Source organism: Salvelinus sp. IW2-2015, linkage group LG8, assembly GCF_002910315.2.
Source record: "Salvelinus sp. IW2-2015 linkage group LG8, ASM291031v2, whole genome shotgun sequence".
NCBI classification, from domain to species: domain Eukaryota; kingdom Metazoa; phylum Chordata; class Actinopteri; order Salmoniformes; family Salmonidae; genus Salvelinus; species Salvelinus sp. IW2-2015.
In genome coordinates, this window is record NC_036848.1 from 44,511,456 (window position 1) to 44,583,544 (window position 72,089).

Consider the following 72,089-nt stretch of genomic DNA (forward strand, 5'->3'; position numbering starts at 1 on the left):
CTTAAAAAAAAAAGTGAAAAACAGCGCAAAAAACACACAAAATAGCACAATTGGTCAGGAGCCTGTAAAACYGCGGCCATCCCCTCCGGCGACATTCACAAAGATGAATCAATAGAGCGGAAAATGCAAAACACATCAAATGTTTTTTATTCGGTACATGAGAACTTKAGCACAAAAGTGTGTTTTATGTGCAATACATCATCACGCACATCCTTTTATCTGCAACAAGTCAGTTTTGATGGAAAAAAACCTCTGGTGGGAAAATTAGATAAAAAAAAAAATTCAGATTTGATTATATTCGCATTGGTATAATTGAATAACTTGTTTTTTTATACTTTACATCATTCAGTACATTCCATTTTCCACCATGTGTTCTTCATAATGTCAAAAACGGTGATAAATTATTTATTTACATTTTTATCTTGAAATTCCATCTCTCAAGCCTGCCAATAAAAGTTGTTTTGTTGAATTTTTTCTTCCCACCGGCCAAATAGAGAAAAAAGTTGAGGATGAAAAAAAATTAAAGGGGGCTTGTCACTTGTGTATGGTTGGCAATGTGGACTGACCGAGTGAGTGCTGGGAAAAAAAAGTTTGGGAGCGTGGCCCACATGCTGGCCAGCGACAGCGAGCTGGCCCGGTTGGGTTTATGAAGTGGAAAGTTTAATGAAGTAGCGAGCGAGGGGATGGTTGGGACAGTTCTCCCTGCACAGATGGCCCTTTGTAACTCCTGACACCTGCCAGCTGCTCCGGCTTCAAAATGATGGCGCTGGGGGGAGCAGAGTGAGCACGGAGAGGGCCCTGCCTTCTAAGCTGCCTACAGTGGCTGGGGCTGAACCCCTGACCCCTGGTGTCAGACAGGGCCACTGAATGTTTTCTCTCCTCTCAGTGGGTCTCCAGCCCCTGTCTATGGCGCCTCTCTCTCACCACAGTGGGCTGCTTGGGGGGACCGCCCCCTTCGGCCACCCGTCCTCAGCCACACCACGGCAGATCGTTTCTGTTTGGTCACTTCTTTCTCTGAGACAAACTGGATGAAGAGTGTCTTGAGACTGAAAATCAGACTGCTGTTGGATCTATTTGGATCCAAGCTCACTAAATGGCCAACAATTAGTTAACTTTTCAAACATTTAATGTATTTTATATGAATGAAAAACATCCAAGAAATACAAGAGCTTCATTGGTTTTTCAATTGTTCCAACAGATATGACACAGTATTGTTGAATAAGGCCTTGTCCTTCTTAGAGATAAACTATGTGTTCTCCAATTTCCCCACCCTTCTGACATCTTGAAATACAGTGCATTCGGAAACTATTCAGACCTCTTCCCTTTTTCCACAATTTGTTATGTTACAGCCTTATTCTAAAATGTATTAAATTAATTTATTTCCTCATCAATCTACACACAATACCCCATAATGAAAGCGAAAACAGGTTTAGACATTTTTGCAAATGTATAAAAAAGCAAAAACAGAAATACCTTATTTACACTTAGGTTGGAGTCATTAAAACWKATTTTTTCAACAATTGTTTACAGACAGATTGTTTCACTTATAATTCACTGTATCACAAGTCCAGTGGGTCAGAAGTTTACATACCCTAAGTTGACAGTGCCTTTAAACAGCTTGGAAAAGTCCAGAAAATTATGCCATGGCTTTAGAAGCTTCTGATAGGCTAATTGACATTATTTGAGTCAATTGGAGGTGTACCTGTAGATGTATTTCAAGGCCTACCTTCAAACTCAGTGCCTCTTTGCCTGACATCATGGGAAAATCAAAAGAAATCAGCCAAGACCTCGGAAAAAAAATGGTAGACCTCCACAAGTCTGGTTCATCCTTGGAAGCAATTCCCAAATGCCTGAAGGTACCACGTTCATCTGTACAAACAATAGTACGCAAGTATAAACACCATGGGACCACGCAGCCGTCATACCGCTCAGGAAGGAGACGCGTTCTGTCTCCTAGAGATGAACGTACTTTGGGGCGAAAAGCTCAAATCAATCCCAGAACAACAGCAAGGGACCTTATGAAGATGCTGGAGGAAACAGGTACAAAAGTATCTATATCCACAGTAAATCGAGTCCTATATCGACATAACCTGAAAGGCCGCTCAGCAAGGAAGAAGCCACTGCTCCAAAACCGCCATAGAAAAGCCAGACTACGGTTTGCAACTGCACATGGGGACAAAGATCATACTTTTTGGAGAAATGTCCTCTGGTATGATGAAACAAAAATTTAACTGTTTGGCCATAATGACCATTGTTATGTTTGAAGGAAAAAGGGGGATGCTTGCAAGCCGAAGAACACCATCCCAACCATGAAGCACGCGGCTGGCAGCATCATGTTGTGGGTGTGCTTTGCTGGAGGATGAACTGCTGCACTTCACAAAATAGATGGCTTCATGAGGAAGGAACATTATGTGGATATATTGAAGCAACATCTCAAGACATCAGTCGGGAAGTTAAACCTTGGTCGCAAATGGGTCTTCCAAATGGACAATGACCCCAAGCATACTTCCAAAGCTGTGGCAAAATGGCTTAAGGACAACAAAGCCAAGGGAGAACCTGGAGGAAACCTGGCACCATCCCTACGGTGAAGCATGGTGGTGGCAGCATCATGCTGTGGGGATGATTTTCAGCGGCAGAGACTGGGAGACTAGTCAGGATCAAGACAAAGATGAACAAAGCAAAGTACAGAGCGATCCTTGATGAAAACCTGCTCCAGAGCGCTCATGACCTCAGACTGGGCCGAAGGTTCACCTTCCAACAGGACAGTGGCCCTAAGCACACAGCCAAGACAACGCAGGACCGGCTTCGGGACAAGTCTTCTGAATGTCCTTGAGTGACCCAGCCAGAGCCCGGACTTGAACCCGATCGAACATCTCTGGAGAGACCTGAAAATAGCTCTGCAATAACGCTCCCCATCCAACCTGACAGAGCTTGAGAGGATCTGCAGAGAAGAACAGGAGAAACTCCGCAAATATAGGTGTGCCAAGCTTGTAGCGTCATACCCAAGACTCAAGGCTGTAACCACTGCCAAAGGTGCTTCAACAAAGTACTGAGTAAATTGTCTGAATACTTATGTAAATGTGATATTTACATTTTTTATTCTGAATAAATTAGCAAACATTTTTAAAAACCTGTTTTTGCTTTGTCATTTTGGGGGTATTGTGTTAAGATTGATGAGGGAAAAAACTATTTAATACATTTTAGAATAAGGCTGTAACGTAACATGTGGAGGGGTCAAGGGGTCTGAATACTTTCCGAATGCACTGTATGTTTGTGTGTTTTCGTTTGCTTGTTTACTCTACTTTCCAGCCAAGTGTTTTTGTCCCTGCTGAGCTACATGTTTTTCTAATACCTCGCATGGCATACCAGACACAGCCTGGAAAAATACACTTTGTTATTCCCTAAGTAGCCTAATCATGTCACTGACACACAGAAGCCTGTTTTACCATCCACATGAAAGATAATAGTATGTGCCTTACTTCTGGATGAATCACACCACATACTAGCCCCARTGGCGGACTTACCATTAGGCAGAAAAAGKAATTGCCTCAGGCCTCACATCATCAAGGGGCCTCATGAGCTGGGATTTAAAAAATGTAATACAAAAATGTAATATATTTCTTTCTCCGCTTGAGGCCCTTTCATGCTCCAGTCGAGGCATAATGAACAAAAAACGAATTCCCATTCAAATCTGTTTAAGCTAGAGATACTCTCTCTGTTTTCTTGGCATGGGCTGATTCTCCATCCACTGCATCCACCAATGTGGGCCTTGTATCTGCGATGGAAGGTGGCCGAGCTACAGCTGTGTTTGTCAGACCAGGAGACATCCAGAAAATCGGTCTTCTCACGAAAACGTCTGTAGCGTCGAGCAGTTTGGGCTACACACTAATATGACCCCACTAAGATGAGACTCTCATGAACACGATGGTCTTCTCCGTTTTGCTCTACAACCCCCACAAGTGTCACGGAACTCGTCTGAATGTAACCAGATACTGGGCCAAAAAATGAATGATAGTGAATAGGGCATTTCCAAACATACTTCCTTTTGATTACATTTTTGACAATCTGTTTTTCCATGTATGAATCTGTTATTCAATGAGTTTCTATGGGATAATAGCAGTAAGGCCAAATTCAATGTTATCAAATATTTAATTTGTAATGATATTTTATTCCTACAGTGGTCTTAAATTCCAAATCAAATAGCTAAATGATCCTTGGTATGACCATCTTAAAACAATTCCATATGCTAATTCCAAAAACCCAGCCCCGGGCACTTAGGCTCTAGGGAATACAATATGCATTTCTTAGTAAAAAGACAGGTGCTGCTGATAACACTGCAATCGTTGTTGAGGCAGAGGATGTACAGTACGTGTAGCCCATGTATCTGATGCTGTCTGGCCAAAAAGATTAAGGCATGTCATACTCTTTTTGGCCATACGGCATCAGATACATGGGCTACATATAGTTAGACAGAGGGGCGCTGTTTTGCTCACTCGGATGCTTTCTCCGGTGAGATAGTTGGTGAGTGCACAGTGCACTGTTCGGATGCTGGAATTATTCTGGATGAACTTGTGAAGGTAACCTACTTTTTGAAGTTATTTATGGCACATTAAAAGGTAATACATGTTTACAGTAGCGCTGAGCAATTAACCAAAATGTTAGTTCTTTTTTTGTTTTTTAAACCAAAAATMGCCCATTTTTTTTCTTTGATCTCAATGTGCACATTGTGCTGCAGTTTCTATAGAGATAAATCAGATCATGCCCGAACTGTGCGATGTAGTAGGGAGTTGTAGTTTCCAAGTGGCCTCTGCCTYGGGCCCCAAAATTACAAAGTCCGCCCCTGACCAGCTCTACTGGTAGCCTACTGTAGTTTAAACTGTTTATTTTGTTGGAAAAAAATCCTGCAGTAGCCTCAGACACGTGATCATTTGTCCAGATCAACTAGCATGTGTCAAACCATAGATTTCGGCGCRGACAAAGATGGCTGCCTCACTTCGCGTTCCTAGGAAACTATGCAGTATTTAGTTTTTTTACGTGTCATTTCTTACATTGGTACCCCAGGTAATCTTAGGTTTTATTACATACAGTCGGGAGGAACTACTGAATATAAGAGCAACGTCAACTCACCATCATTACGACCAGGAATATGACTTTCCCGAAGCGGATCCTGTGTTTTGCCTTCCACCCAGGACAATGGATCTGATCCCAGCCCGCGAACCTAAACAACATCGCCGTAAAAGGGGCAAACGAAGCGGTCTTCTGGTCAGGCTCCGGAGACGGGCACATCGCGCACCACTCCCTAGCATACTACTCGCCAATGTCCAGTCTCTTGACAACAAGGTTGATGAAATCCGAGCAAGGGTTGCCTTCCAGAGAGACATCAGAGACTGTAACGTTCTTTGCTCACGGAAACATGGCTCACTCGAGAGACGCTATCGGAGTCGGTGCAGCCAGCTGCTTTCTTCACGCATCACGCCGACAGAAACAAGCATCTTTCTGGTAAGAAGAGGAGGGGGGGGGGGGGGGGGGGTATGCCTTATGATGAACGAGACATGGTGTGATCATAACAACATACAGGAACTCAAAGTCTTCTGTTCACCTGACTTTAGAATTCCTCACAATCAAATGTCGACCGCATTATCTACCAAGGAATTCTCTTCGATTCTTATCACAGCCGTATATATTCCCCCCCAAGCAGACACATCGATGGCCCTGAACGAACTTTATTTGACTCTATGTAAACTGGAAACCACATATCTTGAGGCTGCATTCATTGTAGCTGGGGATTTTAACAAGGTAATCTGAAAACAAGACTCCCTAAATTCTATCAGCATATCGATTGCGCAACCAGGGCTGGTAAAACCCTGGATCATTGTTATTCTAACCCGCGACGCATATAAGGCCTCCCTCTTCGGAAAAGCTGACCACGACTCCAAATTATTGCTTCCAGCCTACAGACAGAAACTAAAAACAAGAAGCTCCGCGCTCAGGTCTGTTCAACGGCTGGTCCGACCAATCTGATTCCACGCTTCAAGACTGCTTCGATCCACGGGATTGGGATATGTTCCGCATTGCGTCCAACAACAACATTGCGAATACGCTGATTCGGTGAGCAAGTTTATTAGAAAGTGCATCGGCGATGTCGTACCCCAGCAATTATTAAAACATTCCCAAACCAGAAACCGTGGATTGATGGCATCATTCGCCGCGAAACTGAAAGCGCTTTTAACCAGGGCAAGGTGACCGAAACATGACCAATATACAAACAGTGTAGCTATTCCCTCCGCAAGGCAATCAAACAAGCTAAGCGTCAGTATAGAGACAAAGTAGAGTTGCAATTCAACGGCTCAGACACAAGAGGTATGTGGCAGGGTCTACAGTCAATCACGGATTACAAAAAGAAAACCAGCCCCGTCACGGACCAGGATGTCTTGCTCCCAGACAGACTAAATAACTTCTTTGCTCGCTTGAGGACAATACAGTGCCACTGACACGGCCCGCTACCAAAACCTGCGGACTCTCCTTCACTGCAGCCGACGTGAGTAAAACATTTAAACGTGTTAACCTCGCAAGGCTGCAGGCCCAGACGGCATCCCCAGCCGCGTCCTCAGAGCATGTGCAGACCAGCTGGCAGGTGTTTACAGACATATTCAATCAATCCTTATCAGTCTGCTGTTCCCACATGCTTCAAGATGGCCACCATTGTTCCTGTTCCCAAGAAAGCTAAGGTAACTGAGCTAAACGACACCGCCCCGTAGCACTCACTCCGTCATCATGAAGTGCTTTGAGAGACTAGTCAAGACCATATCACCTCCACCCTACCTGACACCCTAGACCCACTGCAATTTGCTTACCGACCAAATAGGTCCACAGACGACGCAATCGCAACCACACTGCCACTGCCCTAACCCATCTGGACAAGAGGAACCTATGTGAGAATGCTGTTCATCGACTACAGCTCAGCATTTAACACCATAGTACCCTCCAAACTCGTCATCAAGCTCGAGACCTCGGTCTCGACCCCGCCCTGTGCAACTGGGTACTGGACTTCCTGACGGGCCGCCCCCAGGTGGTGAGGGTAGGTAACAACATCTCCACCCCGCTGATCCTCAACACTGGGGCCCCACAAGGGTGCGTTCTGAGCCTCTCCTGTACTCCCTGTTCACCCACGACTGCGTGGCCATGCACGCTCCAACTCAATCATCAAGTTTGCGGACGACACTACAGTGGTAGGCTTGATTACCAACAACGACGAGACGGCCTACAGGGAGGAGGTGAGGGCCCTCAGAGTGTGGTGTCAGGAAAAAATACCTCACACTCAACGTCAACAAAACAAAGGAAATGATTGTGGACTTCAGGAAACAGCAGAGGGAGCACCCCCAATCTACATCGAGGGACAGTAGTGGAGAGGGTAGTAAGTTTAAGTTCCTCGGTGTACATCAACGGACAAACTGAATTGGTCCCACCACAGACAGAGTTGTAAGAGGCGCAGCAGCGCCTCTTCAACCTAGGAGGCTGAAGAAATTTGGCTTGTCACCAAAAGCACACAAACTTCTACAGATGCACAATCGAGAGCATCCGGTCGGGCTGTATCACCGCCTGGTACGGCAACTGCTCCGCCACAACCGTAAGGCTCTCCAGAGGGTAGTGAGGTCTGCACAACGCATCACCGGGGGCAAACTACCTGCCCTCCAGGACACCTACACCACCCGATGTCACAGGAAGGCCATAAAGATCATCAAGGACAACAACCACCCGAGCACTTGCTGTTCACCCCGCTATCATCCAGAAGGCGAGGTCAGTACAGGTGCATCAAAGCAGGGACCGAGAGACTGAAAAATACAATTTGATTTGATTTGAGATTTATGGTAAACCACTCGATCCTGTCCATCTATAGGCCTATCACTCATCACCTCTCTCAAAAGTTTAAGTAGCCACACCTGTGAGAAATTCTCTTATACACATCTAGATGTGTATAAGAGAATCCTGTCCATCTATAGGCCTATCACTCATCACCTCTCTCAAAAGTTTAAGTAGCCACACCTGTGAGAAATTAAATAGTCAGGGGTTTAGGGGCCTTATAGARACATTAAAATAGGGGAAACATGTCATTCATTCCAATATGCTCAGTGGAAAATGTTCCACTACATGAAAGTGCCTTCTGGAAGTTAACACTTCTATTTGTTCCATTTCATCCCATGATCAAAGATCACCCCATGGTATACACCTATAACCAAAGAAGCACTCATCTCCTGTGTCTCTACAATGTTAATATAAAACTGAATATTCCAACAATTTAAAAAGTGTTTTAATTGAACCTGTAATACCTTTCTGTATATTATACCTCAGCAACAGATAAACAGATAACTCATAGCAAACGGATCAGTGTCAGGGATGATAATACCTTATTCCCTGTCAGTGGATGGTTTGGAGGACTGTGTCTCTCCAGGACTTAGTATTGTAAACGGCTCAGGTTTCTGCCCACACCCAGCCCAATGACAGACAGACACATCAGAAGCGGTAGGACGTTGGTTGATGTCTGTAAATACTGGCTACTTGAATTACTGCACAGACAGATACAGGTCTGGGATGTGACGTCAAACCTACAGCTGCCCGTTCAGGGGACTGTAACAGGGATTGTTAAGTGAAAGAGGGCAGACAGAGAGGGAGAAGAATAATGCACCCCAAACAAAAGTCAGGTTGTTTTGGAAAACACAAACCTCAACTCGCTGCCACATAAATTATTGCATAAATACAGGCAAGAAACAAACTTGAGAAACACACTATATGTACACCAATAAACATCACACCCATACATTTTGTCGTTATTTCTACCCCATCAGTTTGTACCAAAAGCCTAAAACAGAAGACAGCTATAGAGATGGCTAACACAGATCGTCAGGAAAATGCTTTGGAACMGTTGCTCTGCCCTCAAAAGGGCCTGCCTTCCTCCCTGAGAATGGCCAAGGAAACACTGGAAGGGAGTTCATAGTGACAGCTGGTTGGCTGCATCCCTTCCTGCAGATTCCATCATCTTCTCCCTGGGCCCAGAGTAAATGAGTGATCCCATAGGTCAAAGGTAGCACTCTTTTTCCCAGGAGTCCACCCAGCCAGAACAACATTCCCTTGAAACAGGAAGGGAGGGCAATGTCCATATGTTGTCTTCACTCACAGGGATCCCAACAGTGCTTCAGCAGCTCAGTGACAAGGCGGGACCACTGTTTGGAACAGGACTGTGAAACTATCCCAGCGGCCGGAGAAACTGTAATGAGCTGTAAAATGAAGACTGCCCACCCACCTCCAAAGCAGCAGCACAGACACTCAGGGGAGAGAACAGGGTTTACATCAAAGTCTAGCTTATTACAGAATGTGGTGGAGGAACAGGTGTTGAAAATGGGAGATGGTCACTGACTCACCTCACGGCTGGTATGTATGTCACAGGCAGGACAGCACATCTAGGTGTTGTGTAATGCTTATACCGACACTAAAAACAATTCCCATTTCAAATGAAATTTTATGTCACATGCGCCGAAAGAACAGGTGTAGACCTTGCCGTGAAATTCTTACTTACAAGCCCCATAACCAACAATGCAGTTCAAGAAATAGAGTTAAGAAAATATTAATTTACTAAATAAACTAAAGTAAAACMTTTTTTTTTWAAATAACACAATTAAATAACAATAACGAGGCTATATACAGGGGAGGGGGTACCTGTACCGAGTCAATGTGCAGGTGTACAGGTTAGTCGAGGTAAATTTGTACATGTAGGTAGGGGTAAAGTGACTATGCATTGTTTAATTGTTCAGCAGTCTTACGGCTTGGGGTAGAAGCTGTTAAGGAGCATTTTGGTCCTAGACTTGGCGCTCCGGTACCGCTTGCCGTACGTTAGCAGAGAGAACAGTCTATGACTTGGGTGACAGGAGTCTTAGAATTTTTCTGGGGCCTTCCTCMGACACCACCTAGTATATAGGTCCTGGATGGCAGGAGGCTTCGCCCCAGTGATGTTCTGGGCCATACGCACTACCCTCTGTAGCGCCTTACGGTCAGATGCCGAGCAGTTGCCATACCAGGCCGTGATGCAACTGGTCAGGATGCTCTCAATGGTGCTGCTGTATAACTTTTTGAGGATCTGGGGACCCATGCCAAATCTTTTCAGTTTCCTGAGGGGGAAAAGGTGTTGTCGTGGCCTCTTCACAACTGTCTTGYTGTTTTTGGACCATGATAGTTCGTTGGTGATGTGGACACCATGGAACTTGAAAAGTATTGACCCGCTCCACTACATCCCCGTCGATGTTAATGGAGGCCTGTTCGGCCTACCTTTTCCTATAGTCCACGATCTGCTCCTTTGTCTTGCAAAAAAAAGGGAGTGGTTTTGTCCTGGCACCACACTGCCAYGTTTCTGACCTCCTCCCTATAGACTGTCTCATCGTTGTCGGTGAGCCTTTGTGTCGTCACAAAACTTAATGATGGTGTTGGAGTCATGCTTGGCCACACAGTCATGGGTGAACAGGGAGTACAGGAGGGGACTAAGCACGCACCCCTGAGGGGCCCCAGTGTTGAGGATCAGCATGGCAGATGTGTTGCTGCCTACCCTTACCACCTGGGGGCGGTCCGTCAGGAAGTCGATCCAGTTGCAGAGGGAGGTGTTTATTCCCAGGGTCCCCTAAGTGATGAGCTTTGTGGGCACTATGGTGTTGAATGCTCAGCTGTACAGTTGCCCCAATATTAATATGCATTCTTAACACCCTGAGGGATATTGTGTGTACTAAAAATGTATTTGATCATACAGCTGAGTACATTACATTATATGTGGTATTCAGTTACATGAGGTTACCGCTGAAGCCCAGCATTCAGGCCATAAGGTCTAAAACTGATACATGAATTCATTACACATTATCTGATACAGGCTGCAGGACTGAAGGGGTGAAGTGGCCACCAGTGCTGAACAAAACATCTGCAGTCTTCTGTGCTGAGGGGGGACCATATGCGAAGCTTCGTAGTGAGTGTTGGCTGTGCAGCCGGTCACTAAACTCACTCAAGCATGTGGTGCAACTGGAGAGCAGCTGCAGCCAGCTGTTGGTCTGAAGCAGTGAGTGGTGAAAACTGGAGAAGCCCTGTCTAGGTCCTATGTGGCCCTGACAATAACATACACAATCACACTAGTTAGCTGACTGCTACTCAGACTAGATTACAGAGATCAGAAGGTTGTCAATGCAGATTAATGTCCTAAAGGTCCTGTTCGTCAACCAGAGTGCACTGTACCCGGGAAGGAGMGCTTTTCACCAGGCTTCTAGATTTGCTCAAGTGTGAAAATAATATTGATAAGTGTATCTACATTCGCACAACATTGAGCTGGCTTGATAGATCATGATTGAACCAGACAGACTCAGGTCAGGTGTGGCACTGTCACACCAGGGCCGGCTCCAGGCATAAGCAACATAAAATTGCTAAATGTTCTCTCCGCCCCATGGCAAAATGTGTAGAACTGCAGAAAACTAGCTTTAAAACTGCAACATTTTCTCTACACCATGGCAAAATGTGTAGTATTGCAGGAAATTAACTTTGAAACTTGAATTCTCTCTCCACCGTCAAGAGYGGGGCCCTCAACCAAATCTCACTTAGGGGCCCCAAATGGCTAGTGCCGGCCCTGTGACAAACAAAACATTTAACACAGCATAGAGATGGAAATTAGTAACCTACACAGACACACCCCAGTCAACACCAAAGACATCAAAGGTAGATCCACCAACGCTTCAAACACCTCAATTATTAACTCTGTGGTTTATCATCAGTTTAGGCCTTATTCTGGTAGTACGATATAACTGGTTAAAGATACCTCACTGGAACAAAACCAGCAAATGCCCTCCATTCATACACTCCCTTCTTTACTCCCCTCAAATGACACCCCTCCATTAACTGCTCCATTCCAGCCTGGTGAGACGGAACGGCGGTGAAAGGTGCCTACTGCATGGCCAGTCTCCACTTAAGCAGCTTGTCCACCGGGGCGAAGGCACTCTCCTTGTGGATGGGCAACAGGTGTGAGGCAGGTGCCCCGGCTTAAAGCCTTCTCTAGTCAAATATGCATGAGGATAGTCCCATAACCATGCTGCTGTCTGCGCTCAGCCTGGTTTAACAGCCTGGCAACAAGAGAGGATCATTACATCCTGAGCCTATACRCACTCCAAGTCAAAACAGCAGAGGGGCCTTTTAATTTAAAAGCCCTAATGAGTTTGTATTTTCCATTGGCATGCTGATTAATAATTGATACATAATAACAAGTGATCCAGCGTTTGTTTTAGGGTTGCAAAAATCTATACATTTTCTGGTTTTCCCAAATCCCGGTTGAAGGATACCTGGAATAAGGAGGGTATACGCAGGAAATACAGAATCTTCCAACCAGGATTTCTGGAAAACCGTGGAAAGTTCCTGGAATTTTGCAACCCTAGTTTTGACCCAAGGGACAGAAGCAAGCCATTTGAGGGATGTATGAGAGCCTAGCAGTGGCGTGTATTCATGGATGTCAAGGGAAGACAGGTTTCACAAAATGATTGACCAAGAAAAAATGAACAATTATGTATCTCTAGACTCTCTGTGCTTCATACTTTTCAAATTAATAACCAATTAGCATTGAGCTAAACTGAGTGAGCTCAACTGTGAATGGTCCTGGCGCACCAATTTGTTTTTTTGAGATGTTGCATCTCATTGTATTGTCCTCCAGTGGCTAGCTAGCTAAAATTGGCCCTTTCCTAAATTAGCCATTGATGGAGGTAGGGATTTGGACTTGTGGATTTACTTAATTCTCCGTACTAGACAATGTTAATAACAGCAATTCTGATCCAACCATACATTGTGCCCCTGGCCTGAGAGGATGGAAGTTCAATATGTAGCTATGTAGTAGGCTAATGTTAACTAGCTGGCTCATCGTTGCCCATGAAAGGAAGTTAGGCTACCTGACTAGCTAACCTAAGACAACAAAACCTAAAAGTGTGTACTGTATGATAGTCAAAGACCGTTTCGGCAACATGAAAGAGAGGATGGCATTGGCGTTTCTCTACAAGTAGGGTGAGTCAACATGTTTTTTTCTAATTATGGACACACACAGAGAGAAATTAATCAGTACCATGGAAAGCTACATGATATTTAGCTTACATTGATTTGAATAAATAGTTTAAATATTTTAGGTGAAATGGTGCTGGAATAGCAGTGGCAGCTCCTGATTTTTTTGTGACTTGCTGTAACTCTCTAGTGTTCTAAAACAATAGTTGTTTAGTAGTCTGAAAATGTCAGAAACATTTAACTTGATTGACCATGCTGTAGGTCATGTAACTGTTTGTTACATGCAATATCCTTCGTGGACTCTACCGGATAGATGTTGCTCTCCAGTTTTGTGATGAAACAAAGGTGTGGTTGAAAATATTCTGCCACCGTGTCTTCTTATTGTCTCTGCCTTCAGCCTATATACAGTATATGACGGTCAKAAGGCATAGGAACTAACAGGTTATAGAGCAAACAACGATATTATCACAACACATTGGTTGTAATATGCCATTTTTTTTCTGGCTTGGCTTCCCCAGTGATTGTACCCATGTACCACTACTGGAGCAGAGGACACAGGAACGAGCAGAGTGGAGGTTCCCAGAACAAGCGAGGGTCAGACACAGCCACASCATTTTCATTCCAACTAGGGATATTGAAGGAAAGCAAAGGTGTCTCAACGATAGCTCTTGGCTTCCATCTAGTGGTAATTTCAGATAAAGCACAGCAACTTTTTACTGCACCCTTAATTAAGACCAGCATGCATAAAAAACAGAATACTGCACATTTCCAGTATTCCTCTTCTAACCCCAATTTTATTCATTTATATATATATTTTAAAACTAATGGCTGATATACATTGCAAATAAGAGGGAAATTTACACAATTCTCATTGTTCAACAGACCAAGCCAGGCTTCAGTTGTTGAACGCTGTTATGTTTACTGACTGGGCTCCACAAAATAAACACCGGCTGTTGAGTGGAACACTGGCCTTTTAATGCCAAGCGGCAAGCGTTCACACGCGTATTGTTACAGTGTGGCTCGCTGCTGTACCCAACTGCCCATTGTACTCCACACCTATCAGATGACAGGGACATGCATGCGTCTGTCACTTAGTGTAGTCTACCTGGTCGCCACGTGGCAGCTGCTATATGACTTCACAGCATCACCTGGGCCCAAAYGGACAGTAAGAGGCAAGCTGATCCCCTTTGACTCTCACCTGGACAGATGCTACACAGGGCCATGCTCTCCAGGTGACTAATTGGTCGCTTTAAAGCCAGTCCTTGTCAAATATGCATGAGGAGCTATTGTGGTGCCTGCTGTATGTCTGGTTCTATTGACTATGGCCTTAGAAACTTCACATAACATGTTGTGGTTGATTTAGCATTCTATTGTAACTGTCACCTGAGAGGAATAGGCTGTAAATAAAGAATCTTGCGTCAGGACTTTGATAAGCACTTATTGATCCCTCTTTCCCTTTCCCTTATTGGAGACATAATCTGTGCTGTAATGAAACATCAGGGCAGTCATGGGTTATTAAAAAAAGCTTTTACTGGCAAWWWTMTTTACTTCAGTGGCAATGACATTTCAAATCCAATTGTGACAAATAAATCCATATATACAGGATTACCAAACTTAATCTTAACAATCAAAAGTACAAAAAGTATCTTTAAAATTGAGTATTAGCTTGTTGAGTTGATCATTGTCRGTAATCACATTCTATTTGTGTGCAGATTTGGACTTTTTGTGTGTTTTTATTCCTCCTTTTTTCTTGGGCGTTGAGAACTCCTTGATGCAACACTCACAAACCCAGCAACCTGAGGAGAAAAAACTATGATGTTACATATTACAGAAGAGCCACATCAAACCAAAGGCTAAAAAGAGACTGCATTGTGGGATCCTTCAGCCTAAAAGGCATCTGACAAAAAACAGCTATTTCTAACATTTGATTTCAACACTTATAAAGCACTTTGACCACATTCCAAACATGAACTTTCTGATGTTTAATGTGCAGCTACACTAACTATAGCAAATTGAGGTAACAAACAACCTTCCTTGACTGCACAAAAAATAAAAAACTTAATTGGCAGTCTTCACCCCAAGCCGAAAAGTAGTTCAGTTGGCTAAGCAAATTAATAATGCTGTTTCACATAAAACCAGCTAAATTCAAATCACCACAAAACTACATATGAGACTACATAAAAGAAAGTGAGAGAGTGCGCGACAGAGTCCCTTCCTTCCATGAAATAATCACTGATCTAACACACGCATTGATAGGAGTAAGCAACGATTCCATCACAAAGATTTCACCAAGGAAAGAAGTAATGATGCATCCTTAAAGTATTTGAAAAGACCCAGAGAGAGAGCTCACCTAGAGGGATGGAGTCTAGGCCCACGCAGAAGGTGTGGAAGCCCCGGTCACACTTGTCACAGAACATCATCTCCTCCTCGTGGTGGGGCTGCTCACACACCGTGCACGTCTTACACTCCATACACTGCCACGGGTAGGTCTTAATCAGGCCCACCAGCTCCTCACTCATATCCAGGCACGATGGGTGACCTGGGACACACACACATACACACAGGGCATCGCTCGCACCACAGCACTACTCCAAAACACACTGCATAATCCCAACTTGTGATCACGACTAGGCTAATTGAACTAAGTAATTTTGCTCATATTTTAGAAGCTGTATTTTCATTGTGAACAATGCTATGTTGTAAATGAAAGCTAGTGTGATTTGTCAGTTTTAATTTAAAAACAAAACAGAAGTTCCACTTACCACTGTTCTTGCACTGTGAGCAGTGAATGAGAGCTTCTGGCTTTCCTTTCTTGTTGGACTCCTTACCCTTCTGGCAAATGCCACAAATAGCATTGGGTATGACCTTAGGCTGCAAGGGCAGAACAATGCTATAATTTTTAGCAACAAGTCTTAGTGCACCATGTGACAAAGGGCTTCTGAGCAACACGCATWATACTGTACAATATGTAAAAGCCTAAAAGGCCTGATAGGATGTATATATACACATGTATTTTCACTCGCAATTGATCCAATCTTGTTAGGTGCTTCTTATTTCACCCCCTCAAATAAGAATGACTAAAAAGAGCCTATTGTCTAATTTTGAGAGCCTCCCACATCAAATCTTTGCTTGTAGTCATCACTTATATATAGTCATGGGGACTGGGAGACTACGATACTTGGATCTCAAAAGCGCCAATGGCAAAAACCAAGAGGTCAAGTTGATTTAAGATTAAGTTGGATGTGCCATGCTGTCCCCCATCACCGCTCATAGCAGGTTAAACACTTGAATGTCCCTCCTGAGGAGACCGAGGTGTTTCCACCCATTGTTAACCCACATTTATAAAAAGGCAGTTAGCCAAAGACATTTCTGACAGGAGGAAAACTCCTCTTTCACCGCAGATATATATTTCTTTACAGGACCTCAGTCTGTGTGCTGCTAACACAATCAAAACATCTCTGTACAGTCTATTTGTTTGAAATCTTTATTTCAATGGTTAACTGTGTCTAAATACTGACACATCAAACGATTTCCTACATAAAAAGTATTGGATTAGATAAGAGCAGTTAAAGCCTTTCTAAGAAAGAAACAACGAAACGTGGGAGGGCAAATCGGAGATTAGAGACACACAGTTAAGTTAATAAAGGACATAGCTAATTGAATACAAGAGGTCTTCACAGAAAGAGGAGTGCCAGCTAAACTAGGAGAACAAAAATAGATATGACAATCAAAAGGGACACCATTATGCCATTGCACTCAAATCAAACATGTAAGACACATTAAATTCTGAGCGTGAAAAATATACAAATTGAGCTTTGAAGGATCAACATAAACTGTACCTACTTAGGTGCGCAGTCTGCACAAATATTGGGAATGTGTGCAATCAATTGGGAGGATACAGCCCATGAGTATGAAGTAGGCTGTGTGTTCATGGAAATATCACCTATTTTCAAAATGTCAACCCATTTGATGTTGCCATCCTGAAAATTTTTCATTTGACTGGTGCAAAACATAAGAAAAGAAAAGGTTACATATTTTCTGTTAGGCTTCAGATGGCTACCCCTGCAGTGTAGTGCCAACACAAGCAATTTATACCACTACGATTATGAAAATAATAATTTCTTGTAGACCCTGAACTCTACTTTAATGCCATGTTTTCTATGGCGACATTAATAGGTTGAGTACATTTTTCTGCAAGTATTGTATCTGTATTGGCTTCAGTCTTAATTCAATGAGCGCCGATATTGGAAAGTTATTGTTAAATTCCGAACACATCTATGACGCATTACATACTAACAATAAAGAGAGGGTAAGTAGACAAAGGTTTAACAAAGTTTGCTTTAAAAGTGTGGTGTGCACTCAAAACAAATAATTCTAAATCCCTTTGGAAACATGCTGATTGGAGACATAACAGACAAATCCATCCCTGTGGAAAGTTATGACCTCTCCACATCAATCAATGAGCAAATCCTGATGTATGATATGGTGTTTGTGGTGTAGTAATACGTAATACTAGTCATGCCATGACAAGCTATGTATATTTGTGCTTACTGCTCTTGCTGTCGGTTTTGGCAAACTAAATTTGATCAATTCTGCCATGTTTCCCTTGCAGTAAAACAGATGAGTAAATTGTCAGAAGGTAGATCATGTTGATCCCAGAAATGCCATTCTCTTATCAAACAATTTAAACTTAACACAACAATAACTTTCAGAGGCAACCGAAAGTAAAAAAGCCAACATATAGAATGTGTATTAACAGGCGTCTGACACACTGACATTGTGTTCTCCAGTTTCATAATAAACAAAGAACAGTCTGTAAGGTTATATCAAACAACCGTTATAGAATAACGGCACAAGAATACTGGTTTAAAAGCATACTAAATATACACAGACATAATTTGAATTATAAAACTTTTAAACACTCAAGTATTAATGTAATTTTAGTGCTACTACTAAATAAAATGTATGCTACTACTAAATAAAATGTATGTATCTTATAAAGTATGTATCATAAGAAATATGTTGTTTAAAAACAATGAATCTAGCAGCCAAATATACTGTAACTGGTCTCTTGTCTTAATTAGTGTGTTGCCAAGTACACAGAAGAGAGGTATATTAAGACATTCAAATAGGGTAAAAAATGTACAAGTCTTTAAGACCAATCAAAAGTGCAGTGAAGAACAAGTCCTAGATGTGACAGAACTACTCCAAAATGTTATTGCTCATAAATTCTGATACGGAACTATCAGTGTATTACCATATGTTTGGTATAGAACCATCACTGTTTTAAAGAGACTTTCCGGAAGATTTGCATACTTTATAGCCAGTAGTTCTGAAAGTAACGCTGAAGAGCCAAAACAGGTCCCTAAAATTGCTTCCATGCAGTACGTCATTGCTCGCTGTGTCACTGAGTCGTTGGGCCCGCCCTGCAACCTCATTGGATAACGCTGGGCAGGCCTGGGCCAGCCTTCTTCTTCTCTCACTGAGCAACTCGTCAATGTGSATCTTGCTAGCTGTCACTCAAATGGCAAAGGGCTGAAGCAGATTGGCTGGAACTCTAATTGCAATGGGGCTTGCCCACGTGGGCCAAGCTTGCATTGCTCAAAACACAGCTTCCAGAAAAGTTGTTTTCAAACTAGGGATTTTGTGGCTAATTGAGGTAAGACAATAATTCTACTCATAGACTATGCATGTATGAACTACACATTGCCACATCCAGCCCAAAGCGGGAGGTTTAAAAAAAATACTTAAGTAGTCGTCAAAGATCCGGAACGTCTCTTTAACCATATGGTCGGTTCACAACCAAACTGGACCAAGTGGAAGAGGGAAGGCAGAGTGTTGCCCCAAGAGAGAACTATTGCCACCTGGTGGAGTGTGTGTGTTAGGAGTGACAGGGCCAGAAATCGGGGTGGGGACAAAGGAGGGTCTCTCTACTGAAAGTGCTGAAGAAGCTGGAAGAGGTGGTGGAGTAGGGGAAAGGGAAAATAAGTGCTGTTGGAGAAAGTCAGGGGCTTTTTTCTTCTACCTTGTACCCAGGGACAGATTTGTGTTGGTTGAGGCGTGGGGTGGCATCTTTAGCCGGGGTGGCAGTCCTGTCCTTGGCCTTGCCCTTTGACTGCACTCCACTGTCCTGACTGTCCCCATCTGAGGTGTTTCCAGATGAGCTGTCCTGTAAACACAATTCAGTTCTTACTATTCAAGCAAGCAGCCAAGAAGTTTACATAGTCAACCTACAAAGCATCTCTAGGCATTTACTGGAAATACAATAAAACATGTCATTGCATCTCAAGCTCTGAAATCAAGAGAAGCGTGTAAAAATAGTTCCAGAATCCAGTTCCTTACTGAATTTTTCTTGCCCTCTTCTCCCTTGTTTTCATCTGCATCATCCGAGTCCCCATCGCTGTCCAGGGCAGGCAGCTCCGGGTCAAGGGGGGGCTCGAACAGGGCTGTGTTCAGGGGCAAGTAGCGCAGCTCGTTGGGAGAGTACCTGTATCAAACACAGGAACATCAATTTATCAGCTATTCAAATATCTTTAGAGGTCAGGACCTCATTCATGAAGACTAGTTTTTTGGTTAGTGACCCATACCTTTTGTAATAGTCTTGGAACTGCCCAGGGATGAGGGCCACTGGATAGGGTCCAGTCTTGGTTCTCTCTGGAGGAAGAACTTTATACCTCCCTTGGGGTACTTGGATAATCTGTTCGAAAGTTGCATTTGAAACACTACAATTACATGTTCAAATTCACACAAATAAGTCTTACAGTTTACCAATGTACCGATATACTGTATCTACTCAAACATGAACAAGTGGGAGTTCTTATGAACACATACAAAATATGTATGACTACTAAGCCTATGTGTTTATTCAAGGTATTAACGTACATGTGTCTGAAGGTCAAAATATGCCCTTCTCTCTTCCATCCTTTCCCTGTTAAAGTTACTGTTGAACTCTGCAGCTTTCTTGGCAGCTTTCTTTATGTACTCTGGCACTTTACTGGCTTCAACCTTCTGAGGGTTTTGTTGCTGCATTTTCTAGGATATAAAAATTCAATGTTACCATACAACATATAGAATAACCATGTCAACCGTTAATGAACTGTGAGTGAAAATATAATCTGGGAATTTAAATCAAAGGCTGTTGTAACATATATTCACACTCCCTTTTTTCATCCACACCAAAGCTATAAAAAATGTGTCAATGTTGCGGAGCATACTAACATTAGTAATACTCTCTGAACTCAGAGTACTTACAGAGTACTCTTTTGCTATCCTCTGACGCTCCCTCTCTTGGAGAATGACAGAATACTCAGCATGTTTGCCCGGGTACTCCTTGATCATTAAATCAATAACTTCATCACTTCGTAAAGCAGTCAAACCTGGAAAAAGAGATTCACAATTACTTAATGTATACAGTTTCAAGGTAAGGAGTAGTCTAATTCCCCAAAACAACTATTGGGATGGCTTTGGCCCTGATTGGTCTGTCACACTCCAAGCTCTTCCTGGTTACGCAACAATTACACGTTTCTAAGTTCTTACCCAAGGTGCACTGTGTCTCGGTGATGACATTTTGCTCCCTCAGATATAGCTTCTCCTTGTGGGAGAGGTCTCTCCTTTCCAAATCTAAAATAAGAATATATTGGATAATTAAAAATAGTAGGCACAAACAACATTACATACATAAAAAAATGACAATATAAACAAAGCCTGAAGGCTTATTTCCATTGATGGTCCTTTGTAGCTCAGTTGGTTGAACATGCGCTTGTAACACCAGCCRAGTGGGTGTATTAATGTATACACGKATGACTATCAAATGTCAGCCACATCACCTGGATATTTTCGCTTGAATGAAGTCACTCCCAGATATTCACTGACTTGTTCTTGCAACATATAGTACTCCCCACTGCCATCTGAGGGCCACCTGTACTCAGTCAGATTTTCTGCTGAGAAGTATGTGGGCCTGGGGAAACACACGTATGACTGAAAGGTTAAGAGCAGGGTAAAGTCTTAAGCCTATGTTAATAGACACAGAGCAGCCTAACTGTTAACGGGGATTGGGTGTGGTCTATTAGGAAGTAGTGATGCAAATATGTCTATCTACGCCTTCAGATACGACCTTACCACATACCCAAGTTCCTGACTGGAGGTGTCGCAACTTCTGGAACTGTCGCCTGAACCCATGCGCCGCCTTTTTGGAGCTTGACTGCCATCATTGGAAACTTCCTCAATGTCATCCTAAAAATACAGTTAGGATACACAGTTAGGATACACAAAACACCTGAACTATTACTTGTTAAAGTTAAAAGTTCTCTCCAGAATTTAAGTTTGTTGGCCACTGAACAAAAATGTAAAGGAAACATGTAGTGTTGGTCCCATGTTCCATGAGCTGAAATAAAAGATCGCAGAAATGCTCCATATGCAGAAAAAGCTTATTTCTCTCAAATGTTATTTCTCTCAAACATTTCTTATTTTCCAAGATAATCCACTCTAAAATGTGCAGTTGTGACACAACACAATGTCACATACAGRGTCTTAAGTTGAGGGAGTGTGCAATTGGCATGCTGACTGCAGGAATGTCCACCAGAGCTATTGCCAGAGAATTCTATGTTAATTTCTCTTCCTATAAGCCACCTCAAACATTGTTTTAGAAAAATTGGCAGTACGTCCAATTGGCCTCACAACCTACTGTAAGTCGCTCTGGATAAGAGCGTCTGCTAAATGACTAAAATGTTTCAAAAAAATTACATGTAAAAAGCAAGCCTAGAGGTAGCGCATTCATAGATGCCAGCTATAGGGCCTTCAGAAAGTATTCATACCCCTTGAATTTTTCCACATCATGTTGTGTTACAGCCRMAATTTAAAATTGATTAAATGTAAATGTGTTATTGGCCTACACACAATACCCCATAATATCAAAGTGGATTATGTTTTTAGAAATGTGTACAAATTCATTAAAAATGAAAAGCTGAAATGTCTTGATCAATAAGTATTCAACACCTTTGTTATGGCAAGCCTTACTAAGTTCAGGAGTAAAAATGTGCTTAACAAGTCACATATGTTGCATGGACTCACCGTGTGCAATAGTGTTTACCATGATTTTTTTAAATGACTACCTCATCTCTGTACCCCACACATACAATCATCTCTAAAGGTCCCTCAGTCGAGCAGTGAATTTCAAACAGATTCAACCACAAAGACCAGGGAGGATTTCCAATGCCTCGCAAAGAAGGGCACCTATTGGTAGATGGGTACATTTTTAAAAAGCAGACATTGAATATCCCTTTGAGCATGGTGAAGTTATTAATMAAACTTTGGATGGTGAATCAATACACCTAGTCACTAAAAAGATACAGGCGTCCTAACTCAGTTGCCGGAGAGGAAGGAAACCGCTCAGGGATTTCACCATGAGGCCAATGGTGACTTTAAAACAGTTACAGAGTTTAATGGCTGTGATAGGAGAAAACTGAGGATGGATCAACAACATTGTAGTTTCTCCACAATACTAACCTAAATGACAGAGTGAAAAGAAGGAAGGACATGAATCGTGCTTGCAATAAGGCACTAAATTAAAACWGCAAAAAATGTGGCAAACAAATGAACTTCATGTCCTGAATACAAAGTGTTGTTTGGGGCAAATCCAACACAACATTACTGAGCACCACTCTTCATATTTTCAAGCACGGTGGTGGCTGCATCATGTTATCGGTATGCTTGTCATCGGCAAGGACTGAGGAGTTTAGTATAAAAATAAATGTAATAGAGCTAAGCACAGGCAATATCCTAGAGGAAAACCTGGTTTAGTCTGTTTTCCAACATACACTTGGAGACATATTAACCTTTCAACAGGACAATAACCTAAAACACAAGGCCAAATATACACTGGAGTTGCTTACCAAGACAACATTGAATGTTCCTGAGTGGCCTAGTTACAGTTTTGACTGAAATCCACTTGAAAACCTATGGCAAGACTGATACAATCCAGATGTGCAAACTGCAAAGCTCTTAGACTTACCCAGAAAGACTCACTGCTGTAATCGCTGCCAAAGGTGACTTTAACATGTATTGACTCAGACATGTGAATACTTATGTAAATTAGATATATTTCTGTATTTTATTTTCAATCAATTTCAAGGAAAAAAAGCTCAAAACATGTTTTCTCTGTCATTATGGGGTATTCTGTGTAGATGGGTGAGAGAAAAAGCATATATTTAATCAATTTTGAATTCAGGCTGTAACAACAAAATGTGGAATAAGTCAAGGGGTATGAATACCTTCTGAAGGCACTGTACCTTTAGCATCTATTGACGATAGTATGTTCGTGCCAAGAGCCCTGACGCTTGTTCTAAACGTTAACACGTATATTCCGCGGTACAGTTTTGTAAACAGAAGGAACAGATCTTTCTTATCAGCAAGAAATATATATATTTTTTTTAAACGGTTAAATTACTACACACTAAGAGTGTGAACGTTAAAATGTCAAAACATTCAAACAAAATTGGAATCCTTAACATTAAAGAACAATCCCAAACCCTTTTTATGGCAGTGCAGTTACCACAAAACAATATTTTCTGTGTTATAGCCTAACTAGACAATAGGCTATAAAGGCGGGGGAAAGTTCTGTAATTTAAATAGAACTTTAGGCTACTTTGGTGAATTTGCGAGGCATGCAAGATAGATTACCAAGACATATGCACACAATTTTTTTCTGCTTGCCCACTCCTCGCTCTCCCTCGCCTGGGGCATATTCATTACACAGATTCGGTTGCAAAATGTTTCTTAAACGAAAGCAAACTGAATGAAACGGCGAGGGAGAGACCTAACTGCATTTCTCCAATAGAAACTCTCCTTTTAGTTGCAAATTGTTTTGCAACTGTTTCAACTAATGATTACACCTGTGTGTTCAGTCTTGGTAACTAAATCAGACTCCTCCGTTCCAAAACTACTGAATCTTTCTTTTGATTTTCCCATGATGTCAAGCAAAGAGACACTGAGTTTGAAGGTAGGGCTTGAAATACATCCACAGGTACACCTCCAATTGACTCAAATTATGTCAATTAGCCTATCAGAAGCTTCTAAAGCCATGGCATAATTTTCTGGAATTTTCCAAGCTGTTTAATGGCACAGTCAACTAAGTATGTAAACTTCTGACCCACTGGAATTGTGATTAAGTGAAATAATCTGTCTGTAAACAATTGTTGGAAAAATTGCTTGTGTCATGCACAAAGTAGATGTCCTAACTGACTTGCCAAAACTATAGTTTGTTAACAAGAAATTTGTGGAGTGGTTGAAAAACGAGTTTTAATGACTCCAACCTAAGTGTATGTAAACTTCCAACTGTATGTGTGGCAACATCCAAACTTTTCCCCAACAGATATTATCAATCAAACAATTCCAATAAGGCATGACATAAGGTATAGATACAACATCCTGCTGAAACAAGGTTCGTATCGCTCTGTTGTTTAATGGACCAAAAGAGAAACAAATATTTCCTACTGATGAGAACAGAGTTAATGGAAGGTAGGCTCTGAGGGTCAGGTCTTGACACGTTCCTGAATAATAAAGCAACACCTGAGAGAATTGCAAAATCTTTTGGTGTTACAGGGACCTTGTAAAGTGATAAGAATTCCTCATAACTAAGTAAAAAAKCCTCCGCATTTACAAGTTGGCTCACCAATAGAATATTATTTCTGAACCCCAAATCTAAAAACAAAGAAGTATTTTTATACAATATATCCCGATTATTCCATATATAATATCTGTGTGGAGAATAATTTCTACGCATAATTTAAGTCCATGACAAGAAAACCTGCCGATGAAAAGCAGAACGTTTCACTGGAACTTTGTCAATAATATAATTGCAAACCAACATGAAGTTAAGGCCATCAAAAGTAGAGAAGACATGATGAGGAATAAAATTCTACATAGAAGTGGGTCTTCTTAGGAATAGTTTTATCCAATTYATCTTAAAAGTATAATTTAAGGTAGTAAAGTCCAGAAAACTCAGCCCACCATACTCATACGTGTTCATTACAACAGTTTTCCTAGTGTAATGGGTACAGTTTCTCCACAGAAAGTTGAAAAGCATCTGATCTATCTCCTTGCTTATTTTACCATCAAGATATAAAGATATCTGTAGAGATACATTCAGCCTTGGTTATTATGACTCTTCCTTTTAAAGATAAGTCCCTCCGTAGGCATTGATTTAGCTTCTTCTGAGTTTTTTTTATGAGAGTTAAAATTTTGTAAGGCTCTAGACTTCTGATCCATAGTAATGGTTATGCCTAAATACGTAAGTTCTTCTTTCACTGGAATACCATAATATTAAGGTGTCACACAATCTTTGACGGCCATGAGTCCACATTTATTCGAGTTCGATTCACATTGATCGATATGGGAATTTGGTTAGCGTCTTCCAGCCAGCTAGATTATAATAATTTATTTACCAGCTATGGAAATACCTTGTACAGGACTATTATTTAAAGAATGTGTAAGAAGTTGGGTGATTAATAAAAACAGATACGGAGAGATTGGACAACCTTGCCTAATTCCTCTCTTTAACTCAAATCTAGGTAAGGTGCCATATTTCAATTTGATAGTGCTGTTACCATTTGTATAGAGTCTTAATAACATTACAGAAAAAATCCCCCAAGCCAAATTTCTCAAGGGAGTGGAAGAGGAACTGATGCTCTACTGTGTCAAATGCTTTATAAAAATCTTAAAATAATATGAAGCTATCCTCGGCTATTAGGTCTGAGTAGTCAAGTATGTCTAATACTTGATATTGTTAGAAATATGTATATTCCTCATAAAGCCACTGTGTCTCATCAATGATTGCATCCAGGACTTCTTTAATTATTTTTGCAAGTAGTAAGGCTAATATCTTATAGTCATTATTAAGAAGACAAATTGGACACCAGTTATCGATGAGCAGCACTTATTTTTTAGGCTTAGGTGTCAGTGTTATTAACCCCTGACTCATTGTAGGAGGGAGAACATTGTTTAGAAAATAATATGTAAAATTCTGAAGTAATTCCATCAACACCTGGTGATTTATTGTTCTTAGATGTTTGATAAACTCTAATCTCTTCAACTTTGATGGGTTCATCACACTGTTTAGATTCTGTATCACTGATAGTGAACATTATTCAGTGAGTCAAAAAACATCTGTGGATTCCTGACAGTACGTAGAGCTATACAATTTCCTGTAAAAATWMCTACAGTATTTAGCGATTAATTTTGGGTCATCTGTAATAACACCATCAATGTTTATCTTATTGATAGTGTTATTTGTAGAGTGAAATTTCTCACGTCTAAAGAAATAAGATGATTTCTGTTCTCCCTCAATCCATTTTTTCCTAGATCTAATAAAGGCTCCGTCTGCATTTAATCTCTCTCTCTCTATATATATATATATATATTTATTATCCAGTTTATTTTGTAACTCAATCAGTTCAATCTTCTCCCCCGAGGGGCTGGCTGGGGACCTCTGAGAAAGGGAAGTTATCTTAATGATCACCTTTTCCTCCTCAGCTCTTCTGGTCTTAGCAAGATTACTACCATATTTTCTAAGGTATTTGGTAAATTCAAATTTAAAGAGCTCCCAGTTCTTGCAATAAGATTTTTCTTCACAAGCCCTTTCCCAAAAGTGTGAGAGCACATCTTTTACCTCAAAATATCATTATTTAATAACAAGCTATTTAGCTTCCAGTAGGATGCTCTACCAAGGTCAGTATCAGGGGTAAATATTTTGAAATCAATGTAAATGGCACTATGGTCTGTGAGTAGTACAAATATTTGTAGTAACACACTCACTATCAATACATTTGGATATAAGCCAAAAATCTATTCTGGACTGTCTGGAACCTGTTTTGTTACTCCAAGTGAACGATCTGTCGGCCGGAAACCTCGATCTCCATATATCAGTAAGATCAATCTTTTCCATAAAGTATTAAACCCAAATTCTGACCGATTGTCCTACCTGGGGGCCATCTATCAGTTGAATTATCTATAGTAAATGTTAAGTACCCTCCTATCAATAATAACGAATTGGGAAATTTAGATAACCAATGAAGTATATATTTCTCTATAGATTCAAGCAACTAATCAGTCTCATGTTTGGGGTTGTACCCATATAAGTTTACAGTAATGAGCGTAATGTCATTGTAACTGATCATAAGACAAATAAAGTGACCAAAGTGGTCACATTACGAGTGTAGAATATTACCACCAAAGGTATTTTTCGTTGTAGTGACACCAGCGGAGCGTTCAGATCCATGGGAAAGCCAAATATCGTTGCCCCACTGTGACCTCCAGAAGTTGGCATCGGCAGAAATTGAGTGAGACTCTTCAAAAAAGCTAAAATCTGTTCGAAATTGTTTAGCAAATAAAAATAAGGCCTTGTGCTTCACATTGTTTCGTAACCCCCTAGCATTAAGAGAAACTATAGACAAAGACAAAACAACAAAGATTATATAAAAGTAAACTGTAGGATGAGTCAAAAACATAGGAGCAGTGAAGGTAAGCGATAAGGAACCGAGATCTGCACCATTTAAGTCAACTTAAAGTGAAAATATCTTATACCATAAACTCTGAGCTAGTTGTTATCCTGCTTTTGAAATTCAACTCAACAGAAAATGATGTTCAAGACCAAACCAAGGTTTCTCTGTAGTAAGAGAGAGTACAGTAAACCCTCTTTAGTGTAATCAGGAACTATTCTGAGAAATAAAATAGAAAATAATTTAAATAAAAGGGTACCTACTATTTTAAGTGCATATGAAAACTGATAATAAAAAATGTTTTACATATACATGTTCCGAATACCTTTTTCACTTGGAAATAAGTATTAATAACTAAATAGAACAATAACCGTGTAAAGTCAGAGCAGAACTGTATGCCCCTTTAAAACAATATCAGTTACTGTATGCATAAAAAATAAATACAACTTTCAGTCTTCTTCATAAGTTTGTAAACAAAATAGACCTTCTGGTCTGGTCACACAGAACAAAATAATAAAATTGAGGTACCGGAGTATTCTGAAAAATAGTCACCTGATGCTTGCTAGGTAACATTACTCAGTACAAGGGAAATGGGAATACCATGGCTGAAACTATCAATCTGTCCTTCTGGTGAGATTCTACGGAGGAATATGGATTTTCGAACCGTTGATGAAGCCTCGTCTTCCGACGAAGTAAGCAGCCTTTCCCTCATTTCGTGCTTTCTTGATCGTTGGCCACAACTTGTTCCTTCTTTCTATGTCCTCCGGGCTGAGATGCTCAGCGAAACGCCGACCGTGGCTCTCAAGGAAGGCGTTCTTCCTAGCTTCTTTCCAGACAGCATTCCTGTAGAATCTGGCAGTGAAGAGGATAATTATACCACTTGGTCTTGAATCGTTTGTTGCTGTTGCTTCTTGCCGAGGTGATGCACAACGTCGATGGTATCACCAACTTTGTTCTTCTCTGCAGGCATAACTTATTGGCAGATAGCCTCTCGTTGCACCTCCTCATTCTCCACCTTTGGCACGTCATAAAGTCTCAGGTTCCATCTTCTTGTGTATTGTTCCAGATCAGTGAGACGTCTATGGTAGACATTGTTATTCTTTCCCACACTTTTTTCAACTTTTGCCACTAATTTTCACATCATGCAAACTCCAGTCTTTTTCAAGCCTTGGATAACCATGGTGTTCGCGCCTACCATTTTCTCAATGGCATCAGACCTGGAGTTGATAAGTAAGGAGAGGGTAGCCACGATGTCAGAGTTCATGTTGTTGTTTTTTGGAGGGTGGAGGTTTGCGCAGAGTAACCGGTGAAGAGGGGAATTCGTCATCTTCAACGGCATTCGAAAGCATGAGATTATCCATAGGGCAAGCGTAGTTATGGCAGTTGTCTATAAGCACGTTCCTCTCTTGTTGATTAGCAATAGAACGGCTAGCTTCTTCCTTTCTTTTTTTGTCACAACTTCACATGGACATGCCAAAATAAATTATCCAATTATTATTCTAGTCCCAGGAAAGTTCTTATATCTTGAACAAATTCAACTTTTTCCCCCCACAATCTTTCTGAAAGTTTGTTGCGGAGCTCGGTAAAAAAAAGCCTCTGTTCAAGCCGCCATCTTGGCCTCCCGCCTTAAGTGGACACTTCTGATGACGTATCATGACGTCTGACATACACTTTCAGGGCAAGGGAGGAAGGAATGATTTTTAAATGGACCACCCTTGGCCGGAAATGTGTCTCGTTCATGCCGCGATGATTGAGTTTTCAACCACCGGTAGCATATTGGTGCTTTATATGCACTACAGTCAATAATAAGTGCATGTCTACTTATATAATTGTTAATATACGCCTACTGTATGATAGCTAGCATATTAATTAGCTAACTAACGTTAGCCTGCCTAGCTTGAACTTCCGAAGAAGGAAAATATTTTATTTCTACAATTTCCAAAAGATAACAACAAAAAAAACATGAGACGTTTGTGCCACCATGTGCATTAGTAGCACAATTTCGAACTTATTTGCATTCGTTTTTCCTTACAGTTGTATGGTGACTTCTCCATTGATGTTGTTTTTACGTTTTCGGGGACTTTTCTTAGTGGATGTACAATCGTCACAAATGTAATTATGGGGAGTTCAGGCCCGAAGTGAACATAATCGTACACTCGCAAAGCAAACWAAAAATTTGAGGACTGAGGGGCTTACGTTGCAAACTTCCCTTGCTTGGCTAATCATTTGGACCGCCCTCCAAGATGGTGAAGGGGATCCCCCAAAGGCATAAGGCAAGGGTAAGTGGGCGAGGGTGTGTCTTTCACATTTTTGGACCGCAGCCACAGACCAAAGACTGATACCACTACATGTTCTAATTAGCCATCTGCGTCTCTGAACATCTGTTTGTGTAATCGGAAGACTAATTCCACAAACCTGTTGTCACTAAAAAAAACTGTCGGCTGCAACTGTGTTAAAACTAGTTAACAGTAAGTGGATATTTAGCATTTGTGAAATTATTTTGATGTGATATGAAAGTAAAGGGCTTTATGTTTTTAGAACTGTACCGCAATTGAGAATACATTCACGTTTAGATGGTATTTATTAATTTTGGCTGACAAAGCCCAATCGCCTCGAAGCAGAACACATAAGGTCCTTGGACTATAAGGAGTAACATTAGGCTCATGTAGTCCATTATTGGGTTAGCCTGTGGAGGCTGCTGAGGGGAGGTCGGCTCATAATAATGGCTGGAATATAGCAAATGGAATGGCACCAACATGCGTTAGGTGTTTTGATACCATTCCACTCTAGCCATTTCCACGAGCCCGTCCTCCCCAATTAAGGTGCAACCAACCTCCTGTGGCTAGCCTTGAGGTAGGCCTAGTCCCAATTGTGATGACGCCCTCCATTGCCTGTGCAGCATAGTCACGCACGTTTACATAGAACGTCCCTTGTATGTCACGAATGTTGAATAAAAATGGAACTTACTCTGACCATTGTCCTTGGGGTTGGTCCTTCAACTGGTTGAAATTTAGAACAAAATAACGACAGGAAATAATTATTCAACCGACTTCAAAACGCAGGACTCTGTGTGGCAATCAAGAATTTGTTTGGTCATGACCCAGAGAAAGTGCACAAGACGGAAGTCATACCTGTCTTGCAAGTCTTGCAGGTGTTTACATGGTTTTGCACATGTGCCAGGTGATAAACTTTAATGGCAGTACCAGCGCTCTAAAAAGTCAGCAAAATAATACTTTCCTGTGGATATTATATATATATATATTTTGTTTTATTACTTCTACCCCTTTTTCTCCCCAATATTCGTGACAGCCAATTGGTAGTCAGTCTTGTCCCATCGCTGCAACTCCCCTACGGACTAGGGAGAGGCGAAGGTCGAGAGTCATGCGTCCTCCGAAACACGACCCTGCCAAGCCGCACTGCTTCTTGACACGCTGCTCGCTTAACCTGGAAGCCATCCACACCAATGTGTCGTAAGAAAAAACATTCAACTGGAGACTGAGGTCATCTTGCAGGCGTCAGGCCCGCCACAAGGAGTCGCTAGAGCTCGATGGGACACGMAAATCCCCACCGGCCAAACCCTCCCCTAACCCAGACGATGCTGGGATAATTGTGCACCGCCTCATTGGTCTACCAGTTACGGTCGGCTTTGACACAGCCTGGGATCGAACCCAGGGCTGTAGTTAGACTACTGCGCCACTCGGGAGGCCCTCCTATGAATATTTTGTCTCCAATTTCGACCATCTGAAGGACCAACCGCAAAGACAACTGGTCGAGTAAGGTCAAATGCAATTGTATTCAACATTCTGGATAAYWWTTTTTTGCAGTGCTTTGTTTCAGATAGTAACGTTATACCAATAATTGTCAATCCTTATCCCAGTCTGCTGTTCCCACATGCTTCAAGAGGGCCACCATTGTTCCTGTTCCCAAGAAAGCTAAGGTAACTGAACTAAATGACTATCGGCCCGTAGCACTCACTTCGCGTGCATCACTGAAAGGTGCTTTGAATAGGATAATCAAGACCAGATCCACCCTTCCACCCTACCCTGACCACCCTAAGACGCCACTCCAATTTGACCTTCACCGGCCCAATAGTCCACAGACGACGGCAAATCCAGACCCACTGCCACACTGCATCCCTAACCCTCTGGGACGAAGAGAATACCGTCATGCTGAGAATGCTGGTTCATCGACTACACTCCAGCATGTAACCCATTAGTACCCCTACCAACTCGTCCATCACAGCTCGAACCTTCTCTCACTGTGCAAGCTGCCCCTGGCGGAGTTACGGACTTCTGCACGGCCCGCTCCCAGTGTGTGAGGGTAGTTAGTCAACAAACATCTCCACCCCGCGATCCTCAACACCGGGCCCACACAAGGCGTGCGTTTCTGGAGCCCTCTCCTTATTACTCCCTGTTCAACACGACTGCGTGGCCATGCACGCCTCCAATCAACCTCATTCTCAAAAGTTTGCGCGACACACTACAGTGGTAGGCTTGATTACACAACAACGACGAGACGGCCTACAGAGAGAGAGGTGACGGGCGCCTCGGAGTGTTGTGTCAGAAATACTAAGCCAGTCACAACTCGTACAACAGGTGACGTATGATAGTGAGCTAATAAATCAACGTACAACACAGAGGAGATGATTTGTGAGAGCTTCCACGGAAATCAGCATGAAGGCGAGCACCGTCACATCGACGGACCAGTAGTGGAGAGAGGGTATGGTATAGTTTAAATTTCTCTTGCGTACACATCAACGGACAACACTGAAATTGGTCACCTCAGCCACAGACCAGCAGTTCAAGAGGACTCACAGGAGGCATGAACTCAAGGATCACGAAATGTCGAAATGCTTGATCACGAAACACGTATCAACAACTTCTACAGATGCACAATGAGTAGCAATCTCCTGTCAGGGCTCGGTATCACACCGCGAGATCTGGTACGCGAACTGGCATCCACCCAATACGTCTATATGCATAGATTGTCAAAGTAGGCTGTACCCAGAGGGTAAGCATTAGACCGTCTTCAACCCAAGCATCCACGAAGCATGAGGCAAAGCTACCGTGCCCCCTGTACTCAGGACACCTATCACCACCCGATGGTCACTAGGAAGATTAGCATAAAAGATCATTCAAGGGACAACAACACACCCTAGCACACTGCTTGTTTTCCACTAGCCCAGCTATCATCCAGAAGGTGAGGATCAGTGACAGGTGCATCAAAGCAGGGCTCCAAGAGACTGAAAAACAGCTTCTATCTCCAAGGGCCATCTCAGAACTGTTAAACAGCAACTACAACATTTCAGTGGCCGACGCCCAACTATACACTGACTCGAACTCTCCCAGTCCAGCATTTAATAGATAGCGGAATTGATGGATAATTTATGTAAAAATATGTAATCGCCTACGCCACTTTAAAACAATGCGCACTTAAAGATAATTATAATGTTTACGATAACCTACATTACTCATTCACATATGAATTCATGATACCCTTCTATATCATCTACTGCATCTTGCCATCGTTATGTAACACATGTATCACTTCGCACTTTTAAAACTATGCCACTTTATGTTTATATACCCTACATTACTCACTTCATATGTATATACTGTACTCCTATACATCTACTGCCATCTTGCCTATGCCGTTCCATCACTCATTCATATATCTTTATGTACATATTCTTTATCCCTTTACACTTGTGTGTATAAGGTAGTAGTTGTGGATTGTTAGGTTAGAAATACTCGTGGGTTATGACTGCCGTTGTCAGGAGAGCTAGAAGTCAACACGGCCATTTTCGCATACACTTCGCGCATTAACATCTGCTAACCATGTGTATGTGACAAATAAAATTTGTTTTGATATCACAGTCAGATCCGAGTGGCGCAGCGGTCTAAGGCACTGCATCTCGGCGTATAATTGGCCCAGCGTCGTCCGCGTTTGGCCGGTGTAGGGCGTCATTGTAAATAATAATTTGTTCTTAACTGACTTGCCAAGTTAAATAAAGGTTAAATAAAATGTTTTAACGACAACGAACATTGGACTTGGACTGAAGTCTAATGACACACACGATGCTAACAAAAAAAATGATATACTGGTACACTAAACAGCTAGCTAGGTACCTAGCTAGATAGGGAGACACTATGCTAGCTAAGCAAGTTAGTTAGCTAACGGTATGGATAGCTAACTAGTAATGTTAGTCGTTTGCTAACAACGACAAGTTACAACACATCGAGCCTCCCACAGTAACATAACTAACAACTATCTACATTACAAGTGGCCTGCGTTCAACAACGCTGAATAAAACTAGTAGCTAACCTGGCCTACCACTATTAAATAGTAATTTGTAAATATTTCTCACGTTGCTAACTAGCGAAACGGCGGTAGGTTTGATGACAACAAAGGAGTTGGAGGTTGATGTGTTGTCGTTAGCGCGCACCGGCTTAGCATGTTGTCTTAAACACATTATTAGCATGTATGGCCAACAATTTGTATATTCTGTTACGATATATTTGCCAAGTTTACCTTTATAGACTGCGCTCCCGGGGTTGCAGGGTTGCTATCGCAAGGTCTGGGTGGGAGAACTGTAGCCATGTTCAGCGGCTACTAGCTAGCTAGTTTCAGAGATGCACACTAGGAGAATAATGTTACCGACTGGAAACAGGCACGGAACACATTTCCACAAACAAATGTTCCTCGAGTAATGTCCAACTCTAACCACTGATAATGCAACGGGTTGGTTGTTTAGCAACAAAACCGAAGCGTGCGCAACTATGGGGCGAAGCAGACGTGATTGGTTTACATTGTTGACAACATGTTAACTGTATTTCGTCTTCAACGTTTACTAAAAACATAAATATTTGCACAATTAGCACTTGTCTCTCGTTGGTTAGCTAGCTAACATTAGTGCATTTTAGCATTCACCAGAAATCAGTCATAACACCTCAACAAGACATGATGCAAGAACAAGATTAAACTAGCTGAAAGGAGTCACTTGAAATTACCCACATGAAAGTTATTGTCATTTGGTAGCTGTCTGGCCATCCAGAATTACAACAACTCACGGACCTCTTCCCCCGAAGCTTGCGCATCGTTTTTGTGACATTGTCAGCTAACACATCTACAGTCGTGGCCAAAAGTTTTGAGAATGACACAAATATTAATTTCCACKAAGTTTGCTGCTTCCGTGTCTTTAGATATTTTTGTCAGATGTTACTATGGAATACTGAAGTATAATTACAAGCATTTCATAAGTGTCAAAGGCTTTTATTGACAATTACATGAAGTTGATGCAAAGAGTCAATATTGGCAGTGTTGACCCTTCTTTTTCAAGACCTCTGCAATCCGCTCTGGCATGCTGTCAATTAACTTCTGGGCCACATCCTGACTGATGGCAGCCCATTCTTGCATAATCAATGCTGTTGTTTGTCAGAATTTGTGGGTTTTTGTTTGTCCACCCGCCTCTCTTCCAATGGGATTAAGGTCTGGGGAGTTTCCTGGCCATGGACCCAAAATATCAATGTTTTGTTCCCCGAGCCACATGCTGGAAAAAGGCATTGTTTATCACCCAAACTGTTCCTGGGTAGTTGGGAGAAGTTGCTCTCAGAGGATGTTTTGGTACCATTCTTTATTCATGGCTGTGTTCTTGGGCAAAATTGGAGTAAGCACACTCCCTTGGCTGAGGAGCAACCCCACACATGAATGGTCTCAGGAGGCTTTACTGTTGGCATGACACAGGACTGATGGTAGTGCTCACCTTGGCTTCTCCGGACAAGCTTTTTTCTTGATGCCCCAAACAATCGGAAAGGGGATTCATCAGAGAAAATGACTTTACCCCAGTCCTCAGCAGTCCAATCCCTGTACCTTTTGCAGAATATCAGTCTGTCTGATGTTTTTCCTGGAGAGAAGTGGCTTCTTTGCTGCCCTTCCTGACACCAGGCCATCCTCCAAAAACCTCGCCTCACTGGCGTGCAGATGCACTCACACCTGCCTGCTGCCATTCCTGAGCAAAGCTCTGTACTGGTGTGCCCCATCCCGCAGCTGAATCAACTTTAGGAGACGGTCCTGGCGCTTGCTGGACATTCTGGGCACCCTGAAGCCTTCTTCACAACAATTGAACCGCTCTCCTTTAAGTTCTTGATGATTGATAAATGGTTTATTTAGGTGCAATCTTACTGGCAGCAATATCCTTGCCTGTTAGAAGCCCTTTTTGTGCAAAGCAATGATGACGGCACGTGTTTCCTTGCAGGTAACCATGGTGTACAGAGGAAGAACAATGATTCCAAGCATGATTCCACCCTCCTTTTGAAAACTTCCAGTCTGTTATTCAAACTCAATCAGCATGACAGAGTGATCTCCAGCCTTGTTCCTCATCAACACTCACACCTGTGTTTAACGAGAGAATCACTGACATGTCAACTGGTCCTTTTGTGGCAGGGCTGAAATGCAGTGGAAAATGTTTGGGGGGATTCAGTTCATTTGCATGGCAAAGAGGGACTTTGCAATTAATTGCAATTCATCTGATCACTCTTCATAACATTCTGGAGTATATGCAAATTGCCATTATACAAACTGAGGCAGCAGACTTTGTGAAAATTTATATTGTGTCATTCTCAAAACTTTTGGCCACGACTGTACATGGATGGGGATACATTTGTAAATACATTTTTGAAACCAAACCAATCAAATCCAAAATAAATGTTTTGATCTCGTAAATAGATACATTGATGTTAAAACAGGTGCAGCGAAATGCTTGTTTCTAGCATCTGTAATGATCAAGTGCTTTTAAAGGCTGGTTATGGCGCACACCTCTATCACCCCAGACACCCTAGACTTTGGGTCTCCAAAAGGTCAATCGCGAGCTACCAGATAGCATTATAAACTCAGCAAAAAAAGAAACGTTCTCTCACTGTCAACTGTGTTATTTTCAGCAAACTTAACATGTGTAAATATTGTTATGAACATAAGATCAACAACTGAGAAATAAACTGAAACAAGTTCCACAGACATGTGACTAACAGAAATGGAATAATGTGTCCCTGAACAAAGGGGGATCAAAATCAAAAGTAACAGTCAGAATCTGGTGGGGCCACCAGCTGCATTAAGTACGCAGTGCATCTCCTCCTCATGGACTGCACCAGATTTGCCAGTTCTTGCTGTAAGATGTTACCCCACTCTTCCACCAAGGCACCTGCAAGTTCCCGCACATTTCTTTGGGGAATGGCCCTGGCCCTAGCCCTCATCCTCCGATCCAACAGGTCCCAGACGTGCTCAATGGATTGAGATCCGGGCTCTTCGCTGGCCATGGCAGAACACTGACATTCCTGTCTTGCAGGAAATCATGCACGAGAATGAGCAGTATGGCTGGTGGCATTGTCATGCTGGAGGGTCATGTCAGGATGAGCCTGCAGGAAGGGTACCACATGAGGGAGGAGGATGTCTTCCCTGTAATGCACAGGGTTGAGATTGCCTGCAATGACAACAAGCTCAGTCCGATGATGCTGTGACACACCGCCCCAGACCATGACGGACCCTCCACCTCCAAATCGATCCCGCTCCAGAGTACATGCCTCGGTGTAACGCTCATTCCTTCGACGGTATACGCGAATCCGACCATCACCCCTGGTGAGACAAAACCGCGACTCGTCAGTGAAGAGCACTTTTTGACAGTCATGTCTGGTCCAGCGACGGTGGGTTTGTGCCCATAGGCAACGTTGTTGCCGGTGATGTCTGGTGAGGACCTGCCTTACAACAACTACAAGCCCTCAGTCCAGCCTCTCTCAGCCTATTGTGGACAGTCTGAGCACTGATGGAGGGATTGTGCGTTCCTGGTGTAACTCGGGCAGTTGTTGTTGCCATCCTGTACCTGTCCCGCAGGTGTGATGTTTGGATGTACCGATCCTGTGCGTGTTGTTACACGTGGTCTGCCACTGCGAGGACGATCAGCTGTCCATCCTGTCTCCCTGTTTTAGACGTCTCACAGTGCGGACATTGCAATTTATTGCCCTGGCCACATCTGCGATCCTCATGCCTTAGGCACGTTCACGCAGGGACCCTGGGCATCTTGCTTTTGATGTTTTTCCAGAGTCAGTAGAAAGGCCCTTTTAGTGTCCTAAGTTTTTATAACTGTAACTGACCTTAATTGCCTACCGTCTGTAAGCTGTTAGTGTCTTAACAACCGTTCCACAGGTGCATGTTCATTAATTGTTTATGGTTAATTGAACAAGCATGGGAACCAGTGTTTAAACCCTTTACAATGAAGATCTGTGAAGTTATTTGGATTTTTACAAATTATCTTTGAAAGACAGGGTCCTGAAAAAGGGGCGTTTCTTTTTTTGCTGAGTTTATATTCTACCATGGTAACACACAATTATGATAAATGGTACCAAAAAATATCATATAGTACCATCTTTATTAATTGTTCATTACCATAGTACAATGGCAGTATATTGCATTAAATKAATAAACCCCCCAACGTCAAAAGAGGTTGGTTGGTATTATATTGATTAATTTATATACCAGTTTGGGTATATTTTTTGATAAAGTCAGAGGCAGGCTACGATTGTTGGTCATAGTTTGTATCAAAGAAAAAGGAAATAGTTGCTGTGAAAAAGGGGTAAAACTTTCTGTATTAATAGTACAATTTTTTGCTCATGTTTTGGTTCCCTGTGTTGCCAACCTGAAATGTGAGAGTATGTGAGATTATATGGGGTATCCTAATCATTTACAGTATTTATCGTCAAGGGGTGTTGTGCTCGTCTCAGCACGCAGTGGGAGCCGCTCGCACTCTACAGCTTCACGAGCTAGCCTGCCTAGTAGTCAGAGAATGAGAGAGCCAAGCCAACAGAAAACTGAAGAGAGAAGCACTAGATAAACAAAATATTTTAAACGTTATAATCACGGTGAGCAAGAGTTATTAAGCATAGGATATGAAACACCAAGTTACGCAGAGTGTAATGATATTTTATAATTTTGTAAGGTTTCGATTTTTTATTGTTAAAAGTCCGTTTGCGAACATTGGCTAAAGTTAGCTCTAGTCAAGCTAGCCTTTCATAGTCTTTTAAAAGCATTTTTTTATGAGATATGATAATTAATACATTTTTACAAATGTTTTAGTATGTTGCTATTTAGAATTATAAGTGTAGCCAAGTCAGTTGATTGAGAGACAACTGAAAACTGTATTGAAGAGAGAAGCACCAGAAACTTTTTTCATTTTCAAGTTTTCTTAATTCTTCTCACCATGCCCAATCCAGGTACCAAGGTTGAAGAGAGTAGACTACCCTACTAGACCATGTGTGTTGTGGTTTTTCACTATGAGCTAAAAGGGTTTAAGAGGGTACTGTTGCAGAGCGAGTAGTCAATGTTGCATCATGCGAGTACCATAAATTACTACATTTTTGGTCTCTTTACCCGAAAAATGGTGGGACACAGACCATCATAATACATTGTAAACGAATACCATGCTTTCACTACATGCTGCTAGTTTTTTTTTTTACATTGTACTACCATGGTTGATTTTAGTAGCATGGTAGCAAGTACAATGAAAAAGTACTTTTTTTGTCACTACCATGGCAGAAAAATACCATGGCATTTTTTCATTGTACTACCATGGCACATTTTTTGTAAGGGATTTACATTATCCCACCTCTGCTTATCTCCCTCCTCTCTCTCTCCCACCCTCTCAATTCATTTCAAAGGGCTTTGTTGGCACGGGAAACAAATGTTTACATTGCCAAAGCAAGTGAAATAGATAAACAAAAGTGAAAAACAGTAAACATTACACTCACAAAAGTTCCAAAGGAACATTTCAAATGTCATATTATGGCTATACACCATGTTGTAACATTGTGCAAATAGTTACAGTGCAAAAGGGAAAATAAATAAACATAAATATTTAAAATGGTGTTTGTTCTTCACTGGTTGCCCTTTTCTTGTGGCAACAGGTCACAAATCTTGCTGCTGTGATGGCATACTGGTATTTCACCCAATATATAAGAGTTTATCAAAATTGGATTTGTTTTCAAATTCTTTGTGGGTCTGTGTAATCTGAGGGAAATTTGGGTCTCTAATATGGTCTTACATTTGGCAGGTTAGCAAGTGCAGCTCAGTTTCCATCTCATTTTTTCTTCTCTTGAGAGCCATGTCTGCCTACGGCGGCCTCTATGRTCACTGAGTCTGTACATAGTCAGAGCTTTCCTTAATTTGTGGTCAGTCACAGTGGTCAGGTATTTATACTCTCTGTATAGGGCCAAATAGCATTCTAATTTGCCCAGTTTTTTTGTTAATTATTTCCAATGTGTCAAGTAATTAACTTTTTGTGTAATCATGATTTGGTTGGGCCTAATTGTGTTGCTGTTCTGTTTGTGAACAGAGCCCCAGGACCAGCTTGCTTAGGGGACTCTTCTCCAGGTTCATCTCTCTGTAGGTGATGACTTTGGTTACGGAAGGTTTGGGAATTGCTTCCTTTTAGGTGGTTGTAGAATTGAATGGCTCTTTTCTGGATTTTGATCATTAGCGGGTATCTGCTTAATTCTGCTCTGCATGTATTATTTGGTGTTTTACATTACATGCAGAATTCTGCAAAAATATCCTTTGTGTACAGTCTCCATTTTGTGAATTCTTGGTTGGTGAGCGGACCCCAGATCTCACAACCATAAAGGGCAATGGGTTCTATAACTGATTCAAGTATTTTTAGCCAGATCCTATCTATCTGTCTCTTTCTCCCTCCCATCTTCCTCCTTCACGACCAGGGAGGTTTTGCAATGCCTTGCAAAGAAGGGCACCTATTGGGTAGATGGGTATAAAAAAGTATTTTAAAAAAGCAGACATTGAATATCCCTTTGAGCATGGTGAAGTTATTAATTACACTTTGGATGTTGTAGCAATACAGCCAGTCATTACAAAGATACAGGTGTCCTTCCCAACTCAGTTGCCGGAGAGGAAAGAAACTGCTCAAGGATTTCACCATCGGGCCAATGGTAACTTTAAAACAGTTAGTTTAATGGCTGTGATAGGATAAGACTGAGGATGGATCAACAACATTGTAGTTTCTCCACAATACTAACCTAATTGACAGAGTGAAAATAAGAAAGATTGTACAGAATACAAATATTCCAAAACATGCATCCGATTTGCAACAAGGCTAAAGTAATACTGCAAGAAATGTGGCAAATCAATTCACTTTTTGTCCTGAATACAAAGTGMTGTGTTGGATTTGCCAAAAACATAACACATTACTGAATACCACTCTCCATATTTTCAAGCATAGTGATGGCTGCATCATGTTATGGTCATGCTTGTAATCGTTTAGGACTGGGGAGTTTTACAGGATAAAAAAYAAAGAAACTAATGGTGCTAAGCACAGGCAAAATCAGAGGAAAACCTGGTTCAGTCTGTTTTCACCAGATACTGGGAGATTAATTCACCTTTCAGCAGGACAATAACCTAAAAAAGAAGGCCAAATCTACACTGGAGTTGATAACCAAGAAGACAGTGAATGTTGTTTAGTGGTCAAGTTACAGTGTTGACTTAAATCTACTTGAAAATCTATGGCAAGACCTGAAAATGGTTGTCTAGAATTTAACAACCAATTTGACAGGGCTTGATGAATTTTGAAAATAATAAATGGGCAAATTTTGCACAATCCAGGTGTGGAAAGCTCTTTCAAGACTCACAGTTGTAATCACATACGAGCCTTTCCCAATGATGCAGATAATAATAATACAAATAAATTAGTAACACATGGAATAAAATACACAAGAATGGAGTTCTACAGGGACTACCAGTATAAGATCAATGTGCAGGGGTACAAGGTAATTGAGGTGGACATGTACATGAAAGCAGGGTAAAGTGGCTAGGCATCAGGATAAATTATAATAAAAGTAAAATAAGGAACAGTTGCAGCAGCATATGATGTATGTGTTGTGTCGGTATGCTTTGTGTACGTATGTAGTGTGTTTACAGTATATACTGTAGTTTTGCGAGTCAGTGCAGATAGTTAATTAAATGGTTACCCGGACTATTTAGCAGTCTTAGAGAAAGGAAAGGGAAAGGGGATATCTAGTCAGCTGCACAATAATGCATTAAACCGAAACTGGTCTTTCGCATTTAACCCAACCCCTCTGAATCAGACTGGTGCTGGGGGCTTGCTTAATCGACGTCCACGTCATCAGCTCCCGGGGAGCAGTTGTTGTTGGGGGTTAACTACCTTTGCTCAAGGGCAGAACAGCTAATTTTTCCACCTTTCCGGCTTGGGAATTCGAACCATTGACCTTTCGGTTACTGGTACAACTCTATTAAATGAAACCTGCCGCCCCTCTAGGCTTATGGTTTTTTAGCAGTCTTATGGCTTGGGGGTGGAAGCTGTCTCGGAGCATGTTGGTCCAAGAGCCGATGCTCCAGTACTGTTTACCGGACAGTAGCAGAGTGAACAGTCTATGGCTTGGGTGGCAGTAGTCTTGGGCAATTTTTCGGGCCTTCCTCTGACACCACCTGATATAGAGGTCCTGGATGGTGGGGAGTTCGGCCTCAGTGATGTACTGGGCTGTCCGCACCACCCTCTGTAGCGCTTTGCCATCGAGGGCGGTGCATTTGCCATACCAAGCAGCGATGCAGCCAGTCAAGATGCTCTCGGTGGTGCAGCTGTAGAACTTTTTGAGGATGCTAAATCTTTTCAGTATCCTGAGGGGGAAGAGGCGATGTCGTGCCCTATTCACGACTGTGCAGGTGAGTGTGGACCATATTAAGTCCTTAATGATGTGGACGCCAAAGAACTTGAAGCTCTCGACCTGCTCCACTACAGCTTTGTCATTGTGGATGGGGGCGTGCTCTCCCCTCTTTCTCCTGTAGTCCACGATCAGCTCCTTGATCTTACTGACGTTGAGGTAGAGGTTGTTGTCCTGGCTAATTCTCTGACCTCCTTGAAGGCTGTCTCGTCACCATCTGTGATCAGGCCTACCACCGTTGTGTCGTCGTCAGCAAACTTGATAGTGTTGTAGTCGTGCGTAGCCACGCAGTCGTGGGTGAGCAGGGAGTACAGGAGGGGGCTAAGCACACACCCGTGGGGCTCCGAGTTGAGGGTCAGCGTGGCGTAGGTGTTGTTGCCTATCCTCACCACCTGGGGCCGGCCGGCCCGTCAGGAAGACCAGGATCCAGTTGCATTGGGGACTATGGTGTTTTTAACGCAGAGCAGTGTGAAGTGCAATTTAGATTGTGTCATCTGTGGATCTGTTGGGGCGGAATACGAATTCGAGTGGGTCCAGGGTGTCTGGGATGATTGTGTGTCATGACCATTCTTTCAAAGCACTTCATAAATACAGATGTGTSTTCTACAGGGCGATTGTTATTTATTTAGGTTACCTTGGGAGTTCTAGTGAAGAGGAACAATGGTGGTCAGCAAGAAACATGTTGGGATTGCAGACTGGGACAAGAAGAGATTGAAAATGTCAGTGAAAACACTTGTCAGCTGGTCTATGCATGCTTTGAGATTGGAACAAATGGGCTTTCACGCAAGACTCAATGTTGTATTCCTTGAAGTGAGCATAAAATGCATTTGGCTCGTTTGGGAGTTCTGCATCACTGGGCATCTCACGGCTTGGTTTCCCTTTGTAATCAGTTAATAGGATTCCACCTTCCTCCTATAGTCCTTTTGCATGTTTGTCTCAGAGGCCGTAGCGCGCTTTCATGTATGCATCTGGRCATCCCGGGATCACCCGGACCACGGCACTACTGACATGCAAGTTCTGGTGGTCATCCCTAACAGCATTCGTCCGAGATTACGTTCTTTCCTGTCCCGTCTGTGCATGGGCAAAGAGCCCTCGCCAACTACCTACCGGTAAGTTCGAGCCTTTACCTACACCACACAGACCATGGTCCCACATTGCCATGGATTTCCTCAGTGATCTGCCAGACTCTTCGGGCTTCACTATTTTAGTTGTAGTGGACCGGTTCTCCAAGATGTGCCAACTCATCCCCCTTCCACATCTACCTAATGCCATAGAAATGYCCGAGTGCATGTTCCAACAGGTGTTTCGTCTGTATGGGATCCCGGAAGACATCGTTTCGTAGACCCCAGTTCGTCTCCAGGGTGTGGCGAGCCTTCTGCGACCGACTGGGGGTCTCCATCAGCCTATCCTCCGGATACCATCCCCAAACAAACGGGCAGACGGAACGCCTGAATCAGGAAATGGGGAAGTACCTTCGCCAACACTGCACCCACCAACCACACYAGTGGAGTTGCTATCTAGCCTGGGCCGAATACACACAGAACTCCCTGGTGCATTCCTCACTCCATAGAACTCCTTTTCAGTGTGTCCTCCGATACCAACCCCCTGTGTTCCCATGGGAGACAGAGCACAGAACTGTGCCTGCCATCGATGAGTGGTTTCGATGGAGCGAACAGGTTTGGGAGACCGCAAATCGGGCACCTACTTCGAGCTTCCCTCTCCCAGAAACAGTTCGCTGACCGGCATCACCGATCTACTCCACTCTTCCACCCTGGGCAACGTGTGTGGCTCTCTACACGGGACATCCTGCTTCATGACCCTCATTGGTCCCTTCAAAATAACACACAGTATCAATCCTGTCACCTACCGTCTCCATTTGCACCGCCATTACCGGATCTCATCCTTCCGTGTGTCCCTTCTCAAGCCTGTGAGGTAGAGCCCTCTCCATCTTCCAGTGGCGCAGCCCCTCCGTTTGACGTCAGCGGTGCACCTGCTTATTCCGTCCTAGCCCMCCTTGACTCCAAGCGCCTGGGTGGTCGCATCCACTACCTGATGGATTGGGAGGGGTACGGACTGTCCTGGATCCCCACCCATGACATCCTCGACCCAGCCACGATAGAGATATATATATCTATTCAGCTCTACATACTCTGAATCGAAAATGCTAATTAGCATCTAAGTAGACATCATGCAAAATACAAATCCCTGCAAGCTCCAAAAGGTAATCTCTAGCTGACACCTTTGCTAACAGGTATTGTCCATTTAAAACTTGCACAAGACAGTTTCACAGAATTGTCCATTGTTGTTGCAAATGTTGCAAATTTATTCATTGCTACATTTAGCTAACATTTGCCTTGTCTATATGCTCATGGCATTTGTAGTTATTTATAATTAGTCACCTTGTCCTAGAGAGATTTACATGGTTATCAAAACGTTACGCCAGGATAAGCCGACACAAAACACAGCCCTTATTTTAAGTGCTACTAAAATCCAGTGGAGGCTGCTGAGGGGAGAACAGCTCATTATGGGAGAGCAAATGTTGCAATTGTATAACAAAGTTTGCCATGACTTATGACATGTTCATGATATGAGTGAGAATGCTCAACAAAATTAATGGGGGCCCCCTGGAGTTCAGGGCTCCTGGGCACATGCCCTGCATGGCCAGTCAGTATTCGGCCATGATTACTCAAGTTTAGATAGCTGGCTAGACTAACTTACCAATCTAAAATGTGTTAGCTGACATGGCTAATTGAGTGACTGTCAGTGACTGATATAACAAGAGAAAGACTGCTGATGCACAACATTTCAAAATTACACTTAACTCACCAGTAATTGGCATGAGTTCACATCTAGGACAATAATTCCCCTTTTTTTCATCCTAGCATTTGCTTTTCAACAGCAGAGATTTGTATACACCTTGTCGTCTGCTTCTGACCTTTGCAGGGAATTAATGGCGCCGGAGAAGGCTGCCATTTTACAGTCCCCGAAACAATTGTGCTCTTGTATTTTTTCATGTTATTTGAAAATTATTTTGGACATAATGCTTCTGCCACCATCTGTTATGAACAAAAACAGTTTCTAGATATCAGGACAGCGATTATTCACCCCGTACTGGAAGATTTTATCTTTAACGAGTTGGACAGGAAAGGATTTACTTCAGACACCCGACAAGGCGCTCATCCCCGTCATTCGTAGAAGAAAGAGATATCGGGGACATAGGACTTGGTGTCCTGTAAGGAGCCGACGGCGAGTGGGTAATCTGCCTTTATCATTGGTCCTATTAGCCAACGTACAATCATTGGATACGAGCACGTACAGTTGAAGTCGGAAGTTTACATACACCTAAGCCAAATACATTTAAACTCAGTTTCACTATTCCTGACATTTAATCCTCGTAAAAATTCCCTGTCTTAGGTCAGTTAGGATCACCACTTTATTTTAAGAATGTGAAATGTCAGAATAATAGTAGAGAGAATMATTTATTTCATCACATTCCCAGTGCAGAAGTTTACATACACRAAGTTATTATTTGGTAGCATTGCCTTGAAATTGTTTAACTTGGGTCAAATGTTTCAGGTAGCCTTCCACAAGCTTCCCACAATAAATTGGGTGGATTTTGGCCCATTCCTCCTGACAGAGCTGGTGTAACTGAGTCAGGTTTGTAGGCCTCCTTGCTCACACACGCTTTTTCAGTTCTGCCCACACATTTTCTATAGGATTGAGGTCAGGGCTTTGTGATGGCCACTCCAATACCTTGACTTTGTTGTCCTTAAGCCATTTTGCCACAACTTTGGAAGTATGCTTGGGATCATTGTCCATTTGGAAGACCCATTTGCGACCAAGCTTTAACTTCCTGACTGATGTCTTGAGATGTTGCTTCAATATATCCACATAATGTTCCCTCATCATGATGTCATCTATTTTGTGAAGTGCACCTCCAGCATCTTCACAAGGTCCTTCGCTGTTGTCCTGGGATTGATTTGCACTTTTCGCACCAAAGTACGTTCATCTCTAGGAGACAGAACGCGTCTCCTTCCTGAGCGGTATGACGGCTGTGTGGTCCCATGGTGTTTATACTTGCGTACTATTGTTTGTACAGATGAACGTGATACCTTCAGGTGTTTGAACCAGACTTGTGGAGGTCTACAATTTTTTTTCTGATCTTGGATGATTTCCCCATGATGTCAAGCAGAGGCACTGAGATTGAAGGTAGGCCTTGAAATACATCCACATGTACACCTCCAATTGACTCAAATGATGTTAATTAGCCTATCAGAAGCTTCTAAAGCCATGACATCATTTTGGAATTTCCCAAGCTGTTTAAAGGCACCGTCAACTTAGTGTATGTAAACTTCTGACCCACTGGAATTGTGATACAGTGAATTATGTGAAATAATCTGTCTGTAAACAATTGTTGGAAAAATTACTTGTTTCATGCACAAAGTAGATGTCCTAACCGACTTGCCAAAACTATAGTTTATTAACAAGAAATTTGTGCAGTGGTTTAAAAACGAGTTTTAATGACTCCAACATAAGTGTATGTAAACTTCCGACTTCAACTGTATATCCTACCCAACGGGCCATTATAAACTGTAATATCTCATGTTTCACCCAGTCATGGCTGAACAGCGACATGAACAACCTATAGCTGGCGGGTTTTACGCATTTTCGGCAGGATTGAACAGGCGCATCAAGTAAGACAAGGGGTGGCGCTCTATGTATATTTGTAAACAGTTGGTGCATTAAAATCTAATATTAGATTGCTGTCTATTTACCACCACAAACCGATGCTGGCACTAAGACTGCACTCAATGAGCTGTATACGGTCATAAGAAAACAGAAAAAACTCATCCAGGAGGTGGCGCTCCTAGTAGCCGGGGACTTTAATGCAGGGAAACAAATCCATTTTACCCAATTTCTACCAGCATGTWAAACGTGCAACCAGAGGGGAGAGGGGGGGGAAAGAAACTCTAGCCCACCTATACTTCACACACAGAGATGCGTACAAAGCTCTCCCTCGCCCTCCATTTGACAAATCTGACCATAATTCCATCCTCCTGATTCCTGCTTACAAGCAAAAACTAAAGCAGGAAGCACCAGTGACTCGGTCAATAAATAAGTGGTCAGACGATGCAGATGCTAAGCTACAGGACTGTTTTGCTAGCAGACTGGAATATGTTCGGTATTCTTCCAATGGCATTGAGGAGTACACAACATCAGTCAGCGGCTTCATCAATAAGTGRATCGATGATGTCGTCCCCACAGTGACTGTACATACATACCCCAACCAGAAGCCATGGATTACAGGCAACATCCTCACTGAGCTAAAGGGTAGAGTTGCCGCTTTCAAAGAGCGGGACTCTAACCCGGAAGCTTATAAGAAATCCCGCTATGCCCTCCGACAAACCATCAAACAGGCCAAGCGTCAATACAGGACTAAGATTGAATCCTACTACACCGGCTCCGACGCTCATCGAAGGGCTTGCAAACTATTACAGACTACAAAGGGAAGCACAGCCGCGAGCTGCCAAGTGACACGAGCCTACCAGACAAGTTKAATTTCTTCTATGCTTGCTTCGAGGCAAGTAACACTGAAACATGCATGAGAGCATCAGCTGTTCCGGACAATTGTGCGATCACACTCTCCGTAGCAGATGTGAGTAAAACCTATAAACAGGACAACATTCACAAGGCCAGACGGATTTACAGGACGTGCACTGCGAGCATGCGTTGACCAACTGGCAAGTGTCTTCACTGACATTTTCAACCTGTCCCTGACTAAGTCTAATACCAACATGTTTCAAGCAGACCACCATAGTCTCTGTGCCCAAGAACACTAAGGTAACCTGCCTAAATGACTTCCGACCCGTAGCACTCACTTCTGTCGCCATGAAGTGCTTTGAAAGGCTGGTCATGGCTCACATCAATAACATTATCCCAGAAACCCTAGAACCACTCCAATTTGCATACCTCCCAAACAGATCCACAGTTGATGCAATCTCTATTGCACCCCACATTGCCCTTTCCCACCTGGACAAAAGGAACACCTATGTGAGAATGCTATTCATTGACTACAGCTCAGCGTTCAACACCATAGTGCCCTCAAAGCTCATCACTAAGCTAAGGACCCTGCGACTTAACACCTCCCTCTGCAACTGGATCCTGGAGTTCCTGATGGGCCGCCCCCAGGTATTAAGGGTGGGTAACAACATCCGCCATGCTGATCCTCAACACGGGGGACACATAGGGGTGCTTGCTCAGTCCCCTACTGTACTCCCTGAGCTTCCTGCCATCCAGGACCTCTATACAAGGCAGTGTCAAAATGCCCTAAYAATTGTCAAAGACTCCAGCCACCCTAGTCATAGACTGTTCTCTCTGCTCCCGCACAGCAAGAGGTACCGGAGCACCAAGTCTAGGTATCCAAAAGGCTTCTTAAACAACTTCTTCAGGATCGGTGAGTCCCCTGCGGGACGGTTGAGCTAACATAGGCTAATGCGATTAGCATGAGGTTGTAAGTAACAGGAACATTTCCCAGGACATAGACATATGATAAGCAAAAGGCTTAAATTCTTGTTAACCTAACTGCACTGTTCAATTTACAGTAGCTATTACAGTGAAAGAATACCATGCTATTGTTTGAGAAGAGTACACAGTTTGTTTTGAACATGAAGTTATTAATAAACCAAATTAGGCACATTTGGGCAGTCCTGATACAAACATTTTCACATAAATGCAATGGTTCATTGGATCAGTCTAAAACTGTGCATATACACTGCTTCCATCTAGTGGCCAAAATGTAAATTGCGCATGGGCTGGAATAATACATTTACATTTACATTTAAGTCATTTAGCAGACGCTCTTATCCAGAGCGACTTACAAGTTGGCCTTTCTCTTGCATTTCAAAGACGGTACAAAAAAAATAAGTTGTTTTTTCTTTGTATTGTCTTTTACCAGATCTAATGTGTTATGTTCTCCTACATTCCTTTCACATTTCCACAAACGTCAAAGTGTTTCCTTTCAAAATAGTACCAATAAAATGCATATCCTTGCTTCAGGGCCTGAGCTACAGGCAGTTAGATTTGAGTATGACATTTTAGGCAAAAATGGGGGAAAAAGGGGCCGATCCTTAAGCCATAAGACTCCTGAACTGCTAATCAAATGGCTACCCAGACTATTTGCACTGCCCTCCTCCCCTTTTACACTACTGCTACTCTGTTTCATTATCTATGCATAATCACTTTAACTCTACCTACATGTACATATTACCTCTTACCTTGACTAARCGGTGCCCGCGCACATTGACTCTGTACCAGTACCCCCTGTGTATATAGCTTCGCTATTGTTATTTTACTGCTTCTCTTAATTACTTGTTACTTTTATTTTTTACATTTATTTTTCTTAAAACGGCATTGTTGGTTTAAGGCTTGTAAGTAAACATTTCCTGCGCATGTGACAAATACAATTTTGATTTGCTATCTCCACCAAATCATAGAAACTGTCCAAACGAGACAGACAGCAAGTAGGTCTGGTTTTCATAGTAGCTAGCTAAAGTGCGAGGATAACAAATTGATTCAAATCAAATTTGGTCTAGTATAGCTATTTASCTTAGACAGCTAAGCTAGCTTGGCATTGAACATATAGAACTTACGACCGGTTTGGCTGGCAACGATGCCAATAGAATGAACAACAAGCGACCCTAGATTTGTGTTTGGGACTATATCTCGAGAAAGGATGGAAATTATATTAATAAATTCATCAAAATAACATTGAATTAAAATAATGATTTACATATTTTCATAGGTTGGTAACCATTGTATTAAAGTGATAATGCCCTCAAAGCTAGAGTTTGGATTACATATTGGCACGGTTTGCTGGCCCGAGACGAATGCCAATATGTCCTCCAAACCACGGCTTTTTGGGCATTATCACTTAAATAAACCCCTCTCCCCAAGTCCATCATGGCACAGGTGCCACCACACTCCTGTCTCGTCTCCTTCTCCCTCCTTCCCGATATGCTGCCAGCTGCAACCACTTTTTCATGACAGACTCCACATCGCTCTCGGATGCTTTAGATGTTAACGGATTCTTCCGGACAACAGCTAATGAACAAGAACACAGGTGGTCGCAAAAATGTGAAATTTTAGTTGCAACAGGGTGAATTGAATACTTTAAAATGTCATGGTAATTGCATTGCAGGAAGCAATTCGTGTCATGAGACATTTGCAATTATGAGAAATCCTTACCAATCAAAACCTCTCTCAGTCGAAGAGATCCAAGAGAGATTTTCCTATTCACTCCTCTCCAATTCATGTTCTTTGCCAGCGCATTGGAAATTGTGTGCCTCATTAAACGCCACATGACATCCTTCACATCGCATCCCCCAATGAGGCTCAAGTGGTTAATCTAAAGGAAAAAAAACATTTGAATGTATCAATTGACAAACTTTAAGCCACAAGTGACTGCCGCTTTTCCCTAGGCGAGGGAAGCATATATGGTTAAGAAACTTGTATGCTAATTCTGATGAAGGTCTTTGGAGGTTGAAACGTCATGCTTTTATCCTACATAAAGTTGAAAAGTTTACTGGGGAGTGAGAGACACCCATTTTCCATTTCATAAAGTTTGTGGACATAAATCCTATTTTTCTTCCCCCTTCTTGCATATCTGAAAAATGATTTGAATCCCATGAACTCCCACTGAATCACTCTAAAAGAGCAGTAGATAAAGTGGAATGAAACTCACCAGTTTAAGTTTGAAGTCAGCCCCCTGAAGATCGGTTTCCAGCCTCTGGAGACTTTGTTGATCCTTCAATGGCAGAAGGCCTCCTTCGATCGCATATTCGGCTCCATTCTGCTGTGCTGTTTGTAAGAGTCGTAGGATGAGTGTCTGTTGTTCCAGTATCATCTCTTGCTTGGTAAGCATTTCCCGAATTAGCACTGAAAGAKATTTTAAAAGGGGCATTTCACTATAACCCAATGAGGTGGACAAGAGTGCCCTTTTGCCCTCAGAACAGACTCAATTCATCGGGGCATGGACTCTACAAGTTGTCGAATGCGTTCCACATGGATGCTGGCCCATGTGGACTCCAATGGTTATCACAGTTATGTCAAGTTGGCTGGTGAACCATTCTTCATATAAACGGAACTGTCGACTGTGATAAACCCAGCAGCGTTGCAGTTCTTGACACAAACCGGTGCGCCTGGCAGCTACCACCATACTCCGTTCAAAGGCACTTCCATTTTGTCTTGACCATTCAAACTTTGAAAGGCACACATACACAACATATGTCTCAAATTGTCTCAAGGCTGAAAAATCTTCTTTTTTTTACCCTTCATCTACACTGATTGAAGTGGATTTAACAAGTGACATCAATAAGGGATCATAGCTTTCACCTGGTCAGTCTGTCATGGAAACAGCACATTCTTAATGTTTTGTATGCTCAGTGTATATTATCATATACATTACCAGTCAAAAGTTGACACAGCTACTCATTCCAGGGTTTTTATTTATTTTTACATTCTAGAATAGTGAAGTAACACATGAAATGTGTTACTATGAAATAACACATAAGGAATCATGTAGTAACCAAAAAAAAGTGTTAAACAAATCAAAATATATTTTATACTTGAGATTCTTCAAAGTAGCCACCTTTTGCCTTGACAGCTTTGTACACTCTTGGCATTCTCTCAATCAGCTTCATGAGGTAGTCACCCAGAACGCATTTCAATTTACAAGTGTTTCAAGAACTTTGAAAGTTTCTTCAAGTGCAGTTGCAAAAATTATCAAGCGCTATGATGAAACTGGCTCTCATGAGGACCGCCTTAGGAAAGGAAGATCCAGAGTTACCTTAGCTGCAGAAGATAAGTTCATTAGTTACCAGCCTCAAATTGCAGCCCAAATAAATGCTTCACAGCATTCAAGTAACAGACATCTTAACATCAACTCTTCAGAGGAGACTGCGTGAATCAGGCCTTCATGGTCGATTGCTGCAAAGAAACCACTACTAAAGGACACCAATAAGAATAAGAGTCTTGCTTGGGTCAAGAAACACAAGCAATGGACATTAGACRGGTGGAAATCTCTCCTTTGGTCTGGGTCCAAATTTGACATTTTTGGTTCCAACCGCCGTGTCTTTGTGAGAGGCAAAGTAGGTGAACGGATCTCCGCGTGTGTATTTCCCACCYTGAAGCATGGAGGAAGAGATGTGATGGTGCTTTGCTGGTGACACTGAGTGATTTATTTAGAATTCAAGGCACACTTTACCAGCATGGCTACCACAGCATTCTGCAGCGATACGCCATCTCACCTGGTTTGCGCTTAGTGGGACAATAATTTGTTTTTCAACAGGACAATGACCCAACACACTGCCAGGCTGTGTAAGGGCTATTTGACCAAAAAGGAGAGCGATGAAGTGCTGCATCAGATGACCTGGCCTCCAATCACCCAACCTCAACCCAATTGAGATGGTTTGGGACGAGATGGACCGCAGAGGGAAGGAAAAGCAGCCAACAAGTGCTCAGCATATGTGGGAACTCAAGACTGTTGGAAAAGCATTCCAGGTGAAGCTGGTTGAGAGAATGCCAAGAGTGTGCAAAGCTGTCAACAAGGCAATTGGTGGCTACTTTGAAGAAACTCTAATATATTTTGATTTGTTTAACACGTTTTTGGTTACTACATGATTCCTTATGTGTTATTTCATAGTGTTGATGTCTTCACTATTATTCTATTATGTAAAAATAAAGAAAAACCCTTGAATGAGTAGGTGTGTCCAATCTTTTGACTGGTACTGTATATATTACTTATTGCTGCTCACCAGAAGGAGGAGAGACAGGGTGGATGTGTTTATCCTCTGCAAACACCCAATTGTCCTGGTCAAGGCACTGACTCTTGAGATTGGAGTGAGCTGTAATACCCTTCTCAGGAGATGTATGCTTTCTAAGTTGATGTTTCCTTAGGTTTTTTTTGTTAAGCCACAAACTGCAGTTGCAACATTTGATTTTCCGCTTGACTGCAGGTTTCACAGCTGGACACGCTGAACCTGGATCTCTCGCCGTTGCACTGGTTACATCTGGGGCTCTCCGATGCACTGGTTACATCTGGGGCTCTCGCCGATGCACTGGTTACATCTGGGGCTCTCGCCGATGCACTGGTTACATCTGGGGCTCTCGCTGTTGAACCTGGGGCTCGATAACATACTGACTCACATTGTGGAATGTGTTTGGTAAAATCACTCCTATTTACATAGGTCTTGGGGCAATATGGGCAGTGGAAATGCTTTGCTTCTCTGCACTCCAGATGGCATATGAATATTGTGAACTCTGAAATGAATAAAACAAGCAAATCAACATCCAGGACACAAACTACCTTGGTTTATATAATCATGTGATGATGACCGGTACTTAACTAGTCTAATTAATGAAAGCCTTTATGCGGCTAGTATGTGTAGCTATGTGTAACAACACTGTACATGTGCTAACCTCTATGCAGCACAGCCTTCAATCTGTGCGACTCAATGTGTGTCAACACACTGGCATAGTCTCGGGGCTTGAAAATTGAGGGCTGGCAGAAGGGGCAATGATACAAGTGGTCCTTCTGGCACTGGGATAAAACCAAACGGCGATCTGCTGCTTTTCGCACTGTGATATGCTGTCAAACACAAACATAAATTATAAATAGTTTAGCAAGTCAGCGAACGTTATGTGCGTTGATAGCGAACAGTCGGTCAAGGCAAACTGACTTTTCGGTGATGATTACAGTATAACGTTAGTAGCTAGTTAAGCTATAATGCTAGCAAAGTGCTATGTTAGCTAGCTAGCTTGGTAAATAGCCACGTTAATGTTAGACAGCAATAACATGATATATAGTATACACATATCTAGCTAAGAAAAACTTAGATACCGGAAGCTACACAAAAGGCGTAACTCAAAGTGAAACGAAAAATGCTACCCTAACGTTAATTGAAATGCCTTACCATAATCCCTAACCGCGACGAKGGCACGTTCTAGCGGATCACGTCTGTCAAGGCCGTCATCTTCTTCTTCTTCTTCTTTGGTATCGTCTGTTCGCACATTTTGTTTGTACATGCCGCCACCTACTGTGCGGGAGTGTGTGGTCAATCACGTTAGATTTTGTGCCCCAAATTTTAAATGGGGAAAGGGGAGAAAAAAATGCACCACCAACTAACCCTACACCTATATCCCACTATGTCATAACAATTATAATAAATAACACCACTACACCAGGCCGATGGGCTGGGAGGAAATGACTCTTTCGTTCAACATACCTTGTAATTCCTCTGCAGTAAAATCTCATACACCGAAGTACTGCTCTGCAGCTGACACCACAACATCTATTTCTGTGATTTACGTTCCGTTTCTGAGGTACAGTTGATAACCATGGCAATGAATGCTAAGAAGCCAACCTTACTGAAGCACAAATTGTATCACTCTGTATTGGCCTAGAACCGAAGGCCTACTACTCACCCTTGACTCATCATCCTCTACTCTCTTCACTGCCTCAGCATACAACACCTTCTGTTCTACTCAGAATCTCCCTCCTACACACTGCTGCAAAATGACCATGAGCTTGGTATCTGAAAKAKCTTAGAGGGTTCGGCACAAAAGCTCTCACAGCATAACTGACATATCCTAACATGACTTTGTTAGGTAAAGACTCCGCTTTAAAACGCAAAAGGCAGACAGTGTCTTCTAAGTTTTACCACACTCACCACCGTGTCTGCGTCGCACCCAACGGCGGGTGTCACAGACACAGGGAATCTTCCATTTCAGTTGCTCCACCTCAACACTTAATGCCACCCCAGTAATCACTCCTTTCCAAGGCGCCCTGCTCCAGAGAGCAAAGCAACACACATCTTCCCTCTGCCTTCGGCACCTCTCCTTCTTCCTCACTGTCTATAACCACGTCTATACATTAACCACGCTCATGCCACACCTTCATCCACTGTTTTGTTTGCAGAACACGCACTGATGGCCTTTCTCCAATACCCAACTTCTGTTCCTTAGCCCAAATTACTAGTCTGGCTATCTCTGGCCTCTCCARCCTCGCAAAACGTGGGCTACTCTGCATCTGAGAACTGCCTTTCAAATTGTGTTGCATTATGGGGATAAAACATTTCCGAATTGTGCCTTCAAGTCAACTGCAGATTTCTCCAGTTCCTCTTCACCAACTTCATCCTGCAGCCATCGCCTGCATGTGGGGGGTTCAATTGTCAACAAATCATTAGGGTGTTTTTGTTTGACTCACGCAAACGTGAGAGGCGAAGGTTGAGAGCCATGCGTCCTCCAAAACACAACCGACCCAACCCAACCCAACCAAGCCACACTGCTTCTTGACACAATGCCCATCCAACCCGGAAGTCAGCCGCACCAATGTGTCGGAGGAAACACTGTACACCTGGCGACTTGGTCAGCGTGCACTGCGCCCAGCCCGCCACAGGAGTCACTAGTGCGCGATGAGACAAGGATACCCCTGCCGGCCAAACTCTCCCTAACCCGGACGATGCTGGGCCGTTTGTGCGCCGCCCCATGGGCCTCCCGGTAGCGGCCTGCTGCGACAGAGCCTGGACTCGAACCCAGAATCTCTGGTGGCACAGCTAGCACTGCAATGCAGTGCCTTAGACCACTGCGCCACCCGGGAGGCCCGAAAAGAGCCTTGTTGACAACATGACCGAGCTGCGCAAATGACTGTTAATCATGTAGCATCATGTTGTGGGGGTGCTTTGCTGCAGGAGGGACTGGTGCACTTCACAAAATAGATGGCATCATGATGAAGGAACATTAMGTGGATATATTGAAGCAACATCCATCACAAAGCCATCACAAAGCCCTGACCTCATTCCATAGAAAATATGTGGGCAGAACTGAAAAAGCGTGTGAGAGCAAGGAGGCCTACAAACCTGACTCAGTTACACCAGCTCTGTCAGGAGGAATGGGCCACCTGCTGGGTGAATGGAGAAAAATAAGAAAGTCTGTCATCCTGTTGTTTTTTGATAAAGAGCACTTACCTACGCATGTGAAGCTTGGTTATGTAAGATACGCTGTAAGAGCTTTCGTCCCCAAACCACTGCAGTGTAAAAATTGTAAAGGATTTGTCCATGTTTCAAGTGTGTGCAGACGGACGGAGTATACTGAAGAACAATGTACAGAAAGACAACAGTGTTTCAATTGTGATGGGAGTCATGAGTTCCTGGAGTGCCCTGTAAGGGTGAAGGAGATTGAGGTGGCAAAAGTTAGAGCGGTAAATCGAATCTCCTATGCGGAGGCGATTTAAACAAGTGACGCTCGTGAAAATATGGTCATGGATGGACCACAGCCTGAAGAAATGTTTGCTGGCAGTCAAAATAAAAGAAATTGTTATTGGTCACATACACATATTTAGCAGATGTTATTGCGGGTGTCGTAAAATGCTTGTGTTCCTAGCTCCAACAGTGCAGTAGTATCTAACAATTCACAACAATACAAAAATCTAAAAGTAAAAGAATGGAATTAAGAAATATATAAATATTAGGACGAGCAATGTCAGAGTGGCATTGACTTAATACAGTAGAATAGAATACATGATATACATATGAGATGAGTAAAGCAGTATGTAAACATTATTAAAGTGACTAGTGTTCCATTATTAAAGTGGCCAGTGATTCCATGTCTTTGTATATGGGGCAGCAGCCTCTAGGTGCAGGGTTGAGTTGCCGGGTGGTAGCTGGCTAGTGATGGGTGTTTAACAGTCTGATGGCCTTGAGATAGAAGTTGTTTTTCAGTCTCTCGGTCCCAGCTTTGATGCCCCTGTACTGACCTCGCCTTCTGGATGATAGCGGGGTGAACAGGCCGGGGCTCGGGTGGTTGATGTCCTTGATGATCTTTTTGGCCTTCCTGTGACATCGGGTGCTGTTGGTGTTCTGGAGGGCAGGCAGTGTGCCCCGGTGATGCGTTGGGCAGACCGTACCACCCTCTGGAGAGCCCTGTGGTTGCAGGTGGTGCAGTTGCCGTACCAGGCGGTGATACAGCCCGACATGATGCTCTCAATTCTGCATCTGTAAAAGTTTCTGAGGGTCTTCGGGGCCAAGCCGAATTTCTTCAGCCGCTGTTGAGCCTTCTTCACCACACTGTCTGTGTGGGTGGACCATTTCAGATTGTCAGTGATGTGTACGCCGAGGAACTTGAGGCTTTCCACCTTCTCCACTGCGGTCCCTCTGCTGTTTCCTGAAATCCACGATCAGCTCCTTCATTTTGTTGTCGTTGAGGGAGAGGTTATTTTCCTGGCACCACTCCGCCAGGGCCTTCACTTCCTCCCTGTAGGCTGTCTCGTCATTGTTGGTAATCAGACCTACTACTGTTGTGTCGTCTGCAAACTTGATGATTGAGTTGGAGGTGTGAGTGGCAACGCAGTCATGGGTGAACAGGGAGTACAGGAGGGGGCTGAGCAAGCAGCCTTATGGGGCCCCAGTGTTGAGGATCAACGAAGCGGAGGTGTTGTTTCCTACCTTCCRCACTGGGGGCGGCCCATCAGGAAGTCCAGCACCCAGTTGCACAGGGTGGCGTTCAGACCCAGGTTCCCGAGCTTAATGATGAGCTTGGAGGGTACTATTGTGTTGAAGACTGAGCTATAATCAATGAACAGCATTCTGATGTTGGTATTCCTCTTGTCCCGATGGAATAGGGCAGTGTGCAGTGCGATGGCGATTGCATTGTGTGTGGATCTATTGGAGTGATAAGCAAATTGAAGTTGGTCTAAGGTGTCAGGTAAGGTAGAGGTAATATGATCTTTAACTAGCCTCTCAAGCACTTCATGATGACAGAAGTGAGTGCTACAGGGCGATAGTCATGTAGTTCAGTTACGTGTGCTTTCTTTGGTACAGGAACAATGGTGGACATCTTGAAGCAAGTAGGGACAGCAGACTGGGATAGGGAGAGATTGATAGGGAGAGATTTTGGGACTTAAGGATTTTACATCTGAAGACTTGCGAGGGGTACTGGCACCAGAAGACGGCCTGCCGTCCCAGGCTCCCCTTGAGCTTGTGTAGGGATCAGCTCTGTTTTATTTTTAACAGAAACGTTTTTTGATTAAATTATATTTCGATTTTTTGGGTAGTAGTTGAGTCGTTTTTTTTAGTTTGATAKGTTTTTTATGAATTCTGTTTCCATGCCGCACACTAAATTGTGTTAACGACAATATACAGAAGAAGAAGAATGTTGAGTTGACACCCATGTTCGGATAGCCAGTTGAGTTGCATTTACCCATGACTCCAGCCAGAAGGTGGTAGAAAAGACACATTTTTGTTTTGCAGGTTGTTGAAGAAGAAGAAGCATATCCGTTCGCCATATTGCAGTGATACAGCGATATTTCTCACTTGTCTTTGGGAAGCTGAAGACTTTGTGTTTCCTCGTTAACCGGCACAATGTTTGCGACACAAGTTTATGGAGATAATGGGAAAATGAAGGAATATCACTATACTGGACCAGTAGAGCACCGATTCTCTCCATATTCCTTTAACGGAGGGTAAGCATCAATATCCAACTAGCAAATGTTAGCAAGTTAACGTTACCTAGCTAATGCTGTTGTGCAGTCAGAACGGACTGTGACTGAATGTAAGTTAGTGTCTAACTAAGTTAGTGTCCATGAAGCAAATAACTAACACAACTAATCGAGATCACTTTTAGCTAGTTACGTGAACAACAGACTTCGCTAGCTAAGMTACATGTTTGGTTTCGATTTCAGTTACCTAATTAGCATACGTTAGCTATTATCTGACGCTAACAGTAGTTAGACTAGTTTCTTTATAGCTAGCTACTTATGTCACGGAGCTGATTTAATGTTTTGCCAAAACGAACTTGTTTGTCAGGGAGCCTCAAAGTCTTAACAGTTTTTATTGTGCTTCCAGGACTGTGCTTGCTGTTGCCGGTGAAGACTTTGCCATTGTGGCCTCTGACACCCGTCTGAGTGAAGGCTATTCAATCCACAGCCGTGACTCTCCAAAATGCTACAAGTTGTAAGTCAAGCACACACTACGGTATTTCCAAGGATGAGCGAAGGCACATTGTCAGATGGTGTGGTTTAACTCCACTAACTGGCTCACTATTTCTACGTTTAAACAGGCAGTCAAATTCTCCACAAAAAAATATATACAAATTGGTCTTTTGACCTATCAGATCAGCTCTGAAAGAYCTTGCTGTGTAAAATCTGATGTGATTGGCCAAAAAACAATTAAAGGGGAAAATATCATAATTGGGCTGCCTGTCTAAACACAGCCTAAGTGACTCATCAATGTGTGATGTATTGACACAGATGACACATCTAAATGCATTCTTGGTAAAACGAAATAATTTGAAATGGTGGTAAGTGGAAATGGATACTGCTTGTGAACATCCATAATACATTGGATGTAAATCAATATTCAACCACTAAATGCTGTTACTAATAGTTTTTCATTTATCACAGGACAGATACAACTGTCATAGGATGCAGTGGATTCCATGGAGATTGCTTGACTCTTACTAAAATCATTGATGCAAGATTAAAGGTGAGATCATCTTGGGCTTGAGACACAGTTTCACTTTCATTCATAAATGTTACTTTAAAAATAGTTTGCTAAGCTGAAAGTTATGGAATACTGCTGTACACTAAGTTAGCATTTGTAAATGTTTCATTTTCAAACAAATATTTGTAGATGTACAAACACTCCAACAACAAGTGCATGACAAGTGGAGCAATTGCAGCCATGCTGTCTACAATCCTGTACGGTAGAAGATTCTTCCCCTACTACGTTTACAACATCATCGGTGGCTTGGATGAGGAGGGTATGTCTCCTGCTCTATTTCTGTTATTACTATAATCATAATGCTTGGTTAATTTTCCATGTAAGTTATTCACTGCATGTTTTTTTTMTTTTTTTAATTCACTTCTAGTCCAATATGTATTACTCTCCTGATTTGGGTTGTTTTTGCTTTTCAGGTAAAGGAGCTGTTTATAGTTTTGACCCAGTGGGATCCTATCAGAGAGACACATACAAAGCTGGAGGCTCAGCGAGTGCTATGCTGCAACCTCTGCTTGACAACCAGGTAAAGAAACAAAGGGCATAAGTTCAGCATCACTATCTTTTAGGGCTTTGTTCCCCCTGAAGCACCTCTGTCCAATGGATTGTACTGCAATCCGACAGCACAATATGACTTGAATGTTTGTGTGTTTAAAAAAAAAAAAAAAGTGATGTATTATTTGGTGGTTTCAAGGCAACTCTAGACATTCTAGTGGCCTAATCGATACTGTATTGGTTCGGAACAAACCAGTTCTTGGTTTCTGTATAGCCCCTTATCGTCTTTGTCTTTATTCTTAATTTACAATCAGATTGGATTCAAGAACATGGAGGGTGTGCAGCACCTGCCCCTGAGCCAGGAGAAGGCTGTGCAGCTGGTCAAAGATGTCTTCATCTCCGCTGCTGAGAGAGATGTGTACACCGGGGACGCCCTCAGGATCTGCATCATCACCAAGGATGGCATCAAAGAAGAGACAGTCCCTCTCAGGAAGGACTGAACAACCTATTCCCTGCCGCTGTCAACCTCCCACTTTTGTCTATTTTTCATATTTTGGACCCATCTCCTGCTTTTCTTTTTACATTCTTGCTGAAGAAAAATGTTCCCTGTAGTTAATTTTGTCAGTGACCATTTTTATTAAAAATTAAATGTTTGAAAATGTATTTGATTACAATGGAGTATGAACTGTTTAGAAAAACCAACAAACACAGTGTATAAAACATTAGGAACACCTTTCTAATATTGAGTTGCACCCTGTTTTGCCCTCAGAACAGGSTCAATTTGTTGAGGCATGAACTCTACAGGGTGTTGAAAGCGGTCCACAGGGATGCTGGCCCATGTTGACTCAATGTTTCCCACAGTTGTGTCAAGTTGGCTGGATGTCCTTTGGGTGGTGGACCATTCTTGATATGGATAGGAAACTGTTGAGCGTGGAAACCCTGCAGCGCTGTAGTTCTTGACACACTCAAACCGGTGCACATGGCACCTACAATACCCCAGTTCAAAGGCACTTAATATTTTGTCTTGCCCATTCACCCTCTTAATGGGGCACAATTCATGTCTCAAAGCTTACAAATCCTTTATTAACCTATCTCCTCCCCTTCATCTACACCAGGGCTGCCCAACCCTCTTCCTGGAGATCTACTGTCCTGTGGGTTTTCAGTCCAACCCCAATTTAACACACCTGATTCTACTAAGTCACTGCTCAACAAGACCTTAACTAGCTGAATCAGATATGCTACATTAGGGTTGGACTGAAACTACAGGACAGTAGATTTCCAGGAAGAGGGTTGGGCAGCCCTGATCTACACTGAAGTGGATGTAACAGTTGACATCATAGCTTTCACTTGGTCAGTCTGTCATGGAAAGAGCAGGTGTTCCTAATGTTTTGTACACAGTGTATATGACATAGGTCCAATGATTGGAAGTGTCTCCTTTAGAAGAGAGTTGGTTAAGGCTCGCAATAATACTTTTTGCCAAATAGGGGTGTTTACAACTGTAGAGATTGAGTTTGGACATTCAGAACTGGATCCACAACCCCACTGCCATAACTGTCCAGACCATTTTATGGTAGTAAGGTAGTATTCTTTCATATGTAACTCCTCTCAAAGAGYTGTACTTCACACTAAAACCCCTATGCAGCCAGGGGAATGCTTCTGACAAAGAACAGAAACCAGGGATTATCCTTCTGCTGCCACCAATGTAATTATTGAGGGGCAACTGCAGAAGCAGGGGTTCAGTGACCCTGTGGATCAAGGCATGTGCACTACAACCTGTGCCATAAAAGCAAAAATCCTATCTAAGCATGCTCAGGCCAGGAAGACTACACATGGGTCAGGATAAAGATGAGTCTGACAGGAGTGAAGTTTTTGGAAAAAGTGGACCCTTGCCTTTTGACTGATCCATTTGTGGTTTCAGGGTGGGTGAAAACAGTTGGCTGCTGTGGAATCAGTGAGGGGAACCAGAAGTGATCTTGTGATGTTTGTGTTTCTGCTGGTCAGAGGGAGCAGGTGCTCTGTGTTAAACGAATTGGGGCAAGAGACGTGAATTGTTTTGCTCTCAAGAAAAGGGCGCCATTAAAAGGAGTGATTACTGGGGTAGCGGTAAATGTGAAAGCTGACCAACCGAATGGGAAGATTCCCGGTGTTTGTGATGCTCGTCGTTTGGTGTGACGCAGACCGGGTGGTGTGAGTGGAGAAAGAGTAATTGTCTGTTCTTTTGAGTTTTGATGTTGAGTCTTTGCCTGACAAAGTGATGTTATGATATATGTTATCCTGTACAAGCTTTTGTACCAAATACATTACGCTGTTACAGGTGTCAAGCTTATGGGCATGTGGCAGCAGTGTGAAGGAGGGAGGTTCCTAGGTGTGCAGAAGGGCATGAGACAAAGGAATGTGTAGCATTGGGGAAAGTAGTGGTGAGTGTTAATTGTAGGGGTGCCTATGGGGCTGAGGATCAGAAATGTCCCGTGCGAGAGGCAGGTTGAGGTTTCCAGGGTTAGAATAGTGCAGAAGTTGTCATATACTGAGGCAGTGAAGAAAGTAGAGGAAGATCAAGGGGGAGGGAGAGGAGTGGTGTGAGTATTAGATCTGTACCAGTACAGAGGGATAAACCAACAAGTGATATATGTTTCAGTAAGATTGGATTTTTGGTATTTATAGCAATGGTTATCAACTGTACTGCAGGGATGGAATGTAAGTCGCAGAAAATAGGTTGTGGTGGCAGCTGCAAAGAGTATGTAGGTGTGCGAGACTTGATATCAGAAGATTTACATGATGTTTTAAGTGGTGGTGTCCCATTCTTTCTGGCTGTTGGCCTCAAGTAGGGCTAAATAGATAGAAATAGTGGAGTATTTTTATAAAAAATAAAACAAATATGAGTGTAGTGTTAGACGGTAGGGTATTTATTTCTTATTTTTATTTTGTTATTTTTAAGGGAAGTGTAAGTGAGTTATACGCCAGTCTAGTACGTGGCGGTAATGCAAAATGTATTGGATGCCAACCGCTGTTAAACTTAATCGAAGAAGACTACACACGCTCAGGGCAAGAAAAGATATAATGCCAACCCCTTTTATTTTTTCTTGAACAGCACTTTCTGTTTTTGATTTGGGGGAACTGTTGCCCTTGTACCTTGTCAGAGAAAATAATCAAGAATGTAATAGGAACTTTGATGGATGCCAACCGCGGTTAAACCTCATCGGAAAAGGCTTAGGAACTTTGACACCGGAAGTGGTCACTGATGTCGCTGTTTAGACCAAGTGCATGAATCTGTGGAACCATCAGCTAGCCAAAGCTCCTTTGAATGTTATAGAGACGGGGGTGAGTATTTGACATATTTACGGAGTCCCTTCTCAACACAACAGCATCACTTAGTGAGCAAAACACTAACGACCACACGAGTGTTGCCATGGCAGTAGCTAGCTTGCTAACGTAACTAACGTTACGCTAACCTGGCCAACTGCAAGTCCGGTGCGAAATTTGCGCCAAACTGTTTTTTACGCTCACACGAAGTTGCATGGTTTCTGTAAACAAAAGCATACATTGCAAAGTTGGATTGAATTTCAATGCGTGGTGTTAAAGTGCTAGGTAGCTATGTTAAAAGTTCGCGCGCCACCGTAGCGGTAGCTAACTTAGTTAACGTTTGTTAGCTGACTGTCTGGCTGCAAAGGTTAACTAATTAYATAATTAGCTGTCTATCGTTAGTTAGGTACTGCTGCATTATGTGGTCTAGTTGAGTGATTGGTCAAGTTTCCATTGACAACAGTGTTTGCCACCGATTTCCCCGATCTCAATGCTTAGCCAACTTTCTGTATGTGATTTGTCTGTTCTTTCTGGTCAAAAGAAGCGATCTAAGGGGTTCGCTGCTACGCTCTGCTATTACGATTCATGACTGTTGTCGAAATGATCAAAAACAGAATTGCTCCTACTCCTCAGAGAATTTCAGGCCTTTGAGACGGCCAGTCAAGTGAACGCTTCATACTTTGAGGACATGGAGCAGAACAACAGTTTGCCACCTTTCCAGGGTCTTGCCTCCCCTCAGGTAACTAATTTGAGTGAGACGTTATTGTTGTCAACACAGGAACAACATTGCTCAAATGTTTTAGATTCAACTAGCCTAATTGAGGGATTGTTCTTCCATCTGTCAAAGGGGGCAATGACTCCTGGTATGCCCATTTTCAGCCCCATGATGCCCTATGGCAGTGGTCTGACTCCCCAACCTGTCACGAACACCAACAGCCTGTCTCTCCTGGAAGAGCAGCAGCGGCAACAACAGCAGCAGGCTTCGGCCCAGCAGGCTGGGGTGCCAGGGGGTTTGGGACAGACACCACAGCTTTATCACTCCCAAACGGTCACCACCACCACACTGCCAGGAAACACCCCCCTCTACACCGCTACACCGCTAACCCCCATGACACCCATCACACCTGCCACTCCTGCCTCTGAGAGTTCTGGGATTGTCCCTCAGTTACAGTAAGTGTTCCTGAACAATTCATTAGTTCATTAGTCTCAACCCCTATGTACTCCTATAAAGCGGAAACACAAGAAGCTAATAGATGAAGGTGAATAGTGATGTGACCATATCAACAGCGAGAATCTCCCATCCTGATGGCATGGTTTATTTCCTTCCCTTTTTTAGGAACATCGTATCCACTGTGAACTTGGGCTGCAAACTTGACTTGAAAACAATAGCACTGCGAGCTAGAAATGCTGAGTACAACCCCAAGGTAAGCATAAATTGTTATTCTTCATTTGCACAAATCATTGTCAGGGCCCAGGGAAAGGTGAAATAGGACCAGGCTAAAATGTAACTAGAATGGGCCCACAAGGCATGTTGCTTCGGGTCTGAGAATGTCCCACCAAGACACTGTTCTATTGACAAAATGTATAACTTTCTCAACTGTTCTTGTCTTACAGCGATTTGCTGCTGTAATCATGAGAATACGAGAGCCAAGAACAACTGCACTTATCTTCAGTTCTGGGAAAATGGTTTGCACAGGAGCCAAAAGGTTAATATCATCTTTTTTTTAAAGAACACAAAACATGTCAAAACAACATCTGTTTAAAGACCTCCTCATGCTCCCTCCTACCCCTCTAGTGAAGAGCAGTCCCGCCTGGCGGCTAGGAAATARGCCAGAGTCGTGCAGAAGTTGGGCTTCCCAGCCAAATTTCTTGATTTCAAGATTCAGAACATGGTGGGCAGCTGTGATGTCAAATTCCCCATTCGGTTAGAGGGACTTGTACTAACTCACCAACAGTTCAGCAGGTTTGTCATTCACTACTGCAAAATTAAAGCCTGTAATATCTGATGGGATGCATTCTTATACTTATAATTCTGCCATATTTTGTACATTGTTTATAATACTAAGATTGGTATTCTAAAGTGATTTAGTACTGGGAGCAAAGATAAGAAGTAGGCCTCATTTTCCCCCTTATTTTTTCCAGTTATGAACCTGAGTTGTTCCCTGGGCTAATCTACAGAATGATCAAACCCAGAATTGTTCTGCTGATATTCGTTTCAGGCAAAGTTGTATTAACAGGTGAGGTTTTTCTCCCTTTCCTAATAACATAGAGTAAGGGCATTTGTTGTCAAATGTAACTTTACTATCSTTTTTGCTGCTTATTTCAAGGTGCAAAGGTCAGAGGAGAAATTTATGAAGCATTTGAAAACATCTACCCCATCTTGAAAGGATTCAGGAAGACGACGTAAATATTTATGCCTGCAATCTTTTTTATTTTATTTTTTTAATAGTCCCAGGGGAACTTGCTCTGTTGTGACCCGTTACATTGGGACTCTGATTGGACCTGTACATTTTAATCGGCAAGTCGGGGACCCCTCCTAATCGCCTTAATGGTGATTTGATACTAGGGGAAATGCTGTATTTTAGCAGTTTTATTTGTTTTTAAATGACTCTTGCTTGATATTAAATGAGGCAGTCTGACTGACAATTTCTTTTCATTGTAGCATTTAATTTTTCTAATGTAGGTTTTAAGATGTTATCCTATCGTTTCTCAGTGCATGTTTGTCCACACACCCTACAAGCAGACATTCAAGATTCCTAACATTATTCTTTAAATGGTTTTTACAGTCAATTTACTGTTATATGAATAATCTACAGATTGAATGTTACTTAGGATTGTGTTGCAAGGCTTACCAATTTGTCATTATTGCGACAATATTTTTGTACATATTCCATTTTGATAACTCTTTGCTGCTGAAGTCAAGAAAATGGTGTAACGTGGAGTGGAACATTCATCATGCAACCTTGTGCATCTGAGTGTTATTAGTAACTATGTACCTCGGATGTCTTATTTTTCTCATTCAGTTTTTGGTCATTTTAAGTGCTATTTAAGAACAGTCATGTTTTAATGCTAAAATAGACAAACTAATTCACCATGGATTTTGTTTCAATAGTTGATACGTACTGTATATTTGGTCTACAACTAAGCACACGAAAGCAGTCAGTCATTATGTTCTTGTTTTAAATGTTGTTTTGCTCCATTGTGCACAATTAAATATTCACTTACCAATTGTGATCTCCCTCGTTAGTTAACAAAGCTTTTTTCAGGGTATGGCAAGATTTTGAACTAGTCATAATTTCACTGGATTAATCAAATGTTATTGGACATACGTGTTTAGCTTAATGCTTGTTTCTAGCTCCAACAGTGCTGTAATATCTAACTATACACACTTCTAAGTAGAGGAATGGAATTAAGAATATATAAATATTTGGACAAGCAATGTCAGCATGGCATAGACTAAGATGCAGTACAATAGAATGCAGTATATACATGAGATGGGTATGCAAAATATGTAAACATTATTAGTGACTAGTGATCCATTATTAAAGTGGCCAGTGATTTCAAGTCTATGCATAAAGGCCAGTAGCCTTAAATGTGCTAGTGATAGCTATTTAACAGGCTGATGGCCTTGAAATAGAAGCTGTTTTTCCAGTTTCTCGGTCCCAGCTTTGATGAACCTGTACTGACCTCGCCTTCTGGATGATAGTGGGGTGAACAGGCAGTGGCTCGGGGGTTGTTGTCCTTCATCTTTTTGGCCTGTAGAATGTTTGTCCCACTCTTCATTTTAACAGGAATACCGCGGACATAGCAACACTGCTTGAATCTAGCAGGCAACAACTACATGGACGGAACAGTGACTCACACATCACGAGAGGATTTGTTGTAAAGAAAACCAATGCACTCGGAGACTTTCAACCAGCGGTTTTCAGTTGCGGCTGAACAGTTTGTTTGTGTGTTTAACTCTGCCTGTAAACACGCTGGATGATTCAGAATCCATTGAAGAGCTTGAACGATTCATTGACGAGAGATACTTACGAACTCAAAGAAACATGTCGCTGGTTTCGGAGGATTCAAGCATTGTTAAGGACAACCAACCCAATCAACAAAACAAACCAAAACCAGGTTGGCCAATAGGTATCAACGATGGAACCAAACCATCCCCTAGTAAGAGGGTGCGAGTGGGGAGAGGTTTAGTGATATGGATGTTGACTTGTTAAAATCCATCAATGAAAGGTTTGCCAAACTTGATATCTTGGATATATTACGAGAGGACATCAATGCATTATGTGCTAGTATAGAATTCAGCGAACGTCAGATTGATGATCTAAGGAAAGAGAACACGGCGCTGAAAGGTACTGTAGACTCTATTCATAGCAAGGTGGAGGTGGTGCAAAGGGGGAACAAACAACTTAAAGAAAACTTGCTTGATGTACAGTGTCGATCAATGCGGAACAATCTAATATTTTCAGGGATACCGGAGAATGACAACAGCAGAGGCTGTGAGGACACAGTCCGAGACTTTATGTCAACTCAACTAAAACTGCCCACTGATGTTGTGCGTAATGCCACTTTCTCCAGAGTRCATAGAATATGTAAGGCCTCTGGAAATAGGCCACGGGCTATTATTGCATGTTTTGACAAACTTAAGCAAAYGGAAATGACGAAGAACATGGGAGAGAACTCAGAAACACTGATTTTGGAATGAATGATCACTTCCCCACCGAGATCAATGAAAGGAGAAAAAAACTATATCCCACCATGAAGGAAAAGCGTTGCCTGAATCAACGAGTCTCCATGGCGATGGATAAACTCTATATCAACGGGCAATTGTATCAGGACTCTAGAGTAACTCCCTGGCTATTTTAATTTAATGTTCAAATCTGAGTTTGTGTGTTGTAGTGTATCATGACAACTTCAACTATAACGAATACATGCTCTATTGATCTCCACTTGATAAGGAAAGGGCTGCATATAGCCCAGGTTAATGTATGTAGCCTTCCTAACAAAATACATTAGGTTTTTAACTTGGTCAACATAAATAATATTCATATTTTGGCTTTGACTGAAACGCATTTAGATGCATCTGTAAATGATGGGCAAATTAACATTCAAGGATATAGTCTATTGAAAAGGGACAGGAATTGGAATGGTGGGGGTGTAGCACTGTATATTCAGAATCATATACCTTTTAAGAGGAGGGATGACCTTAATGTATGTCAAATAGAGGCACTATGGGCTCAAGTACATCTGCCTTACCAGGCACCCATATTGGTAGGATGTGTGTATAGACCTCCTAGCTCTAAGGTGTCCTATCTGGATGACTTATGTACTGAGTTTGACCAGGCCACAGATAGCAACAGAGATGTATTTATCTTGGGTGATTTTAATATAAATTGGAAGGATCAAAATAATTTGAATAGAACAAAATTGATGAGATATGCCAAGAACTGTGGTTAGAAACAAATGGTTAATCATACTACTAGATCTTCAATTAAGTTGGGTCATCGTTCAGACATGCATTGATCTGATTTTCTGTAATATACCATTGCAATGCTTAAAAGCCAGATCAATGCCAGTGGGCTGGACAGACCATAATATTGTGACCATAACCATGAACACCAAGGTTCCAAAGAAACCCCCTAGGATTGTGGTCAAAATACATTTTAAAACATTTAATCATGAGCTATCTCTAAATGATTTGGCTGCTGTACCCTGGGAGCTGATTTATCTAGAGGATGATTTAAATCACGCTACAGAATGTTTTATTGATTTGCTGACTGAGGTAATGGGCCATCATGCCCCTATAAGAAAGAGTACAGTTGGTGCCTGTCCATCTCCATGGATTGATGATGAACTGGGTGAGGCTTTTTCTCAAAGAAATATGGCAAAAGTCTTAGCAGCCAAGTCAAAATTAGAAATTGATGAACAGAACTATAGAACATTACGTAATTATGCAGTTAAATTGAATTGAAAGAAAAAAAAAGTTATTTTACAACAATGCTTTTATTGATTGTAAAAATGATTCTAAAAAGGTATGGAACACAGTAAAGGGCTTAGGTACATCTATCTCATCATGCCCATCTAGTGTGGAGGTTGATGGGAGAATAATAACAAAACCAGTTAATTTTGCCAATCATTTTGCAGGTTGTTTTACAAAGGAAATTAAATTACTGAGCAACAATGTAAACATACATTCTTCCAAACAAGCTATTGTCCAATGGATTGATGATCATATTATGAGCAACAAGATCTGCTCTTTTAGTCTGCAAACGGTGTCAGTGGAGGAGGTGTTAAACCTATTGAAGTCATTACCTGATGATAAATCTACAGGTTATGGTCTTATGGACAATTTTTTGCTTCGCTGTGCTGCTCCCCAGATTGCAGTTCCACTGAGATACATATTTAATTGGTCACTGGAAAAGGGGATGTTTGCAAATGTATGGAAGCATGCGAAACTCTGTCCTATTCCGAAAGACTGCAAAGAACCCATTACTCCTGCCAATAGTCGACCAATTAGTCTACTCCCTACACTCAGTAAGATATTGGAGGGTATTGTGAGTAGACAAATGTGGGAMTACATGGAAAATAATGATCTGATTACAGCCAATCAGCATGCTTATCGCAAAAAACATTCCACTATCACTGCATTGGTTGACATGACTGACCAGTGGCTCAATGCTATGGATAATGGCAAGTTTGTGGGTGTACTATTTTTAGATTTCAGTGCAGCATTTGATTTAGTGGATCATGAAATAATTTTGACAAAAGTAATGCATTCTGATTTTAAGGAGGTAGCATTGAATTGGGTACAGTCATATCTAACTGACAGGAAACAGTCCACCTATATCAATGGTTCATTTTCTTCCCCTCATGTGTTAAACTGTGGAATACCGCAGGGCAGCTGCCTTGGGCCACTTATTTATTTAATATATACCAACGACCTTCCCTATGCCTAAGCTGAAACTCAAGCTACTATATTTGCAGATGATACTACAATTTATGCAGCAAGACAATCGGTTCAACAGGTACAGTAGGCTTTACAAGGAGATTTGGAGAATATCAGGGAGTGGGTTTGCCAAAACAAACTTGTTTTTAAAGACCAAGAAAACCAAAGTTATGTTGGTCTGTTCAACTAGGAAAAGGCCAAAACAGCATGGGATACAATTAAGTATGGGAGGAGTACAAATTGAAGAAGTGGCAGAAACCAAACTGTTGGGAGTGCAGCTAGACAACAACTTATCATGGTCATCTCAAATAACTAATCTATGTAAAACAAAATATTAAAACAGCATGCATAATCAGAAGGATAGCTAAATATTTACCAGGAAAAATTATTCAGCAAATAACACAAGCATTAATTGAGAGTCAGGTGAACTACTGTTCTGTGGTCTGTGGAAATGCATCATCAAGTGAAGTTAGGAGGCTGCAGAATGCACAGAACAAAGCAGCAAGGATTGTTTTAAGGTGGAGGTATGGTTCTTCTGTTGCAGTCATGCGCAGTGTTCTTGGTTGGTCATCAATCGACAAGATAATTGAAAAAACATGCTTATTTTATTTCATAATATACATCATTTAAAACGGCCAAGTTCTATTCACAACGGTATTCAGTTGGTAAGAGACAGACATTCCATAAATACTAGGAATAGATTGTCCACCATCTATGCGTTATCCACACAGAAAAGAGAAATAGGCAAAAGAACACTTCGATTTAGAGCAATAAAGAAATTGAATAAATTAACTGAGCAAACTAGAAACCTTTGAATATATACATTTAAACATTATTTTAAAATGATTTAAATATAATACATAGAAATGTTGTGGGACTATAGTAGATGAAGAATCAATATTTTTTAGATTGAGTATTTATTGGGTCATTATGTTAGTATATTATGTATGTTTGTAATAGTGTGTTATATGTGAAAATGTGTTCGTATTATAAATTGTATTTTAATGTTTATGGACTCTTGGAAGATTAGTCCAAATGGGGACTAAAAGAGATCCAAATAAAATCTAAAATAAAATCAAAAGCCAAATTTCTTCAGCCTCCTGACGAAGAGGCACTGTTGCTTCTTCGTCACCACACTGTGTGTGTGGGTGGACCATTTCAGTTTATCAGTGACGTGTACGCAGAGGAACTGGAAGCTTTCCACTGCAATCCTGTCAATGTGGATAGGGGCGTGTTCCCTCAAGTTCACGATAGGCTCCTTTGTTTTGTTGACATTGAGAGGTTATTTTCATTGCACCACATACCCAGGGCCCTCACCTCCTCCCTGTGGTGCTGTCTCGTCATTGTTGGTAATCAGGCCTACTACTGTTGTCGTCTGCAAACTTGTTGATTGAGTTGGAGGTGTGTGGGAACAGGGAGTACAGGAGGGGGCTGAGCACACACACCCTTGTGGAGCCCCAGTGTTGAGGACCAGCGAAGTGGAGGTGTTGTTTCCTATCTTCACCACCTTGGGAGTGGCCTGTCA

At 42.3% G+C, this 72,089-nt stretch overlaps 2 protein-coding genes, 1 long non-coding RNA gene and 1 pseudogene across 6 annotated transcripts; 2 read left to right on the forward strand and 2 right to left on the reverse strand.

The window, feature by feature from the left end:
• Window positions 1–14,564: 14,564 nt before the first annotated feature.
• Window positions 14,565–34,662, reverse strand: phf10 (PHD finger protein 10). Of its 3 annotated transcripts, none has more exons than XM_023993483.2 (12): window positions 34,563–34,662; window positions 21,182–21,288; window positions 20,883–21,013; window positions 20,593–20,676; window positions 20,308–20,432; window positions 19,939–20,088; window positions 19,644–19,753; window positions 19,399–19,543; window positions 19,082–19,225; window positions 15,819–15,927; window positions 15,407–15,595; window positions 14,565–14,852 (listed from the first exon to the last, which is right to left on the reverse strand). In XM_023993483.2, exons 1-12 carry the CDS (start codon window positions 34,596–34,598, stop codon window positions 14,755–14,757), a joined length of 1,428 nt encoding a protein of 475 aa, XP_023849251.1. In that variant the 5' UTR covers window positions 34,599–34,662; the 3' UTR covers window positions 14,565–14,754. The 3 variants fall into 3 exon arrangements, with proteins under 3 accessions (XP_023849251.1, XP_023849250.1, XP_023849252.1); XM_023993482.2 differs by lacking the exon at window positions 34,563–34,662 and adding an exon at window positions 34,080–34,268; XM_023993484.2 differs by lacking the exon at window positions 34,563–34,662 and having other exon boundaries at window positions 21,175–21,288.
• Window positions 34,663–49,838: 15,176 nt separating this feature from the next.
• Window positions 49,839–54,332, reverse strand: LOC111968001 (uncharacterized). Of its 2 annotated transcripts, XR_011480351.1 has the most exons (5): window positions 54,247–54,332; window positions 53,753–53,921; window positions 51,018–51,211; window positions 50,522–50,681; window positions 49,839–50,377 (listed from the first exon to the last, which is right to left on the reverse strand). It is a non-coding gene; the product is annotated as an uncharacterized lncRNA (long non-coding RNA). The 2 variants fall into 2 exon arrangements; XR_011480350.1 differs by lacking the exons at window positions 53,753–53,921; window positions 54,247–54,332 and adding an exon at window positions 53,089–53,432.
• Window positions 54,333–58,589: 4,257 nt separating this feature from the next.
• On the forward strand, window positions 58,590–60,979 carry LOC111968002 (proteasome subunit beta type-1). The gene is made up of 6 exons (XM_023993486.2): window positions 58,590–58,790; window positions 59,173–59,280; window positions 59,730–59,811; window positions 59,959–60,088; window positions 60,243–60,349; window positions 60,633–60,979. The coding sequence occupies exons 1-6, from the start codon at window positions 58,690–58,692 to the stop codon at window positions 60,816–60,818; spliced, it is 714 nt and encodes a 237-aa protein (XP_023849254.1). The 5' UTR covers window positions 58,590–58,689; the 3' UTR covers window positions 60,819–60,979.
• Window positions 60,980–63,545: 2,566 nt separating this feature from the next.
• LOC111968003 (TATA-box-binding protein-like) lies at window positions 63,546–66,264 on the forward strand (annotated as a pseudogene).
• Window positions 66,265–72,089: the final 5,825 nt, after the last annotated feature.

Excerpts from the sequence above, each read along its gene's own strand:
- phf10 (XM_023993482.2), bottom strand. The coding sequence starts at position 34,148 with ATGGCTACAGTTCTCCCACCCAGACCTTGCGATAGCAACCCTGCAACC. Across the intron at positions 19,544-19,643 it reads TTCCAAGACTATTACAAAAG|GTACTCTCCCAACGAGCTGC; the intron begins GTATGGGTCACT and ends TGTTTGATACAG. Across the intron at positions 19,226-19,398 it reads AAGAGGGCAAGAAAAATTCA|GACAGCTCATCTGGAAACAC; the intron begins GTAAGGAACTGG and ends TTGTGTTTACAG.
- LOC111968002 (XM_023993486.2), top strand. The coding sequence starts at position 58,690 with ATGTTTGCGACACAAGTTTATGGAGATAATGGGAAAATGAAGGAATAT. Across the intron at positions 59,281-59,729 it reads TCTCCAAAATGCTACAAGTT|GACAGATACAACTGTCATAG; the intron begins GTAAGTCAAGCA and ends CATTTATCACAG. Across the intron at positions 60,089-60,242 it reads CGGTGGCTTGGATGAGGAGG|GTAAAGGAGCTGTTTATAGT; the intron begins GTATGTCTCCTG and ends TTTGCTTTTCAG.